This window comes from Mytilus trossulus, chromosome 3 (assembly GCF_036588685.1).
Source record: "Mytilus trossulus isolate FHL-02 chromosome 3, PNRI_Mtr1.1.1.hap1, whole genome shotgun sequence".
Taxonomy (NCBI): Eukaryota; Metazoa; Mollusca; class Bivalvia; order Mytilida; family Mytilidae; genus Mytilus; species Mytilus trossulus.
The window spans coordinates 43,440,275-43,512,363 of record NC_086375.1 but is presented as its reverse complement, the minus strand read 5'-3'; the positions used below and the strand labels follow the sequence as shown (position 1 = coordinate 43,512,363).

General features: G+C 31.4%; 5 protein-coding genes across 5 annotated transcripts in view; 2 read left to right on the top strand and 3 right to left on the bottom strand.

Moving 5' to 3' along the window:
• LOC134711543 (dual specificity protein phosphatase 10-like) overlaps positions 1-3,346 on the bottom strand; it is a 6,473-nt gene extending 3,127 nt beyond the window's left edge. The window contains exons 1-2 of the mRNA XM_063572192.1: positions 2,524-3,346; positions 244-390 (exon numbers count right to left, since the gene is read on the bottom strand). Coding sequence (XP_063428262.1) covers positions 244-390; positions 2,524-3,118 — 742 coding nt within the window. The 5' untranslated portion in view covers positions 3,119-3,346. The remainder of the gene's footprint in view (positions 1-243; positions 391-2,523) is intronic.
• Positions 3,347-16,480: 13,134 nt separating this feature from the next.
• On the top strand, positions 16,481-19,137 carry LOC134709452 (uncharacterized). The gene is made up of 4 exons (XM_063569610.1): positions 16,481-16,725; positions 17,192-17,531; positions 17,944-18,175; positions 18,617-19,137. Exons 1-4 carry the CDS (start codon positions 16,588-16,590, stop codon positions 19,128-19,130), a joined length of 1,224 nt encoding a protein of 407 aa, XP_063425680.1. The 5' UTR covers positions 16,481-16,587; the 3' UTR covers positions 19,131-19,137.
• A 1,326-nt stretch (positions 19,138-20,463) lies between these two features.
• On the top strand, positions 20,464-41,428 carry LOC134709451 (kelch-like protein 13). The gene is made up of 6 exons (XM_063569609.1): positions 20,464-20,584; positions 22,360-22,742; positions 27,106-27,292; positions 40,088-40,203; positions 40,506-40,664; positions 40,987-41,428. The coding sequence occupies exons 2-6, from the start codon at positions 22,361-22,363 to the stop codon at positions 41,208-41,210; spliced, it is 1,068 nt and encodes a 355-aa protein (XP_063425679.1). The 5' UTR covers positions 20,464-20,584; position 22,360; the 3' UTR covers positions 41,211-41,428.
• A 5,657-nt stretch (positions 41,429-47,085) lies between these two features.
• LOC134711542 (uncharacterized) lies at positions 47,086-55,353 on the bottom strand. The gene is made up of 6 exons (XM_063572191.1): positions 55,021-55,353; positions 53,513-53,543; positions 52,739-52,925; positions 51,632-51,772; positions 49,048-51,171; positions 47,086-48,416 (listed from the first exon to the last, which is right to left on the bottom strand). Exons 1-6 carry the CDS (start codon positions 55,279-55,281, stop codon positions 47,564-47,566), a joined length of 3,597 nt encoding a protein of 1,198 aa, XP_063428261.1. The 5' UTR covers positions 55,282-55,353; the 3' UTR covers positions 47,086-47,563.
• Positions 55,354-57,356: 2,003 nt separating this feature from the next.
• LOC134711541 (delta(3,5)-Delta(2,4)-dienoyl-CoA isomerase, mitochondrial-like) lies at positions 57,357-71,612 on the bottom strand. The gene is made up of 8 exons (XM_063572190.1): positions 71,456-71,612; positions 69,277-69,445; positions 68,391-68,479; positions 65,869-65,987; positions 64,273-64,386; positions 62,853-62,995; positions 59,237-59,387; positions 57,357-57,579 (listed from the first exon to the last, which is right to left on the bottom strand). The coding sequence occupies exons 1-8, from the start codon at positions 71,493-71,495 to the stop codon at positions 57,484-57,486; spliced, it is 921 nt and encodes a 306-aa protein (XP_063428260.1). The 5' UTR covers positions 71,496-71,612; the 3' UTR covers positions 57,357-57,483.
• Between the last annotated feature and the right edge of the window lie 477 nt (positions 71,613-72,089).

Here is a 72,089-nt window from a genome sequence, read left to right as displayed (position 1 = left end):
TTAAAAAAATATCAGCTAATAACATGGACAAAGTGTTTAAAGATCATCTATCTATCATATTACATATTAGTATGTATACTTACTAAGTATACAGTTTGGTTTGACTTGACTCTATATATAAGAATAGGATTATTTATTGTTCGATTTAAGGGCCTTTGGTAAGGCAGCATGACATTAAAACACACAAAACTATTAATACACTTTCATTTTGTTAAAATGATGTACAAGACAAATCCAACTTACCGAGGTAGAGGAATGGTAAAATTTCAGAGGCAGTTGCGGTTTCTATTTGGGGTTCGATGATGGGCGTTGTTGGGCTGTACAGGGGACGGGATTCCTGAGTATTTATGTGGTCATCACTACATTGTGTTCGGAATTCTTCGATACCACCTGAAAATCAAAAATGTAAATTCATGAAAAGATATATCAAGAGTTAACATCAATTAAAATCTGTATCATAATTAAACATACTAGTATTTGAATGTAAATACAAAACTTGAGACGACACTCAAATTAAAGAAATAAGATTTGTACCTATAAATAAACTGTATACTATCATTCTGTATATTTTGTCTGGATCTTGAAAAAACAACGTCTTTTTTAAACTTCTTAAAGGGAAGTATAAAGCACTACAGTTTTGGTTTAATCCGGATCAAGTTGGTGGAAATTCACTAAAACACAACCATAACGTATAAATCGAATTTTAAATAAGAATTAATTTATTAAAACTATATCACACCAGTTTTGACGGTTCAGAACACGTATAGGTATGAGTAAATATGTATTTGTAATAACAATGATTAATCATAATAGTAATGTGTATTCTATTTACACGATTAAATAAAGAGTTATTTAGGAAATTGACATCGTTGGTCACAACCATATAAGTCATACATGTGTTTGATGTGTGTTTATCATTCAGGATGAGTCATGCCTCAGCGAGACACCTTGAACTACCTTCGCTTATAATCAACATATCTGCCAGATGGTAGCTTAAAAAAACCTTTCTACCATATCTATTTATACTTATCTTTGAAGTCTATAGTTAGACCTCCTATCTTAATGTCTGATTTCGGAGATAGATAGAAACTTAAGCAACAAGTGTGTGTACATACGTACTGGTATATTTTCCTTTAAGTTTGAATTTTATAAAAGTTGATTACTAACATGATAATAAAACAGACAAGGAAAATGACTAATTGGTAAACATAAGAACATTAGTATTTTAGGAAAAGATTTAAGTTTCTTAGTTATAGTATCGTCCTCTTCCGCCTTTGAAGTATTATGATTCATTTTCATCTATTTTGAAAACGGATGAATTAGTGAACTGTGGGAAAATATCAATCACATTTCCTTGTAGGGTAAAATGAAACATTTCGAAGGAAATACAATTTAAAACCTCCTAATAAAACTCATTATATAATATCTTATGTTTGATAATTTGTATATATTAAAGCTGCTGTGTCCTCGAGGAGAAACTCGATAATTAACCAGCAGCGTATTATGACAACGAAATCGATTGAAATATGAATCATAACTGAAAACGACATCTGCAGCATCGTTAAATGATCAATGTTTAATATATATATGATATATATACATGGGATCTACTTTAGACTATAAACTACACACTTGTCATGTCAAATAAAATATAAAAAATAAATTAACTTTTTTAAAACTTGGTTAAATTACAAAAAAAGATTATTTGAATCAGATTAGTTTGTAACTTTTCAAACTTTATAACAATTTGTGCAAAGTCAAAAAGTAAATAAAAGTAAAATATATAAATTCAAAATACATATATATATCATTGTATATTTGAAAAATAATCACAAAAATCATGTTTTGCAGTGGTGGTCTTAACAGTTCATTTAAACCAAATAGTTCTATCGGGGACAAGATCGAATGAGTAACATAAATGGCTTGAACAAAAACCACATTCCTTCCTTTGTGAGTCTTTCATTTATTTGTTCACCTTTGACCCCTTTGTATACACAAATTACTCTAACTATGAGTGACTCATGACTAAAACTTGCATCGCTTTGGTTGACCTATACATGGTTCGATTTTGATCCCATTATTTTCTCAGGGGTTATTATATCATGTTAAGATCAACAGATTAACAATACAAGATAAAATCTTATGAATCATGATTTGGTGTGTGAAATTCACCTGTAATACGTAAAAAATGTACATCGGTTTGTAAACATCATGTTCATGATATCTTTATTTATAGTAACTGTATTACAAGGCAGGTGCTTCTCCTTCGTAATATAAGCATCTGGATGATAAATTTTACCAAAAATTAAGAGTGAATTGCAAAGTTTCAAACCCAAAAGATACATTGCTAAGCTCCAATGCATCAGTTCACAAAGACTGGTATACATGTTTACTAAAAGCATCTTTATTTTTTTTAAGACAACATATATTTTTAATAATAATAATAATAATATACATACATACATATACTAGTATACTACTGTTAATTTCATGCATATAAATAATTGAACTAGAAAATAATACCTTTGAGAATATAAGCTTCTCTTCCTTCTCTCAGCAAAGACGCTAGCACTATATGCATTGAGGTTTCTGGAGAAAGTTGGTGAATGTCTTTGGTGTGGTCATCATAAAGAATTATGTCTTTTGACCCTCGTCGTTTAAACATGTCCTTTCCATCTCTGGAAGTCACTAAATCAACAATAGTTGCCTTTCCTTGTTGAAGTCTTTTTCTATTAAATCTGTCCGAGCAGTTCACATTGAGAGCACCATTAATATGGGCTATATTATACGACACAAACGGTCTACAGTCCACTAATAACATTGATTTTGATTTCCTCAGTTTGGTGTCCAGTTCTTGAGGTTGAATAGTCCTTGCTTTTAATGACTCTGTGTTTGTATTTTGCTGTTTCAAGGCACTGCCACTAATAGAATAATTCATTGAGTCCAATCTACACCTTTTCGGTAAGTGATGAAAATCGTCCGTCTTACCACAAGTAAAATCAAAATCTAACTGTAATGCTACTCTTCTTCTGCCCGAAACTATTTCAGAAGTCACGGACGGTGGGGGTAAGACTTCCAGCTCTCCGGATTCGGGCATCGGAATTGATGGAATATACATGAATCTTTAAAAACACACTGTATACAAAAACTTGTATAATTTACAATCTGTATTTGACTATCCACATATTATTTAATTAATTAAGAGTAAATCCCTCTTTGAATATTTATAATTATTAAACTACGTTACACAAGTTATTTCACAATCAGCTGTTTCTTAATTCAAATTTTGTTTAGATAGACGATCCGATATCCTAACGCTGTAATGTTTGTATGAAAATTTCAGCCATAAGATTATCGGTTTTTATACTACTGCCTACGTCACAGCCGATGAGATCACCTTTCTGTTTACAATCTATAAATAAGTCTGTGTTTATCAAAATAATTGGGGCATCCACTTATAAGAATAGGTAGGGGAAATTTTTATCATGTGAGGAAAAATACTTATCTTGTTAAATATGCCGAGTTCAAATTTTACTAAGACAGAATCATATTTTCATTCGAAATTTGAAAAAATAATTTGAAAATTAAAAAGTGCATAATTTATTGCGTCAATTATCTTCATTTAAAAACGACATGCATTCACAGATGTTCATTTGGAGTATCCTACATTAATGACTGAATGATTTTCGATTCGTAATTTTGCATATTGCATGTTTGAAATAATTCAAAATAGAATACAATGGCAGAAAGGGTCATTGTTGGAGCTACATCGTTTGCGATTGTTTCGAGACACTAAAATATAATAACTTATCAGTTCCTGCATTGAAAATTCAATTTTGATCTAGCATTGAAGGGATTCGTAATTTAAATTTTATGACCAGAAACAAAGTTTTATTTACAACATAAATTTAAGATATAATATATATACATATTTCAATTTTCCGTTTTCTTTTTCTTCTTATATTAGTAATGTATTCAAATTGCCTCAAGTATTCGGTGCGTATGCATCCTTTTGGGGTTTGAGTACTCCTATAAATGAAAGTTAAACCGAAGTGCTTCGGACACGCCAAATTGGTAAAGTGCTATTTTTTCTAATAACAAAATCTTGTCCCCGGGTCCTCTCTTTCTTTGTGTCAGTGTGCCAACTTCGCTTTATTTATAGCACATTACACAACCCCCTGTCAGTTGTCAGTAATTATTGTTCTGATGTAAAATTGCCTAATGGGTGTTCTTGAGCATTAATACCCAAATGCATTGTGGTCAAAGAAGCAATATTTCCGTGTATTATTTTAATGAACATGCATTTATATTTTATTTTCAACCGCTTTTAAAGTCTTGTTCTTGTTGCAAATTGAGATTTTGACTATTGGTCCCTATATACAATTTCACGTTTTAAACAGATGAATTAAAACTCGTTATAGGGTTTACAACAACTTCTGATTATAACACTTTGGTCTGGCTTCCTCAACTGACCAATTGTAATGTATGGGCTTTTCAATAGCATTTTGTTTCATCAGAACAAATTTAAACAGTTGAATGTTTAATGAAATTTCTTGTAACAAAATATTAAAGATATTTTTTTTTAATTTTATACTATGTAATTAGTACTAAAAATATTTTTATATTTTGACCATTTTTAGACAGAATATTTTGTGTCCTGCTTATATACATATAAGGACACCGTCAGTTATCAGACTTTACTGCATTATGTGTTTATTGTTGAAAAATGTATAAAAGAGTTTTAAGTGTATTTATCTTTGAATTTTAATTAATGTATTTATTGGGTGGAAATATAACTGAAGGTTGACAACAGATTTGTTTAAAACAATGTATCATACAGATTTTTCTTTGTCATTGAAATGAAATTTTCTTGTTATTTCTTTTTATACATTTTTACTGATTTCTAAGTTATTAATCATTTTCACAACAAGACATCGGTAAAATTTTACTTCATCAACCGTGACAAACAGTTAGTCCTGAAATATGTTAATTTCCCTTCGCTTAGCTGATTCACCATACAAGCCTGCATTTGAATCAGCCCGCATTAGTATGAATAATTTGCTAATTTTGATTTTTTAAAGATTAGTAATAAATTATATAAATTTGATGAAGTGTACAATGTACTCTGGACAGTGTCCAGATTATTTTAAAAATGACCATCATCTCGCTAATATGTAATCATTGTATGAATATATATAATTATGAATCATTTTTTATTTTAATCTGTGTTGATCATGCATTGGGATTAATTAGAACGTATATACAATCATTGAAATATGATTAGTATAAAGAAACATTGTCTACTGGTATGATATGATACCACTATAGGTTACTTGAGTTCATTGGCTATATATAGTAGATGATGATGGATGTCTTTTTAACGTCCAGTGGAAAGTAAAATGCATACTAAGGACCAGCACATGGAAATGCAAGCAAATTATATGACTATGAACCCTGATTTTAGCAATACAAATTAACACGCTGAACTTGATTTTAAACTAGATGATTCATAATGTACCAGCCTCCAAGAAGACACATCAACACATTATTCTCACAACTCCAGGCCGACCAGTATTTCCTCTTACCCTTAAATGCCTCGTTCTTAATAGAGAAGCAAAAATTACCAATAGTTCAATCTTTGATTCGATTTGTCCGAGGATCAAACCTACCCCCCCCCCCCCCCCAGCATACAAGGTGAAAACCACAGAAAAAACAGGCTCCTGACATGGGAAAAGTACATAGTTAAAGGATTTTGCGGGTTCATAGATATAGAAAGATGTGGTGTGAGTGCCGATGAGACAACTCTCCATCCAAATAACAATTTATAAAAGTAAACCATTATGCCATTAGGTCAATGTACAGTCTTCAACACGGAGCCTTGGCTCACACCGAACAAAAAGCTTTAAAGGGCCCCAAAGTTTCTAGTGTAAAACTATTCAAACAGGAACACCAAAGGTCTAGTCTATATAAAAAACGAGAAACGAGAAACACGTATAAATTACATAATCTAAACAAACGACAACTACTGTACATCACATTCAACACTTTTCTGAGCTCTCAACACTTCAACTCAATGTCCGAACACCGCAAGAACTAACTGTTAAAACTGTTGGAAATTGCTTAACTATAGAGTTGAGTTTAAGTATTCATGTATTATCATTGAACTGTATGTTGGAAATGGCTTCCGAATTCAACAAATAAAGTATATATGTACGTATTGAATGTACATTCTTTATTAAGCATTGTCTTTAATATGTTTGTTTGTCTATTTACTTTTATTTAATGGATGGATATAGATGACATGAAGCGCTTTTGTCTTTTGTTCAAAATATGACGTGTCATTGTACATTATACACATATAACATTATCTACAACCAACAAGCACTTAACCTGGTCATATGCACAATGATTGTAAACCATGAATATTGTTATCTTTATTACCTTGAGATAAATATTAGTTATTTAGAACAATCTCGAATATTGTCACATGTAAACATTGAAAATAAAACTACTGTGTTTATACTATATAAAACCACTTCCTTCTGGAATATTGTGCGCACATATCTAAAGATTTTCAGTCAAGGTTATATAAAGTAGAAGTGACGAAAGGATATTCAAGACTACAAGTCGAACACAAACTGCGAAAGCAAAAAACGAAAAACAACCAAATGACAAACAAAAGTCTACAAAACACAACATAGAAAACTAAAGGGTTGAGACAGAGCAACATGAACCCAACCATAAAAACCGGAGTTATCTGAAGTTTTTTGGAAGGGTAAACAAAGTCTGTTCCACATGTGGTACCCCTCTTGTTGCTGAACTTATCACAAATAAAAATCAGCAATAAGTTCACATTCAAGGAAAAGAGGACTGACTTGTGGCAACGACAATTGGAACGTACCCATCATCATTTGCGATGCAGATATTCCATAATGGTCAACCAACTGGTAATGACTACCGTCAAATTTTCGAAAAGGGAAGACTTCTAATTCACCACTTGGAATAATCTTGGAACAGTTTGTTCAGCCAGATTTCTAACTTGCAGAGAAGCCGTCTGCAGTGAACCAAGTGACCATGGTCGTTTTTCTAGTTTGTTTCAGATTGCCCGGTATCTTTATGTCAGAAGCATTTTTTGGAGTCGAGTCCAGTTGATATGATAAAATTGAGAATGGAAATGAGGAATGTGTTAAAGGGACAACAACTTGACCTGACCAAAGAGAAGAGCACCCATTGCTGAAAAAAATGTTATGATAGCTAACAAAATATTTTATGTCTTAACAATGAATAAGGAAGCCTTTTACAGCGTACTATACTGGTTAAGATAAATAGAAAAATGTCAAAATGTTTTAGGAGAAATAGACTGATTACGATTAAATTTCATTTGTTCTATATAGATACATATTTTTGCTTTTTTATTCTCTTAAAAATCTTCATCCAGACTGGAATACGTCAATAGTCGTACATATCTACGTGCAAAATATTTCCTTGCTGTAAACGTTTGACCATTCTGACTCAAAAGGAAAGGCTTCTCTTTGAAGAAACCACATCGATCTAGCTTAATCATCGAGTTTCCTATATATGATACAGGCTCATGCCGTATCTTAAATGACGCCATGTACCTCTTGCGTTCAAAAGTATGGACACGGTTTGTGGTTTTGTTCCCAAAACAACATACCCAGTTGTAGTTAATGATTTGCAAATCATCGTGTGAAAATATATGTTGAATGGTTATAGAAACTTTCATTCATAACCACATGGGAAACTCAATAGAGCGTCAAAAGCCCTAAAGACAGTAGTGCAAAGTCTACCACAAAATTACAAATTTCCTCTCTTGAATTGGAAATTAAGGAAATATATACGTATAAATATGTACGAACGGAAATGCAATTGGATGAATCAGCATCATGAGTGATATTTTCCTGTTCAATATTTATTTTTATATAATTGACACAAATATATAATACATAATGAGATTGAGATTAAAATCAAATTGAGTATTCCAATTCATTTTATTCATAATGTTTTCTTTATGCTATCTGCTTCCATGTTAATATTCTACCTGAATCCAAACAATACAAAACAAACACAACCATTCCTCTATAAACGTACTCTACATTTGTTTGTTGCTGTAAACAAATGATAAGACAAATGATTTTTTTCTTTAACCTGTGCTGTTTTCTTTGTCGCATTGTATAGTCCGTGCTTTAGTCCATATGCGTATGACCGCTCTTTAAGAGGTTGTAATTAAGAGTTTGCCATGGTTCCTTTGCGTGTTAAGTTTGAGAGTTTTGAATATATTTTGGCCTCGATGATCACTAAAGTGACATTGTCGAAATGCGCATCATCTGCACAGTGCAGTAATTCCTTGTTATTGTATAATATATGTAAATTACACACATTTGTCAGACTCTTTGTTCCTCTCTCAAGAGGAATTGTTTTGAAATGAGTGAATATGCTCAAACGTCAAGTGGGAAAGTTAACGTTATCATTGGCTTATGTTTCATTTGACATATTACCACGGACAATACACCAAATGTCACGTATCTTAATTTTGTGTTGTGTTGTCCTTTTGCTTATGTGCATGTTCGGTGATTGTGTCGATTTTTTTTTTGACAAACTGTCTCAAATCATGTCAAAAAGCATGTCAATGGTCTGCTATAGGGAGTATATAATAGAAGGATGTTTATTATGTATTAAGCTATAGCCAGCAATACGGGATAAACAGGAAAATATCACTCATGATGTTGAATCATTTATTGCATTTCCCGCTTATAAGTATATATATACTATAATAACTTCCACTATACTTTCTCTTTCTGCGCTCTAACTTGAGGCGAGGATTGTCACATTTCTATTATGTAAACAAGGTCGTATTCTGACCTTCAGATGTCTTTCGATTTTTTAGTCGTTCAATTGCTGTCTCGTTTCATTCATGGATGTGACTTATGATATTACTGGAATCAACGCAAAATGACAAAATATATACTGAGTTCAGTGACAACCTTTAAGTGGCTGTCCGATGTCTTTTCAAATTAAAATACAAAACTCTTTTTTCTGACAAAGACGATTATTAGCAATCGTATTGGGACGTTGTAACCTTAAAGAACACAAATCACAAAATATACACTGAGTTTAGTGACAACAACTTTCAAGGTGCTCTTATTTTTTTTCAAATTAAAAAAACACTACTAGAATATATTTTTTTATCTGACAAAGACGCTCATTAGCAATCGAATTGGGACGTTGTGACCTTAAAGAAGGATTGTTCTTACATATTTCTGCACTGAACCTATTATGATGATTGAATTCGGACACAGTCCCTAAATACTATTACCTTGGATGTGTTAAAGTAATCACCATCTTGTGGTTTTTAGATACCGCAGACTGTTAAGAGATTCTTTGAACTGTGACTCAGGGAGTTCGGGCCAGTCTGACACATATCTGATTTATCATTCAACTCTGGGTATGAAATTATATAAAAGAAAGATTATTTCATATCCATTGATCTACAACTATGACACACATAAAAAAGAAACCGCATGTTTCCGCATCGATGATGTGTAAAGCAGGAAGAAAATATGTATTTGTTTGTTTACAAACACTGCTATGGTATACATTAACAAATGAACCGTGAATTTGAAACCACAGAATGATTTCATAAAAATGGATTATAATTCATTATATCTTTAGATAATATTGATTTATACAATAAGAAATACTTGATTTAATACATATTTTCCCATTATTCAGTGCTCAATTATTTCTACCTTAAAAGGTAAATGTTTTAAATAAATATACTGCAATCAGCTTATTTAAATCACTTATTCCTTCATATAAACAAATAAATCAGCCAAGATATCTTTTTCTGATATATGAATCAAGAGATAGTGACTATTGTCCCTGATTTAGAATAACAGAAAGACAATCTAAAAAAAAAGGTTTTTAATCCGGCATTGCTATAAAATTCACAGTATTAGTTTTATGTGTATTTAATCATCTCTCAAAATTATGTTATTTTCAACATGTAACCAGATCAGAAATGCAGAACTGTTGTTAGAAACCGCAATTTTGATAAATAAAAGCAAATTTAAATACGTAAACCCTCATTTTTTTTATCGGGGAAAAAGGGGGGGATTCCAAACAATAACCAAAATATTGTTCGGCGACATAAAATATATGAATTTTTTTTTTTTTATAAAATATAATCCATTATCATAATGGTTCTTCTTTTCCTTCTCAGCAAAAACAGTAGCTGATTCAAGTGGGGCTTACATCCTATTACTTTCAGGAGAGAATATCCATTTCTCAAAATATCGGGTGTTAACGTGCGCCGGGTTATAATTACGCCCCCTTTTTCCCTCGACCTCTGTCTCTGTCCATGAAAAATTGCATGTATACATAGAAAATGCCGATTGAACCTTATGGAATGTTAACAGTCATTAGGTTTCATTAGCGATCCGATTTTGAACATCTGAAACAGCAAAGCAATTATTTCATATATATGTGTCCCTATAGACATGAGCTGTTGCTGTATAGAAGTGAGATCATCTGGTTTGCAATGAGTTTCAGACAACACACTTACCAATATCGTCCGTCTAAATTAGATACATACACAGGGAAGTTATAAGGGTATATATTAACTACAAAATATACCAAATGTTCAAATTTCTAGATCAACTTCCTTAACATTTCTTTAAATAACTTAAGAACTAGAAAAATGCAGAAATCTGTCTAAAACTAATCTGATATTCTGTTGTCACTATTTGCATAACCAGCTACTCTAAAATCTAACGAAAATTTTCCGGTTTTCGACAGAAATCGAAAAATGCACGTGTGCGAGGGCATAGTTACTGGTATGCATGGGTAGGGTATGGGGAAGACAAAAAAACAGGCTTTTGGTACATTTCAATTTCCTTATCTACTATAGAAGCTCGTGGTGACTTGGTTTATTTGTGACTCCAATGATTCGTCCTGAAAACGTCCAAGCAACTACCATTCTGAACTATCGGCTTATCTGGGTGTTGCAGTTGTGAAATGCATCTTTTATATGTAGTTGATTAACATCGATACGGTTATTAACCTATATATATTTCAGAAAACTAAAATTATTTACTAGTATTACATTTTTCTGTATTCAAATTTGCAATATGCCTGGTTTTCTTCTACTATATGTTTTCCTTATGTTATGTGCTTTTTCTGGATTCGTTTTTATTGTGTATTATTCTTTCCATCCTTTGCTATTACAATGACAAAGACGAAAGGGAAGAGTTGCGGACCCAAAATTATCTGTAACAAATAACAAACTATGGTGCTGATGTGTATCTAGTAGATCATTGGAAGTCTTTGTTAAATTAATGTCCAATTTGAGTTCAGTTTAGATTAATAAGTGCTTGACATCACCGACACTGGACTATTGTCAAAAAGACAATTGTTTTAACCTCTTGGAGTCTTTTATTTGATATTGTTTCTGTTTTATTGGCGTCAAACCAACATCTTTTTTTAAGCATTGCATTTAAACGTCACTTTCTAAAAATATCGTATTTAGGATCCACCTCAATGTGTAAGACTCCTGTACACACAACTTATCTTGGTTAAAATTTTGATTCATTAAATTTTCTGAATGAAATTTGCATGAAACTGACATTTCTTTAACGTTTTTCATATCACCTCCCGCTGGGTTGATTGCATTTTGTGGCAACTTGCACAACTTACGCCAAGACGGGTGCACCTACTTCTGAGGTTAGAAAACAGCTGGATTCTGTAAAAGCTCTAAAGATATTTTTAGGAATTAATGATAACAGAAGATTTGAAAGCAGTTTATATTTTATTTTGACGTCATCATTTTATAACATTATAATATCAGAATTAGATTTATCACTGATTAAAGGTTGATAATTCATATCACTTTGAATCTATCATTTTTTATGAATATCATCATATAGATATATATATAGTAATTAAGCTTAACACTTTCCGAACGTGATGCAGTTATAAAGGTACGACCTTCGTGTATCTTTCTGTTAGATTTAAAAAAAAAAAAAAAAAAAAAAAAAAAAGAAGGAAAAACTTTCTTTGCCAGCAAATGTAATCGCTCGCTTGATCAGTGCCTACTAAGAGAAGCGCACAGATTTTATGCGATAAAATTGGCTTCGTATGTCTCTTTTGGATAAAATCAAAAGAATTTTCATATAAGTTTTGCTTTAATTTTGATTTCAATTTTTGTTACGAATCGACAGAACATCAAAATATTTTAAACAGATTTGTATAACAATATAAAAGGGTATATATGTGTAAATATTGTTTGAAATTTTTAATTGGAAACAAAAATATTTAAATACGGTAATACTATACACTTGATTAATGAACAAAAAATGTCATATTTATAAAATTTATTGGCTTATTCAGTGAAATAAAGTTAAAGATGTTTCCCAAGGCAGTTAAGCTATGACTCAGTAACAACAAAACACCAAACATTGTATAGTCCTTGGCTATAGGGCATTGTCCGTTTTAACTGTAGCCTTTGTGGTCAATATTTTATTGTAATGGGAACAAGGATCAAATGACCCATCAATTTGTCGAAATATTAATTGAGATATGATTGAAATATTTCAATGATGAATAAAAAATGTGTGAATTATTCACCTGTTAAAAAAGGTATGAAAAAGAATTCGGTTGACCTTGCAGAATACCTTAACTACTTAACAATACGAAAATGACTCATTTCTTTTTCTTTCAAGTTCAAATATTTTTTTAATACGAAAAACAACTTTAATCAGATTTTAAAGATATCATTAGCATGTTAAGTAAAGTAACATGAAATGTAATTAATATTAAAATACAATTTTAAGTCTACCTGTAGTCAACATGTAAAGGCGTGTCAAGAAATTCTTCACAATACATTACTACAGATACTTGTGGTTAAGTTGATTCACGTAACATTAAAATCTAAATTTATGAATAAAACAAATATGTATATATATGTGTGAGATATATGTTCCAAAATGTCTACACAGAACACAACGTTTTAAATTTATCTTAATTATATATATAGTGCAATTGTGCAGATGTGCAGCAATTAACCGATTTCTCCAGATTTGATTAAGAATATCAGAATCCTTTTTAAAACATCATGTGGTTAAACTTTTCAAGACTTGCATATTTATTGTATATCAATTGTGTATATAGGCTTCTTAAACCAATATAAATAAAAACAAGCAATAAAACCAACGAGACAGACAGACACCCAACAATTAAGAGCAATCAGAAATGAACAAGAGTATAAGAAGTATATGACCAACGAAATATTTGAGTTTTGGTTTTTGAACACTCAACAGGAAATAATTTATATACATTCCAGATAATTATAAACTGGTTTTGTGCATCTTATCTTTATTTTATTTCCTTATAACAAGGTTTTTGCATATTTGAAATGTTAGATTTAAATTGTAGAAACGCCCCATTTCTAATTAATCTTTGTTAAAATAGTCTTTTAGTTCAAAATTAAAGTTTGAAAAGCGATAGGTTCTAAGGTTTTTATTTCGGTTTTTTTATGTTGTCTTTTATCACAGTCAGTTTGTTCGTCAACAAAAAATATTTTGAACATGATTTATTTGTCCACTGTATTTTTAATGCTCGTTAAAAGAAAGCGCATGTTGTTCTTGCAAAAACAGTGATTTCGGGATGTAATGAATACATCTAGTTAGTAAAGTTCGCAAAAATTTGTAGGAACCGCAGTTGTTCACTTGCAACTGCGAGTGCTTGAATTATAAATGTTATGCAGGTTTTCGATTTTTTCTTTCTGAAGTGACCATGGCAAAATATTCTTTTAATTTCAAGCCGTCAAATAATCGAAATTTTAAGTCTATTGTCATTAATTTAAATTAACCTATATGCGTTTTGACAAAATACAAAAACAATATAACTAAAACATATAAATGACAAAAAGAAAGCATGTATGCATATAAACAAACTAATGAAAGGTTATATTTCAATCACAAATCGCCTATATATCAATAAAAAACGACTGGTTTTTTTTATAAGAATCCACGGTTTCAATCATATATATAGGGACTATATACTTTGTGTTGTTGAACAGAGAATATACATTTCGTTGTTTCATTGTCCTTGAATTCAATTAACTTCTAAAAGCCGAAATTGGTCATTTTGCATAATTTGTTTGATTCAATTGTTAGTTTTAAATGTCCACTATATGACAATGACCGGAATCAATTTGACTACTCCAATTCATAGTCACACTATGGTTAGTCCCATGTGACCACGAAGGATAATAACTGGGACTATATGTGTAAGGAAGTCGGTAGTATATGGTATAGTATAGTCATAAGGACTAATGTAATTGGTCAAATGGACATTGCCCATTATGTTTCTTCCATTGTTTCAGTTTGTGTTTTTTCTTCTTCATTTTTATCTAATTCACAAATAAATCTGGACTTTATGTCACAACAGGTATAACATAATTAATATTAATGAAAACAATTGGCTCGAAAACATGTGCAAGACATTATAAGTCTTTCACAAACTTCAGGAATAAGAACCTTTTAATTTCTTGATATAGGATTGCTCCTTGGTTTTGACTGACGATTAAATAATTGCTTTCAGTACGTTTTTCGTGATGCCACACACACATAATTTTATCTTTCTTAAGATTTTTTATAAGACAAAACATGGTTTTAAGTTGGCGTGTGTTATCAATATGGAGTGACAAATATACTGTGGACTCAGAAAAGGAAATAAAGAAAATAGATATATGTGGCACTTATCAAAGATATCAAAAAAAATAATGTATAAGCCCACTAAAACATGCGAGTTCAATCGGTACTCAAAACCGAGCAGTTGTTTTGTTTGTATTTTTAGAATCCAGTTAACATGAGCTTCCGTTGCGATGTTTTTTAACATATGTAAACCATGTATAACATCCTGACACGTCAAGATTTTGTACATTAAAGACTTGTCAAAATGTTTGTTATAACTTTTTAACTTCATTGACCTGTATTTTCATTCTAAAGGATAACGACACTATTCTGTTCTCGTTGCTAAATCTAACACATTTTTTTTGCTAGTTTTCTAGAATGAATTTACAAAAAGATATCAAAGTATAAATTTTCAACGGTTTCGGTATTTATACATCCTCGGATTTCAAATGTTTGGCTTTGAGCGTTCCTGATGGGCCAATGGCGGTAAATCTAGAAAAGCGCTTCGGACGGATGATATAATGAATCGAGTTGTTTTCAAATTATTATTTTTTTATATGTAAGCACTTATATTGCCTTAAAGTATGACTATAAAAGGGAGCATCTTCTGATTAAGTATTATATTTAGTTTTGTTTAACTTACATCTGAGACGGGATCGTCTGTGAGAGCGAAAGCAGTGTAGTCTTAACTGCTTGTATACCTTGTTTTAATATTTCCATTTCACTGATGAATATAAAGAATATGGATCGATCGATTGATTGATTGATGTGTTTATCGCCACTTTTAGCACTAGGATGAAAATATAAAAATAACGAAACCCGGAACAAGTTAATGTGCTCGACTCGTTTACGGTTGGTTTTATAGCAATGAACATCGTTATTTGGCATTTTTATTTATAGTTTTGTCTGTTTTTCTTCTAGTTATGCCCATTGAGTAATTGTCTCCGTTTTATTTGATGGTAACTGGACTGAATTCGTTAAAATGTAGACATTGGCATACTGTTAAGACCCTTTGGTAGTCAGTGTTTGGGTTTTTTAAGCTTTTGAGTTGTTGTTTTGTTGGCGTGACTCACCGAACCCATTCCTTCTTTCACACATATATGAATATCTCTGTGTAGTGTATTTACAACATTGACCAATACTCGAATTTTGAACGTATTTCATGAGCCTTAATGCATGAAACGCCCACAAAAAGACCCATTTATCGGATTGCGATACCAAACAGCAACTTTGCCAGTTTTTAAGTCTGAAGTTTGAACCAACAATGATCAAAGATACTATACCCGCATCGCTGCAACAAGACAACGGATGGGGGTGTCTCCTTTGTTGGTTTTTTTGGACGATTGGCAAAGCTCCTTTTCTTTATACAATCATCAAAATATGTATTCCACTTAATTCGTTCCACGAAAAAAAATCTCTGTTTATTGAAGGAAAATCCATATCAACAAAGAAAATTGTTATTGTATGTTTAACACAGAGCGATATTCTACTCTGTGTAAGAAAGAGTCTTATGAATCTTGCAAAGTCGATGGTTTTCTAATCCGATTGTGTTTGTTAATCCTTAACTTATTCGGAAATGATGGTTGTGAATCATTTAATATATTTAGCTTGACGTTGATGCTATATTTGTATTTTTTTTAATACCACAGATTATACAGCCTGCAATGATTATTTTATGACTGAAACAATTCATTAAAAGATTGCATGAAACTACCCTGTACAGTTACGCCTCCTATTCCGAACGTCACTATGTCCTGTGACGCCACTAACGTTGCGCTTGGAAATTTAATCACGTGACGATCTCATATTTGCATAGCGCTGTATGACTACGCTCTGCAAACATCCACGCTTTCGTTAATCTCAGAAGACAAACAACATGCCGACATCTAGTCAAGCCTTGATAGTTATCACAGATGAAGGGGATGATCCTAGGGTACCAAGAAGACATTATCCAGCAACAGCCTCCAGTTATCCTGTGTTGAATATTGGAAATTCCGATAGAACTTCTAGCAGGGTAAGACATTTTTACATGCATGTTAAGTAAAAGATATATAAGAAGATTGTTTTCCCTAAATTATATCAGACTCCAAATATATTTATATAAATTAAAGATGTATCTATAAGACATTCTGTCTATTAAAACAGTATACCACCTAAACATATTTATAGTATTTATTTGAGTAAAAAATAGCCTGATAAAACACTTGGTACCATATTCATAGGCTAGCAGTTTGAAGAATACAATAAATCAATTTCCAGATATTTTCAGTCGATTACGAAAATCATATTACTCGTCTATATTGATATCTCATTATAATAATAATGATATAACGAAACACTTCATACGATTTGTATCTCATATATATATATATGACATTCCTCTCATGTACATATAAGTGTCATCCGATTTTACTTAGTCAGTTACTCTCTAAGGTTCTTTTTGGCAATTTCGACCTAAATTTATAATTATTTTTTTACAGAGCAAGCTACCAGGATTAAAAAATACAGCCAAAAAATCAGGATTTCAGAATCTAGTCGATGTAAAAGGTTATCGCGGAACCATATCATATGATGCAACAACAAAAGCTCTACGATGGTTGGTTGCTGCACAACAGACTCGCGGCAATGTTCCACTGTCTCCTAATGGCAATGTTCTACTGGCTCCTAATAGTAATGTTCCACTGGTCCCTAATGGCAATGTTCCACTTGTTGCTAATGCCCAGACTATAACTGGTACCGACAAAGCAGCACCACCTTGCTATATAGACCACACCGATCAATGGACGACTTCTAGGAGCAACAATACTTTAGAATATCAAGGTAAACAGCAAAGACAATTTTGAACTTTACATTAATTATTTTCTTAACCGAAATTTCCAAGATCTTAGTAAAAAGGAATCGGATTTGAAAAGCTGCATACACACTATTTATGAATGATGCATTCCTGTACGGCAATGTTATCTTAAAAAAATATATATATATATTTTTTACCCAAATGATGCATAACAACCAAATATATATTTTACCCAAATGATGCATAACAACCAAATCTATATTTCTTATACAAATCATTAAAGGTAAATAACATTCATAGAAACTTTACCCAAAAAAAATTAACAGGTCAAATGATTTGTATACTCAACTGAGTTATGTTGGTTAACTTAATACCTTCATGGACTCAGTTTTTGTTTTCTTAGACGATTTGTATAAAAAAAAAACTGTACTTTATTAGCTTCAGATAAACGACGAGCACAGTTGGAAACCCTTGGTGTAAGAAAGAGAACTTCAGGACTTGTTGCAGGACAGAGTTCAAGAGATATAATCTCATGCTCTTCAACTGTACTTCCGAAAGGTGCAAAGTTTATGCCATCCCCTCCTGGTCAAAAGGCACGCCCGATACCAGTGAGAAACTATAGTCGAGACAACGTTGGGGATATGTGTGTTCAAACTGCTGTAAATGATAGGTATGGTTACTGTGAAATACTTTATATACCGTAACCGCTAATGACATTCAAAATCAATTTATATATGCTCCAAAAAGACAACAATAATCACCAAAAACGTAATGAACAGCACAACAAACCACAAAAACCAACCGAATAAACACAACACAAACAGTTACGAATAAGCACATGGCCAATCTATCAGGACTTTGAACAAGCCCAAAAATGGGGTTGTGTTCGATCAGTTTTCTGTGCACACAGACACACACACACACACACATTTGTCTATCTCAAAAGTAAAACATACAATTGTAAATCCTCGAATCATGTAGCTGTAGGTTCTTGCATTAATTGAGTTTTATCTTTAACACAAAGAAAAAAATCAAAATTTACTTTTCAATCTTATTTGTATACAATAACAGACACAATTAAACCATTAATACTTTGAATTACTTTTTTTAGACTGTTTCCAAAAGAAAAAAAGAAGTCTCTACTTGACGAATTAAAAGAAGCAGTTTCATACGACAAAAGATTGTTTCCTTCTATGCACATGAGAAATTCACTTCCTGCTCCAAGTCCCAACAGCGTTTGTTTCAGTCTCAGGAGCAATGAGGAATACACACACAAAGAAATAATTGACTTGGTTAAGAATAAAACTGGTTTCAAACCACGCACTATCCAGTATGACCCAGTCGATGTTCGCGCAGGAAACTCAGAGGTTCCAAGTAGATGGGTTGTTGAATTTGAATCTGCCGCAGAAACAAAAAGCTTTCTTCAAAATGGACTTGAAATCTGCGGAGAGAAAGTGATTGTAAAGTTACTAGATGACGTACATAAAATGGAATTCACAGCTTACAAACTGAAGCAGGAAGAATTGAGAAAACTTGCTGAAAGACAAGCAATGGCTTATGTCCCTCGCAAATCTCGCCGAAGCCGCACTAACACAACACAGAAAAGTGAACGATGCAAGATTTGAACCATGAACAAGGGTGATTGTTTTGTTTTGTTTTGTTTTTATTTTATTTTTTCATTGTTATTATCAATAAATTTATTTTTTGTTCAATTGTGTGCATTTATTTTTTATGTGTTTTTTGCTTTTTGGGGTTTTTGTAGTTGTTGGAATGGTAAAATAAATTATTCAGTTGTTTATAACTCTGTTTATGGTTTTTTATGCTTAATTTGTAGATTGACAACTTGAACTGTTTGTCATACTGTGATCAGCTATATATGCTAGACTTTACAGGACTTGACTGATATTTTTTTAATTAACATCTGTCACTTACCTATGGGAACAGAAATAATCAAAGATCTGTCATTATCGCCCATTTTTTCAAATAACGAACAACATTTAAAAAAAAAATTACATAGGACATTCACATGCCATTGTGTTTAGGGTTTTAGTAGTATTTAGGTCTCAACCATCAGTCAGTGCTTGTTATGATCTATTGAAGACACTGAATGTATGATTGTCTGGATATTTCAAATTTGTATAGAAGACTTAAGTCAACTGGCTATGTATAGGGGGAGGGTTGGGATCTCATAAACATGTTTAACCCCGCCGCATTTTTGCGCCTGTCCCAAGTCAGGAGCATTTGGCCTTTGTCAGTCTTGTATAATTTTAATTTTAGTTTGTGTACAATTTGGAAATTAGTATGGCATTCATTTTCACTGAGCTAGTATATATTTGTTTAGGGGCCAGCTGAAGGACGCCTCCGGGTGCGGGAATTTCTCGCTACATTGAAGACCTGATGGTGACCTTCTGATGTTGTTTTTTCTATGGTCGGGTTGTTGTCTCTTTGACACAGTCCCCATTTCCATTCTCAATTTTATTCATATGTGTTAGCCAGTCATGGTTAAGCAAAGATAAAGAATGGGAACGAGACTTATATATGAAAAAAGGAAGCAACAAAGTCCATGGAAATAAGCGTCAACCATGACACAGCATTCGTTTTAAACATATATTTACAATTAATTGTTTTTAAATTCTTTTTAGCCTACAACTTAAGTTGAAGTTGAAAAAGGTATATATAACAGGGTCACAAGCTACATTTTTGGCGCTTATGCGGATTGCATATCCTTAGTTAATTCAAGAGTTCATTGAAATAGAATCTCGTTGTCTCAAAATAGATCCAGATTTTCATAAAAAAATCAGTTTGCACAGTTTTAAATTTAATACACAAATTCGTTCACTGTTTATACAGATTTTCAATGAAGGTGTGACAAATTCTATTGGTAGATTAAATATTTTGTCTAAGAGTCGTTATACGAAATCATACACACATAGAATACATTCCCTAGCTTTTAATACGGATAATAATTAAATCATTAAAAATTAAATACATGTGAACTAAGCTGGTTGATAGGTATACATTAATGAAAAACATGGTTTGAATCGTGATTTTTACCTATATTTTCAAAAACAAAAATAAGGTAGGACACTAATTGACCTTTTGAAGTGTTTTCCACGTTCATACTATTTTTTTATTTATTCGAATTGTTTGTTGAATCAGAATATGAGTCTTTATCTTCGGGTTTTTAACCGTTCATATTCGACCTTACGGGGAAATGTTTCCGGTAAAGCATGCTCTCTATATATGTAAGGCATGGGCAATTCATAAATACAAGCAATAATTATGTTCTAAATGCACACAGCCACAAAATATTCCAGTATGGTGTTGTTCAGTTTTATCAAGGCACTGATGGCTAGAATTTCAAAATTGCCTTTCAGTAATCGACTATTACATTTAAAGGATATATAGTCAAAATCAATACAAAGATTTGAAAATATTTCATCTAATATATTTTTTAGCATTAATGGAGAATCAAATCGACATGCAAGCATGCAACATTATGTATATAGCTGCCCCTATAGTCAGGAGTTTTAATTCAGTGCTTGTTGTTTGTTGTTGTATATCATATACGGTTTTGTACAAAAATCAGGCCTTTACTTCTCTTGTTTGAGAGTTTTTATTTTGTTTTTCTGGGACCTTTTATAGCTGTATTAGTTGTATTGGTTTTGTTCATTGTTGAAAGCCGTATGATGAACAGTGTGTCTGCTTTCGGCTTCTACGTCAATTGGGCTTCGGTAGAGAGTTGTCTCCTTGTCAATCATACCATATTATTAAATGTAAAGTTTTTTAAACAAGTCTGAATGTACTTGTCAATAATCTTAATACCATTGTTTCAATTGTATATCAATGTTTAAACGTATTATGTATATATATTGTACTAGTAATATAAATCGACTTATTATTTTTATCGTTCATATAAAATAAAAACTCATATCCGCCTTGATCTATATACTCGAGACAAAAATAAAAACATCATCATCTTAACCTTATATAAGATAAAACTTTTCCAAAAAGTGTCGCCGCTACAAAAAAAACGATATGTTCCTTCTATCATAGATATTCCTTTACACCAAATGGTTTATCATGTCTTTCTTTTAGAAAAAAAACATGAGTTCTACTTCAGTTCAAGAATGCATTCACCGATGTTAAATAGATAATTATCTAAATTGTTGTCTTGAAACATAGTCAAATTTCTTACAAAACAAGCACAGAGCAATGACCTGTGTGGACACTCGAGGCTTTTGCAGCGCAAAACTCTGATCTCATTAACAGTTGCCTCAAGAGGATCCAATAAGCCAAACTTGTAAAGCAAAGCACATGATTCAATGCATGACATCTTCAACCTCCATGCGATTGTGTTTTAACATTATATTTGTCAACAATGACTTTGAACTATATGCATTTTGCTTTCACCAATATTTCGGTTTAACACCATTCGAAGTCAAGAAAATTTACCAAACAAAAAAGAAAATTCGCTATCATGTTAATCGTTGAGTTTGTCATAATGATTTCAAGGCTGTAGTATAAAATTTTTGTAGACGTGTTTATCGTGATTTCTTAATTTATAAATGCGGGGTGTAGGATGCAGGAGAGACGAGACGTATTGCTGATTTGCTAAAAAAAAATGAGCTCAACTGTTAACAGAATGTGAATTGGGGCTTACTATGAATAAAAGAAGTGAAATTTATTTCATATACATTACTTGCAGGCTATACTTACTTTTATCTGACGTGTCTGAAGAGGTCACTCAAACCATTGACATTGCTGTCATCACAGAAGTACAATTTGATTTTGTATCAATCTTTATAGTATTTAGACCATTTCCTATATTCAATTGAACTTTGTTTATTTTAGAATGTCATCTATTAAAGCACGCAGCAGCATTGATGATTCCAATTTTGGTATCAAATCATTCGAGTTTGTGTTCATGTTTAACAAGAGTACCGGAAGCCCGAAAGTTTTTTATTTAATGGTGGACCCTATCGGAAAATGTCGACTTTTCCCAAAAACGAACACAGTTCTTTTCCCCAAGTTGAAAAATCTTGTGAACTTTCGCGCAGTTGTCTTAGATGATTGTTTATATATTATTGGTGGTAAAGATTGGGAAACAGGAGAACATATAGATAAAACATGGAGGTACGATCCCGCAAACAGTCGTTGGATTCAAAGAGCTAATTTGATCAATGCAAGATGTCGTCATACAGCAACAGTACTAAACGGATGTATTTACATTACAGGTTTGTTTGTTAACCTCTATACGTGTGTTTTGTTCAGTTTTTGTTTCGTTTGGCAGCTCTCTCATTGAAATGTATTAAACATTTCTTGTTCACTTCAACTCTGAGAAGACGATGTGTATGATTTTCAATAATGCAACTCTCCACAAGAAACCAAATGACACAAAAATTAATAGATATGAATCATCGTACGGCCATCAACAATGAGCAAAGGCCATACACTTTGTCAGCTTAAAACGCCCCAAGAATGTCCATCTCATTTTTAAAATGGTTGAATATGCCTAATTTTAGTGAACAACTGAAGGATAGGCGAGAAACCGAAGATTTGTCCATATGTAATTTTGTACTCCCTTGTTACATATTTATTTTTGGTTTTTTTTATGGATTAAGATTATAACACAATGTTGACTTCTGTAAAAAAAAAATTATTGTTAACCGATTATGTCTGTTTGTTTTGTTTACGAAGCTCGGTCAATTGCGACTGCCATACAAGTGAGAGGTTTAGCTAGCTATAAAACCAGGTTAAAACCACCATATTTTCTTAAACAACCCTGAACCAAGTCAGGAAAATAGCAGTTGTTAGTTTATAGCTCGTTTCGGTGTTAGTTGCCTTGTCGTTTGTTCAAGTTTTGTTCACTTCAGGGTTTCTGTTGTTTCGTTGTTTTCTTCTTATTATATAGTTGATTTATTTCCCTCAGTTTATTTTGTAACCCGGATTTGACATGTAATGGTGTCATTTAAGAGTTATATTTAACTTTGCAATAAAAGTCATAGGTTTGGCTAGCCACAAATATATATTCCGATGGCTTTTGGTACATATAAATAATAGTTTTTTCATATAAAAATTAAAACTGGTACGAGAATATGATATAAGTCTTATGTCTGATTAACGACAAGACCCTATAGAAATATAAAAAAAATAAGATAGATGAATAGATAATGTTGATAATGTTGAATCAATTTAAACAAAAATTGAAGAAATACATGGAAATGAATATAGTTCTATTTGAAGTAAACTACAATAAAGTATGAGCATACACAATTTTATTTAGGGGCCGTGTTTGGGATTTTCTCGCTGTGTTGAAGACCGATCGGTGGCCTTCGGTTGTTGTCTGCTCTGGTCTGGTTGCTGTCTCTTTGACATAATCCCCATTTCCATTCTCAATTTAAGATGTAGTTGAATATATAGTCTATTTATAACAGACAAACTGCATGGGGATGAAACAATATAAATGTTACCTTTAATATTAGCAAGATGAATTATATTGTTCCTTTAAAATTTAAATAATTCCTAGAAAAAATGTATTTCACTACCGGTTTTAAAATGCAAGTTTATAAGAAATGGTATTGGACAAATCCTCCTGGTAAATATGTCCCTCATATGTTAATTCCTATAGGATAATGTGAGGTTAAGATTGAAAAAATATATAAAAACAGACAAATTACAAGTAACTATGACAAATATCTTAAACGTTTTTTAAATAAAAAAAAATTCACAAGAGTTTGCCGCGAATTTCGCTATAAACTGCAACTTAAAGCCATATTGCAAAATCTTTAAAAATAATTTATAGTTTTAATTTTAATTTTACAAAAAAGTGATTTTTTTTTTACATACAGTCAATATAATTAAATTATTTGAAATCTCTATAATAATTTTGTGCGTTATGATTTATAGTATATATAATCCCAATGAAAGCTTCTGCTAAATTAATTACTAAAACATCTTTTTCCATCAAAGAAAATGTTTAAAAATGTGAGTCATGCCACTTTTCAAATAATTAATTTCCAGAATGAATCATGCCCAGATTAATAACCAAATACAGCAAACGACCAATTATTTTCGCTGTTTCTAATACATATTAATTAATTAATATGATACTGCACAGGAATCCGCCAATAAACAACCTGACGCGCTGTATCAGCTGCAAGATTGAGCCAATCAAACACGTGCTTTACTGATGTGTAAGTTTCATTTGAAATCAACACGATCCAAGTCTGTCAATTCCATGCTGAATTAAGCAGCATCGTGTTTCTTTCTTTCAACGATATTAAATGTAACGGAATTTTTCCAAAGAAAACGTTGTTAGCGCGACTCATCTTAATTTAATAATCTGAGCACACTGAAAAGACCGACTGGATTGTTTTCCAATGATCAAATTACAAGTTTATTCTTCAATCTTCATTAGCAGGCGTAAATTATTTATGAACATTTATCTTTTTTTCCTATTGTCGCCTTAACCAAATAATTGATACGTGATCGGCCTCTAATGAGAATGGGATAGTGAAATATACGCCTTGATTTGACAGTTATGACAAATTAGAAACGACCTTTTAACGAAGAATCGCCATCTATAATTATTTAGTCCTTATGTATTGTGGAACTTTTTTATTATTTCATCTTTTTAGTGAAAACAAAAAGAGCATAAGAAAAAGTTTTTCTCTGTTTTAAAGTCATAACCATGAATATAATAATTCTTCTTCGCCGCTTTGAATCTTATTTTTACTGGACATATGTAAATTGAGTATTTTCGAGGAGGTTTGTTGTGTCTTTTAGACGACATTTTAATGTAAAATAATTCGATTTTTAAGTCGATCTTTTATTTGCGGCCTGGAACACTAAGCGTTTGGTTGCGTGTGTTTTTGATCTCCAAATATCATGTTTACATATCCATCCTCTCAAAACTAAGAAAAGTTCCAAGATTGTTCTGCACCTGCTAATAACACATGTCTTTCATTTTATTTTTTCACAATGTTCCAGCAATACGGGAGAGAAACGTCGGCTGTTCCTCTAATACTAGTAATGAGTCAGACTTAGTAGAAAAACTGTTCATATTAAAAGAAGAGACTGTTCTGTTTTATGACTTTGTTCTAATAGACTAATTATCTATAATTTTCAAAATTTCGTTAATTTGTTAGATGTATCTATTCTACTGAACTTTTAAAACAAGGGTTCCACAGATACAACTATATCTTGGAATTTTTAAGAGCGATTTCCACTACCGATTGGCTGTTTTCATGATAGATTTTAATTTGCCTTATTCACATATTCTGTTAAAGTTTTGTGCTTTTTCCAAGGGTTAGCCACGTGGTAGGTGGCAGACTTTTTAACTAGAAAATTTAAGAAGATTGAATTTCTATGACTATTTTTTTATAATTTTAATTGAAAGAAAATCATAATTTATTGTAGTATTTCACCCCAAGCAATGCGGCAAACAAAATCATGTTGTCGCGTTATCTTCGATAATTGGTGGTTTTGGGAATTATCAGCCATTCAAAATGAAACGAGGATTATTTGAAGCAATCACCGTGTCGCAGTCTTAGTCGGAAAACATTAGAAGTTATACTGGATAACCGGGTCACCTCAGTACAGTATCTATATATTGCTTAATCTGCAGAACTCTTTCGTCTTACCCTATTGCGCATTCCTTTGGATGTTTATTTGTTATTATGTCTACAATTGTTCGTTATTTTAGTTCATTATACTAATATACTTTATTATTAGTTATGTGTAGAAATGATTAAAATGTCATGCGAAGTCATTTTGTCAACCGCTGAAAACGCATAATGAACAAGCAACCAACAACTACAGAGGCTATCGCCGAGCGCCATGCAAAAATAAAATTATGTGTCCGCCCGAGTAACTAACTACTGTACAAAGTACGCCGAACACATTCATTCTTGTCTAATGTAATTTACCCATGGTCTTTTGAAAAAACTATGATAAGTGTCCAGATACCAGCTTTATTCAGATATAAAAAGGTAATTTTTTCTGAGTTTCTCCCATTTTACGACGTCTAGGATAATACAACACCGAAACCAGAGTGTGATAATTTCCGAAACTAACTGAGATATTTAGAGAATAGCAGTTGGAAATTCAAATCTGTCAAATAACTGCTAATAAATCAATTCTTATAAGGTTTTTTTTCACAATTATTGAAAATAATAGAACATGCAATTTCTTAAACCTTTTTACTTAGAAATTCTCAATTATTTAAGCAACATATTTCGGATATGTGCAACTCAACATAAACTTGTAAATGGATTTACATACTGTCGAAGTACCTATCAGTTTTCAAGGTTTAACTCAATTTTATTTTAACTCTATAGTTGGAGCTAACTACTAAGAATTTTCTTAGAATCATTTTCATAACAGCGTGGACAGCCGCGATACTTAATATTATGTTGGTAAAACTGTATCTGAATAATTTACCGGTCAATTAATAAACCGAACGCGCCAAGAAATGGCCTTGTCCTCGCAGTTATGAAAATGATTAAGGTTGTGTTAACTAACAGATATAGGTAAATTATGTTTTATTGCCTATTTCTATTATTTTCATATCTGAATTTTTGATTAAATATATTACAGGGGGAGAGGTAATTGGAGGAAGAGTTACAGAAAGTTGTGAATGTTATGACCCAGTAAAAGACAAATGGACAGAAATTCTAGATTTACCCAGACCGAGGGCTGATCATGCAGCATGTGCGAATGGGCTGAACTTGTATGCTTCCGGTGGCATCAGTAATTTGAAGCATCAATGTTCTAACGTATTTTGGTAGGTATAAGTCAGATATTGTTTAACCTGAACAATCTATAATGTTTGATTTGTATTTTATATTGCAAGCATTTGAAAAATTATGAAATTTCAGACAAATCATATTTATGCAGAAACATGAAGTTCCCTCTTAATGTATTAACCGATTTTTTTTTCAAAATATTAGGCTTTGAAAATTCCTCATGGATGTTAATCCAGAGAGGTGATTCGGACGCAGCAAATTTAAAAGCGTTTTTTTAGTTTTTTAGTAGAACATTATCATTACAGTGATTTAAAAATTGACATTTTTTTAAAATTATTTTTACTAATTTTCAAGTGAGTTGCAAATTGCACACATTTTTTTTCAAAATGGATGACGCATAATCAGACTTGCTTTTTGCTTACTTAAATTCAAACTTTTTAAACTTCTTTCCTATATCATGAAAACAGAGATGTTTCAGATGTTAACACGTTAACCATGCAAACATGAAAACATTCAAAATGATCTATACAAATACTTGATCCGCCATTTTCCCCATTTGCGAGACCTATGATCTTTGATTTGGTTTTATGCACAAACGTACTATTTGTACCAATTATATTTATGCAGAAACATCAAACAATCATCTATTTGTCAAGAGACTTTCGTTAACTTTTTCCTCTCTCTATAAATGGTCGGCTACAATGTGACTCACACTATAGGAAGACATCAAGTCGGCATCTCTTAAAGAAATGGTCAGGATGCGTCGATTTTTTACAGATGTGGAAAAAAAGCTTTCGTCATTAGTTTTAATCGTTACATCATGGTAGTGATTCATAAAGTCAGTAGAATAATTAGAGTGAAATAAAGCCAAGCAGTATTTGTTTCGAACATGAATAGTTAATTATACTATCTAATAACAATTTTACCAATTTGTAAATAAAACATTTTTACGAAAACATCTGTTCCTGTATATATTGGAAAACTTCATTATCCTATTTATAGGTAGTAACATGGAGCTTAATTTCTATTCTTTGGTTTACATTTTTGATATATTGAAAAATAGCAATATGTGCATTATCAAAAATAATTTCCCAGCTGTGCTCGATAGAGTGCATTAGACATGTATATAAAAAATGTCTAAATTATTGAAATATGCATCTTAATCTAAATATCAATTAGAACAATATGGTTAACAACATTTAATTTGTTCAGCTGAGAGAAGATATTCAGTAGATATTTCTAGGAAAATTATTTTTCAAATAATGGTCCAATAAAGGAGTCGGTGCGCTTGGAACTGTTTGGTTTTTGACTGTGTCTCAATAGACTGATAAATTTTACGTTTTTTTTCGATTTATTTTCCAACAAAATAGAAAATAAAATTTTCTGCATTTTCAACAGAAATATCTCTAGGCGTTTACTTATCTCACTAATGAAAGGATAATATATACTTTTCTAATTTCAAAGAAATATGAGAATAATTTCCAATTATATAATAGTTAACTCCTGTATTAATATTTAATATGCATCAAGTTGTTCTATACAATAATGATTACTGCGCATAGAGGCTGCATGTTAGTAATAGCTATTGGCCAAGTTTCCAATACAACTAAATAATTACTAAGTGAGTTTTGCAAAAAACATTCGTTGTCTTGATTCGTAGTGTTCACATATGTTTGAAGTTCATCAGGTCACATGATATGAGTCAGGTATGCGTCGTGATGGTAAGAATCATGCCGTAAAATTTTGTAAAGATGACATCATGTTTTTAATAAGCTTGCATTAATTTACTTATATTAAAAATTTAATTATTAAACATATGCGTTTTTCAAAATGACAATGTTATATCCGTGTTAATTTTGCATTAAAGTTTAACAGGTTATGAATGGTTTTATACTATTCAATTTTGGGTGCCCTTTGTATCTTGTTCGGTGTGAGCCAAGGCTTCGTTTTGAAGGCCGTATATTGACCTATAATGGTTTTCTTTTTTAAATTGTTATTTGGATGTAGATTTGTCTCATTGGCACTCACACAACATCTTCCTATATCTATTGTAGTTTATCAGATTGCAACACGGTTATTTGGATACTGTTTTCAGGATTAGAATTATCAGGAACATATATATTGTTAGGTATACTGTTCCCAGGAATTATATTCAATTAAATCATTGCATTTTATGTGAAAAAATATAAGCTGTTAGAGGAGTTTTGCAGACAACTTTTGTCCATACATAGGACATTTTACAAAAATTAAGTAATCATTTGAATATGCCAAATTATGTTTTCTGCAATAAACATCTTTATCGTCTGGAATTGCAAGAAAATACCAACTAGTTTGTGTGTGTTTTTGTTAAACTTATGATTCACATTTTATTCAGATATTTTTTTGTTGGGATTTTTTTTTTATAGATTTGTTTAAACTAATTCGATAAAACGGTTACGGTGTAATGGTTGCTTAAGGTATATTTTAGAGAATTTACAGTACGAATTTGCACTGTTCTAATTTGATCACAAATACTAATACATGTTTATGTCTAATCTATATTTTAGAATGTAATTTTGGTGTCATCAAACACGCGGGAAACTTTATCAATAAGTATGATTTATAAACATGGAATTAGCCTGAGTTTCGGAGATTTTTTTAAATATTACTTATTACTTGTCCAATTTCTATTTGCACGCATCTATCCCATTAAACTAGAAATGAAGGATACAAAAGGTACAGTTTAAGTCTGCTTCGTATCTTGACTTTCATTTATGATTAAAGAGGCGATTTCAGCTTCACAATTGTGAACTTTCCATTCCTATGTAGCATTATAGCGATATTCCAGAGCTTTCATTTCAATCTTGATAGAGGGTTGCTCGAGTATGACCTAAGTAGTTAGAATAATCGCCAGGTTTGTACTACGAACAATAGCAACACGACGGGTGCTAAATGTAGAACAGGATCTGCTTATCCTTACAGAGCACCTGAAATCAATCCCAGTTGTTGATGCGGTTCGTGTTGTTCAGTCTTTATTTTCTATGTTGTGTTTTGTGTTCTATTGTGTGTCTGTTGATCTTTTTCAGCTATGGCGTTGTCAGTTTATTTTCAACTGATGTGTTCGAAAGTACTTTGATATCTTTCGCCTTCCTTCTGTCACTGTTTGAAAATCGAGATGATATTAATGTCTTCAAAAACCCTACCAAAATTAATCTTTTATTTTGAAATTGAATGTTCCAAAACCACTCAGTGAACTATACATGTTCATGTATACGTGCATTTGCATAATGTCAATTTTTATCTGACGCAACTGAATTCTCTATGCAAAAAGATCAAACATTAAACATAACAATCAATCTAGAATCAAATGTAAATGTTGTTGACTAGCGATTATTGCAATTATTGCTGTTAACGGTAAGCAAATGAAAATTGAAATTTACCAGTACTGTAAATTATAAAATAATGCATTCTCACGATCTTTCAGAAAAGATCAGAATATATGCATATAAATGAATTTGGAAATTATCACATCGTTGAAGTTATATCACATTTTTTTTCAATAACAAAATTAAACTACAATGCAGCTTCTTTTTGTATCAACAGTTCATTATTATGTTTTAATTAAATTCAAACAACATTTAATGATAGGAAATTGTTTGTTTAACTGCACCACACAAACCCCTTTTACAAGTCGAAACCACAAATTAATTACTTGTTATAGTAAAACGTGTGTTTCTTGACGGTCAATTTACCCCTGCACAATACGCTAACAAGTCAATCAGGGTTTATTTGACGCACTTCATTACAGAATGGTAATATACTGATCGGCAGTGGATGCTGGCAGATTATTGGTAAACTATGAGAAAAGATATCTGAAAATACAAATTTATAAAATATGGCGTATATCACTTTTTCGTAAACAATTTTAATTGCTAGTAAGTTGAAAGCGCATTTATCCTTGATAAAAAATAAACTAATCGGCTGAAGCATGATTAGTAAAAACGAAAAATGCATAGCTTCGAGGTTTTGCTCTCTCATTCTGGTACGGAAATACAATGTTTTGGCATAATTCACTAAGAAAATGGTTTTATAATGTGTCATTTGTGAAGAAAAATTTGATATTATACGGAAAACTATATGATTACTGTTGGACAATTATAAGCGTTATTCATCCAAGTTTTAACTGTTTGCTTTTGATATAATTACTAAGCATTAATGTGCTTTATCATATGATTTTGAGAGCTGATAAGTTTGCCAAATACTTGTTTTATTGTAAAATTAGATAATTGTTTCTCGTCCATAAAACAGTAAATGTTTCTGAAGGATGTTGATAGCAGTTAAGTATTGACCTTAGCCACAGTTAACGGTTTCCAGTACACAAAATTATGGTCCATTAAATTTATCCTCATCGCCAAGACAGTAAATTGGTCTTATCGTCGATAAATGCAGATGAATTATTTATCCTGCTATCAAATTTAAGCAACCGCCAATGCGTCATCTTACGTACATTTACCTCTTGGGGAACGCTTTTTTTTTGTTTGTTACAAATTGCAAACAAATTCATATCACGTGATCAATGTGGAATTTTATATGTTATACCTATTATATCTGATTGTAAATTACTTTTGATACATTAAAAAGTTATTTTTTTCATTTTAAACCATCATTTTGGTTTTTCCAACGTTAGTTGTAGGATACCGTTGCATTGCCGCTTACGTACTTAAACCGTGTCATGCGGTTATATATAATAATACATCAAACAAACAAAATCACAGAAAATTATCAATCTATGACATGATATGTGAATTTTAGAATTATTCATCACTGGATTAAAGCAAATTATTATGAGTCAATCAGAGAGGGAAAAAAGAAGTTTTTAATAATTTGATATTGAGCATCCATCGAGGATTATTTATCGAAGTTTGCATCAAAATAAATATCATTCAAGTTTATAAAATAAGAAGATGTGGTATGATTGCCACAGACACTACAATCAACCAGAGACCAGTTGGTGTAAATTTAATCAAGTACAGTGTATAGGTCACCGTTGTGGTCTAGCAGCAAAACAAAAGAATCAACTATAAGAATCAGTTGAAAAGGGCTCAATTCATCAGATCGACACAAAGCAAAAACTACAACTTATAATACATACCGGCAGTTATCACACGAACACAAGTCTTGCTTTTTGTGTTTTTGTTTGGTGTTTTTATTATATTTTTAATTTTTGCCTTTGGTTGAATTATTTTTGGATTTCAGTTTTCAACGAAAGCGAACGAATAAGACTCAATGTCGCATATGAATCAATGCAAACAAAAATGACAAGAATATGATATTTTCAAAGAAATACGTTATTATAATCTTAAGATGATCTCCGTGTCATCTTAAGGGATTGACACCTTACAGGTTCGTTGGACTTCCTACTGCCAGGGAAATGGACAGTAATGCTGTCCAACCAATGTCCAACAATCGACCTAATGAGCATTTATTGAACTGACCATGTCCAGTTGTCATATTTCATTAAAATATGATTGATTTTGAAAAAGACAATAGCGTGAGTCATGGTTGAGATTGACTCGTAATCTCCGATTTAATCACCGGTCAGTCTCAGTAATTATGACCATTTTACCACATGATAATAGCTAGTTTTATAATAGATGGTTCTTATGTGCTTCTAGCTTAATTAAATGTTGAAGTCATTGTCTTCTTAGTTAATTTTATAGTTATATAGTTCCTTCATGGTGAGATTAGTGGTGGCTATATAATGTTAATTCTCATGCATGCTTGTACCATGATTCAGACATTAACGGCAATTAACACATGCCATTGCAAAAGACATGCCTATATATTTGTATCCATTTTATTTGTTATTCGTTGCAGATTTTAACCAGACATATCAAATGCACTGCTGCTGTCAATGTGTTCCCCAACTCGAGGGCTACACAGTGATCTGAATATGATTTTTTTTCAATTTATACTTCATCTTCAATAGTTGTCTGTTATTTTTAAAAAAAGCATGATTTTTTTTTTTGGTTCGTTCAATCAAATTGAAAATATATAGTGGAGTAATAATTTGCTTTTAGTAGCCAGTATGCTCTAAGCCAGTATGGTTTAATTTTGTCAAATTAAGCTAAGAAACATTAATATTCACTTTAAAGTGAATAATTCGACCTCATTGATTCGTATTCATGTGAACTACAATTTAACCCCTTAGCTTAAAATGGATAGCGCGTGCATTGTGCGTATTTAGTTTTTTTTAAGGAAAAGAATGTCAAAATTGACAGTGAAACTAAGGTAAATCATTTGGTTGACTGATTCGATCCACACAAGGAATTTTAATACAGGAAAAATCGATGTTTTACATATATTTTTGATCTATAATATGAAATTAAACAGACCAACTTATAGCACGAGTTCGCTTTCTTTTTATATCTATATTTATGTCTATAACGCCTAAATGACCATCGGAGGTCTTCGGACGTCAACTCGATAGTGATGACATGATAAACTCTTTTGTGGATGAGATCGGATTAATCCTAATAGAATCCGCAAGGGAAACTTTAGGAACAAGATCAGACAAGCCGAAAAAACGAGCATACAAAATCAAGGGAGATAAACCTTGGTTTAACCTTGAGTGTAAATTTGAGAGACAGAATTATAGGAAATTTAAGCGCAAGCTTAAGGCGAGGCCTTCGCCTTTATTATCTAATAAAGTCAAAGAATCTGAGAAAAGATATAAAAAGGTCATGGACAAGGCTATTAAAAAACATAAAAAAGATATGGCTCGAAAATTAAAAAATCTTAGATCTCAAAACACCAAAGAGTATTGGAAAATTTTGAACCAACGCGAACATTCAAAACAACCGAATATTGATTTTGAGGATTTACTCAACTTTTTCAAAGAGCTAAACTCAGGTAACTCAGATCCAATTGACTTGCCAACAAATGATACAAATTTGATGAATGAACTGAATGATAATTTGAATAGTCCAATTACGAAAGAAGAAATATTAAAATGTATTAAGAATTTAAAAAATAACAAAGCTTGTGGTGATGATATGATCATTAACGAATATATTAAGACTTCTGGTGATTTTTTTATTGATGTTTATGCTGCATTGTTTAACCTGATTTTTAGAACTGGAATAGTACCAGTATCTTGGGTGATTGGAACGATCAAGCCATTTTATAAAAACAAAGGCAATAAGTTTGATCCTAAAAACTATAGACCCATTACTATTGTAAGTTGTATGGGTAAATTATTTACAGCTATTTTAAGTAATAGACTTGCAAAATTCTCTGATGAAGTTTTACTACTCAATGAAAATCAGTGTGGATTTCGAAATGGTTACTCAACTTGTGATTGTATCTTTACATTACACTCTTTTTTTGAAATTTTGAAATTAAAAAAGTAAAAAATGTTCTGTGCTTTTGTCGATTTTGAGAAAGCATTTGACACAGTGACTAGAGATGCTTTATGGTATAAGATGTTAGTAAATAATATTAATGGTTATATGTATAAGATTATTCATAACATGTATGCTGATATAAAATCATGCCTGTCATACAATGGTGAAAAATCTGATTATTTTCCAAGTAACATTGGTCTACGCCAAGGGGAGAATTTATCCCCTTTTCTTTTTTCGCTTTTTTTGAACGATTTGGAAGATTTCTTTTGTAAAGGGAATTTGATAGGCTTAAAAACTATATCAGATGCCCTAGAAGACGAACTAGATATATATGTTAAACTGTTTGCAATTCTTTACGCAGACGATACTGTATTAATGGCTGAATCAGCCACAGAACTTAATTTGTTATTAGAAAAATTCGAATCGTATTGTGATGTTTGGAAAATGAAAGTCAATGTAGATAAGACTAAAATCATGATTTTTTGCAATGGTAGACAACCTGCTGATCTTAAATTTAATTATGGTAATACTGATTTAGAAATTGTAAATGAGTTTAATTATCTTGGGATTTATTTTTCAAAAAATGGCTCATTTAAAGCAAACAAGAAGCATCTCGCAGAAAAGGCGACGAGAGCCATGTATGAAGTTATCAAAAAGGGGAGAAAGCATGGCTTATCCATAAGCTGTCAATTAGATTTATTTGATAAATTGGTTAAACCTGTTTTACTTTATGGCTGTGAAATTTGGGGATTTGGAAATAATGATATATTAGAAAGGGTTCATTTGAAATTTTGTAAACTTCTACTACATCTTAAATCTTCTACCCCGAATTGTGTTATATATGGAGAATTAGGACGTTATCCTATTAGTTTAGATATCAAGGTTCGCATGATTTCATACTGGGCGAAACTGATTTTTAGCAAACCCAGTAAATTATCAGCAATTGCATACAAATTAATGTTTAGTTTATATCATGGAAATAATGTTAAACTTTATTGGATGAAATGTATAGAATTTATCCTTAATGAAACTGGTTTATCTTATGTATGGTTATCTCAAACTTGTGTAAATGAAATTTGGTTAAAGACTGTTGTAAGAACATCTCTCCAAGATCAATTTAAACAAACATGGTACTCAGATATTCAAACGAGCTCAAAAACATTAAATTATCGCCTTTTTAAGGAACTTTTCGGATTCGAAAAGTATTTAGACATTTTGGAACCCCGTGATATTTATACTTTGTGTCAATTTAGACTCATTAACCACAGATTACCTATAGAAAGTGGAAGATGGAAAAAAAATCAGAGAGATAAAAGAATATGCGAACTATGTGACTTAAAAGATCTTGGAGATGAATTCCACTATGTAATGAAGTGTAAATTTATGGCTATAGAAAGACAAAAGTATATCGCTAAAAAGTATATTGATTATCCAAATATAATTAAATTTAAGGAAATAATGAATATGAAAAAACAATCATATTTAAAAAGCTATGTACATTTATAAGGCATATTAATTCATGTGTGTGTTCTCCTGGCTAAACTAAACTTATACATGTATTTGTAAATAGTGTACATATTATGTTTTCTCTAATTTATAACTGTGTTATTTATTACATGTAACTTCTGTATACCATTGTATTTACGAAGGTTTGTCAGAATAAAGATATATATATATAGTTAATTAGATGGTGTCAACACTTAAATACACACGAATCGAAGCTTCATATTATCGAGCCCATATCCTGTAAATTGTTCATTTTGTACTTTGTATGATTTGGTTAAATGTTTTACAGTTAAGAGAAATTTTTGAGATAAATATAAATTTCTTTTACCAGTGATACGTATCCATCTTCCTAATACTTTAACAGAAGTATGTGTATCCTTTACAAAGTATTTTATTGTAAGTTGTCTAAAGGATGACCTTGGTAAGGTATGTATGACCTAGTAAGCTAGTATGTATAGTCGCTCTGCTGAAAACTACAATGCAGCTCAAAACTATTTAGTATACTTATTATCTCTATTGTTAGAAATTTGATAAATCTTATTAGAAATTAGGGGGAGGGGCAGGCATCCCGTCCCCTTTTAGAGCCATATTTGTTGTTTATCCAAATGGTTTACATATTCCACTCCAAACTGAGTCTAGTATGAGGGCCCTTTTTCAAAATCCTGTTTCCGCATCTGACATATCTGTATCTTACGATGATGAATGAACTGACATAGATGTTAATTAATTTATATATATATATATATATGTTGTGTACAAGTTATCATTTTGTACAAATTATAATTTGTACAAAAATATTGTACAAATTATAATTTGTATTTTGACTTTGTACAAATTATAATTTGTACAAAACGTGCTTGTTCAAATTGTAATTTGTACAACATTTGACCAAAATTCACTTATAACTTGTACAACAGTTTCAAATATGAATTTTGGTGAAAAAATGCACTGATTCACACAATATAATTGTAGTTAACTGACTACACACCAAACCTTATTAACAAAATACACCGTTTTTACACAAATATAAAAGGCAGTTAGATCTTCGAAATTTTTGAGAGAAAAAAAAGTAAACAAAAAGGATTTTTTTCAAATTGTTAAAACCTACTACTTTATCCTTAAAAAAATATCATTTGAAAGTAGTGCTTGACTTATCGTTATTTTTGAGTTTTTTTTTTTTATTCAAAACTACATATATAATAATAATAGTAAGAAAGTTCATAGTACATCAGCAAAATCGAGACAAGCACATAAAGTTGATATTTTAAATCCTTCATAAACGTATAATATAAAAAATAACAATTTTAAGAAAGAGCAGAAAATCTCAATCTGAGGTGCATGGATTGGGTAGTTATTTTAAAACATTACGTGAAAGTTAACTTATAAAATCAGTCTATTATTTGGAGCCAGGGGTTCCAGCAGGTGTACGCTCTTTGCAATGGTTTATTTTCATAAAATATTATTTTTTCAATAAACAAATACACATGTTCATTCACAGCAACGGTTCCTGAGCTTCAACGTTTGCTCTATATATGTGAAGCAGCTAAAGGGAAAACAGGTCGTCATCGAATTGAGAGTGAAATGATGGTTTGCAAAATAAGATTCCATAAATCACTAGATCACCTGCTCAAACAAATGATAAAATACTGACTTTTGAATTTTTAAACCTAGGTGTAATGTGTTGTCATTTGATAGCAATTCAATAATGTGTATCAATGCTGTTTCTCCAAAATCCATATGATAAATTATTGTACAAGTTATAAGTGATTTTTTGTCCAATTGTAATTTGTACAAGCACTTTTTGTACAAATTACAATTTGTACAAAGTCAAAATACAAATTATAATTTGTACAATATTTGTGTACAAATTATAATTTGTACAAAATGATAACTTGTACACAACATATATAAATTAATAGTTGAAAAATACAATTTCATTAGGAAACTATCGTTAGCTTAAATATCTTTCTTGTTGCTAGTAATCCTCGTTAAATAAAGGGGCGTTATTTGGTTTGTTATATTTCAAAATAAACAAACTATTAACTGCATCGATTCACCAAAGAAGATACCTTACTGAAAACTGAAAGTTAACACTACAAATTTTCTGCTTGAATTTCTTTTCAATATTTAACAGATATTTTTTCATAAACGGTCTTTAAAAAAATGATAAAATCTAAATCATTGACATCTGTCATAATATTTTTTCATTATTTGGGTCATTATCCTAGGAAATTGGACATTAGATATTTTTTTATAAACGTGCCAGTATTAAAAAAAAATCATTCATTAACTCAAAATGAGTCACAAGTCAATGCGAGCGAGGTCGTTTTCCTTCGGCTTTTTAATTAGCCGCTTGTGTATTTGCCAAGAGCAACGTCCGAGAAATTTATTTGTGTCAGACGAATTAGAATGAAAAGTCAAACGTTTTCCTTCATTCTACAAATAAAATAAAAAATTATTAACACTAAGCTTTATTTCTTAACACGTTTATTTTTGATAAATCATAATTATATTAACACAAATCATCCAATTTATTATTTAATAAATAGTTCTTTATATTTACTGAACTCTCTTCTCTTCTTTTTTATTTACAGAATAGAATTAGAAATTATTTTAAACTGATAAAAATCATATTTTGTAGAGTCTTGACTTTTAATTACTATTGGTGATTAATAAAGAATGTAAACGTTGACAAATATATGTTATAATGGAATAGCTAACAAAAATATATAGAGCATTGCAATCATTTCAATTGATCAATAGATACTATAGAATTAAACCTTTTTGGAAAAACATGGACAAACATTATTTTATTTTGAAACTATTTATTCTTTACATTTTATGCATTTACTTGAAATCGTTTATATTCAATAGAAAACTAGCAACATCTTGTATAATGTCGAGAGGTAAAACCATAATGTGACTCACACTTTTTTATAAAAGAAAAACAATGAATTATTATGATGCTTTGTCTTTTCCCCTGTTCTATCAATAAAATATGAAAAAAGTACAATTAACATAAAAAATCGAACAAATTGCATTGTCTATAAGCAAGAATCAACTGTTTCCAAAAACCGTTAAAACACCTGAAAAATTGAAAAATTATAATGAGTGATTCATACCATTCTATGAGTCAGGTGAAATAATGAAAGAATTAAAACAGAGAGTGAAACGCTTTGAAATTTTATACGTTAAAATTATTCTTGTTGACAGTGTGTTCGTTTGTACCCATTTTGTCGTGTTTAAACAAATTTATTAATAATTAAATGTTTTTGTTCCGTGGGATGGACAATTACTTTACTAGCTTTGTTTATTTTAATTTCTTTTTAATAAGTAATTACCGCAAAAACAAAGGAGGTTCTATTAAAAAAAAACTCTTCAATATTACATTAAACTACTTATGTATTGTATACCCTGAACTATGGTAAAGAGTGAGCAACCTATTTTATTTAAATAAGCGTTTATTGTTTATATATTTTTTAATAACTATTTAACATAAAATATTAGGGAAATCGGTACAGTTCTAGACAAAATTACAAATCTCCGTAAATTTTAATATTTTAGTGATATACATGTATTATAATTTTATACGTGTGTATATATTTTGGCAACTATAATGAAGAAAATATGAAAAGATTCTAGTCATTAATTTGGGTTGCAGCATTTGTTTTTGTTTCCCAACAAATACCGAAATACTAGTGATATATATAACAAAAAGCACACACAGAAAAAGGCATACAAAAAGTACCCCTATGCAGAGTTTCATACGGGCGGTATCAAATTTGATTGAAAAGAAAACGAAAACGTAGGAATCTTGTTAAATTCTAATGATACAACGCAGACCAGACCCTCTCTGGATACCACCATACCATACAAAGTAGAATAAAGCTACCAAAAAGATAAAACTCGATTGTTGTCAATATTTCTTCTTTTTACTCTTAGGACATACGACCCCATCACTAATGAGTGGACAGAGCCTCTTCCTGGAGTAATTCTCCCACATGAAAGAGAAAAGCATAATATGATCTCAGTTGGAAAAAGAGTGGTAGTTATAGGAGGTTTGTATCTGTCACCAAATAGATTTTGAATTAAAAGATTTTCAAAGCTGAAAAATACTGGTATTATGAACAAAGATCATCAAACATACAATGAAATATGACTATTATATTCTCTTATGATCATTTCTAAAAAACATCCATGAAATTAAACATCACACGAAGTAGCTTACTTGAACACTTAGATAACATCAGTTTCACCGCCGAAAATGGGTCAGAGAAATGTACAACTGCACTGAACCAATCGTTGTTATAATATTTGATGATATTGTCATGTATATCTTATTAAAAGTTTTTATCTTTAGGACGTGGATTTGACCAAGAGACTTTCTCAGAAAAAGACGAGGGAGCCGTTTGCAGTTATAACACACATACGAAAGGCAATGCGAGAAAAGACGGGATTTGGGACATATTCCATCCTAATGTTTTCAATCCAAGAGGAAATGCTGGTGTTGTACTGTTGGGTGAGTTTTCCCGACAAACACTTTAAAGAGAGGATTACCTAAGATTTTACGCTTGGCGATACCACTTATTGGGCCCTACATCGTTTGAAACCTTTATCAAAAGAACTTTTTTTCACCCTAATAACACGTCAATAAACAACCTTTAAGTTATTATTTCGAATTCGAGACAAAATAGATTCGTGTATCAAACATGTTCCACACAAATCATAAAAAGACAGACAACAAATGATTACTTTGCATAAATTTGATAGAAATACTAGTCAGAAATACACATATAGGTAATGGTCATGCCATTCAAAGCGGAATAACTCTTTATTTTTAGGAAGAAATTTGTATCTGATGGGTGGTAAAAGTTATCAAAAGGACTGTGATGTCAGAATGGTTGAATGCTATAACACAAAGAGACGGAAGATTAGAGAATCGTTTCAGCTACCAGACAGTTTTAGCTATGTCAACGTTGATTGCGTTGTTCTTAAAGTGCCTATCACAAATACAGATATTAATTTTGATGATATATTGTTGTATGACAAATATATAATGTGGTAGAATTTTTCACTAGTCAATTATGTCACTATCTTGCCTGAAATTATACTTTTTAGTCAGTTTAAAACTGTACCTCGGAAACATGAAAAGCTTTACAAAGAGATAAAAGTATATGTTTTGGTCTAAGAAAAGTCGTCACAACAAAATACGACCACTTGTAGATGCAACTTATTTTTTTATGCAAGTGCTATAAACGATGCCAATAAATATTAGTTATTTTGTGTAAGCTTTCACTTCTTTCATTCATTTTGGAACTGAAATGCAAATAAGCAACCACAATAGCATTTCACGTATCATTGGTCTAATATAAATCCCACTAGGAAACTTAAAAACATAAATTTTAACAAAAGAAAAAATCAAATCAGTTGAAATACATCAATACAATTTAAAAATCGTAACACATACCAATGGTGTAATGTGTTTATATTTTTCACAAATGCACCAGATAAGAATTCCACCTATGCCTTGTGGCAATATTGCATGCATATTCAAGACGAAAACAAATTTACCAACACAATAGAATGATAGTTTTCTTTAAGCGAGGAGAGCATGGCATTCTCCTCTCAGATGGCATCGGATTAAATGACCTCATTTCGACTGTACGTGGCCAAATATTTTTAAATCAATATACCACCAAACGGGAGAGAGAACAAGAAGACAGTGATGTTAATACAATATCATACTATAAATCAATGACATATCATGAAAAATTCCGTAAGTTCTGATATACAAGTCCCTGATAAACGACGAAATCTGTGCAATAGTTAAAATCTAGCAGAAATTGAAGATAAAAAACTATATCCGATCTCAGCTCTAACCTCATACAATTTGACATATGTGTTTTTACTTAGATATTTTGTTTTACCATAACCCCGATGAATCATGTTTAATATGAGTTCAAGAGAGTCGTGTTAATATAATCAAACTGTGGTCAAGAGAACATGTGCTCGAAAACATCCTGGTGTTATCCGAAGATCCAGACAGACAGTGCCAACATCACACACCAAACTCAAACAGCTGCAAAGAGCATAGTCTAGATAAATTGTGGACGGTCAGTTAAATATCAACTATAAGCACTAAATATTCAAAGGAAAAAAAACAAGATGCTATATACTACGGTCAATAGATATAATAAGATGTGGTATGCGTGACAATGAGACAACTCTCTATCTAAGTCACAATGTGTAAAAGTAAACAATCATATAGAGAAAAGTATGGTCTTTAACACGGAGCCTTGGTTCACACCGAACAGCAAGCTTTGACGTGTCCCAACAAGTGTAAAACAATAACAACACTTGAAGAAAACTAACGATTTTACGTATAAACAAATGAGAAACGAGAAACATATATATGAACCACATCAACAAATGACAACCACGGAACAACCGTTTCCTGATTTAGAACAGGTTTAGTTTAAACATATTTATTTTAATGTTGATTGAGAAACAAGATATTACAACTTATATTAACCCCTTTGCACTTAGCTGGTGCGAGCGCTGCCTTGTAATGACAGGGGCACATTTACCCTTTTACATTTATTTTCGGGATCAAATAAATCTCACTCTTTTAATTTCAATCACTGGAACTTTAAAACTTACATAGAAAAACGTAAAAGATATTTTAAACAATAAGTTCAGAAAAAAACTTGGCGGTCACCATGTGTGCAAAATTATATAGTTTAGATGCATTAACTATACAGAAACGCGCAAGAATATAGGCCAGACGATGTCTCAAAATTGAACTTAATGGAAGTCTGTGAATTTTCAAATTTCATGAGTCTTGAAATACAAGCAAGCTTTACGGTGCAAATGATAACATGCTATGAAAGTGACTAACTCGGCAGGTGATGATCACGTATGCTTCATTTTTGCATCAAATCTGGGAATATAGTATTATATATTAATAGTATCATATGTGCAAGATTAAAACATAGAGGCTGTCATATTACATAGCAATTCATTTGACTACTAATTTGTTGTAATTGTCAAATGTAAAAAAAAAAAAAGAGAGGGAGGAACAGAGCTGAGAGCTCCTCATATTTCATCACCAAATCAGATGCTCCACAGGGCGCAGCTTTATACGAACGCAGAGGTTGAACCCTGAATGGTTGGGGCAAGTATGGACACAACTTTCAAGCTGGATTCAGTTCTAAATTTGGATTGTGATTAAATAGTTGACACAGCATAGGTTTCTAACACAGAATGAATGTGGTCTAATGAACTTTAAAAAAAGTTTTGTCCTTTGAGCAATTCACTGTGCTGTTGAATATTAATCCTCTTAAAAAATGTTTGAAGAAATTTTCTTTTTATTTATGAAATTTCAATTGAGAAAAATTGACCCACCCCCCTCAATTGTTTTTCCAATCCCCCTTTCCTTTATTCCAAAACCGATCTCAATTCAAATTTCCAATGGAGTTTTCAACAACAATTACTCATTTAAATACATCATAAAATATTAAATTGTAAAAAAAGTGCTTGCTATCACTGAATGGTAAAGATTGTATTAATTTATCAGTTCGTAGTAAAAGTGAATATACATTGTATATTGTATAAAACAATGATTTAAGTTGATTCAACTACTATTCTGGACAAAGAAAGGTAACTCCAATTGAAATTTCTTGCTATTGCACAATATTGTGCAATTAGATATTTCTTGCTATTGCGCAATACTGTGCAATGGAAAATAATTGCTATTGCACAATACTGTGCAATTGAAGATTTCTTGCTATTGCACAATACTGTGCAATTGAAAATTTATTGCTATTGCACAATACTGTGCAATTGAAGATTTCTTGTTATTGCTGAGTACTGTGCAATTGAAAATTTCTTGCTATTGCACAATACTTAATATAATAATTTTGGATCCTGATTTGGACCAACTTGAAAACTGGGCCCATAATCAAAAATCTAAGTACATGTTTGGATTCAGCATATCAAAGAACCCCAAGAATTCATTTTTTGTTAAAATCAGACTAAGTATAATTTTTGACCCTTTTTGAATTTAATGTAGACCAATTTGACAAACAGGACCAAAAATTAGGAATCTACATACACAGTTAGATTTGGCATGTCAAAGAATCCCATTTTCCCAATTTTTGATGAAATCAAACAAGTTTAATTTTGGACCCCGATTTGGACCAACTTGAAAACTGGGCCAATAATAAAAAATCTAAGTACATTTTTAGATTCAGCATATCAAAAAACCCCAAGGATTCTTTATTTGTCAAAATCAAACTAAGTTTAATTTTGGACCCTTTGGACCTTAATGTTGACCAATTTGAAAACCGGACCAAAAATTAAGAATCTACATACACAGTTAGATTCAGCATATCAAAGAACCCCAATTATTCAATTTTTGATGAAATCAAACAAAGTTAAATTTTTACCAACCTTCCTTTTATGGTCATAAACCTTGTGTTTAAATTTCAAAGATTTCTATTTACTAATACTATAAAAGTTATGGTGCGAAAACCAAGAAAATTGCTTATTTGGGTCCCTTTTGGCCCCTAATTCCTAAACTGTTGGGACCTCAACTCCCAAAATCAATACCAGCCTTCCTTTTGTGGTCATAAACCTTGTGTTTAAATTTCATTGATTTCTATTTACTTAAACTAAAGTTATTGTGCAAAAACCAATAATAATGCCTATTTGTGCCCTTTTTTGGCCCCGAATTCCTAAACTGTTGGAACCAAAACTCCCAAAATCAATCCCAACCTTCCTTTTGTGGTCATAAACCTTGTGTCAAAATTTTATAGATTTCTATCTACTTTAAACTAAAGTTATTGTGTGAAAACCAAGAAAATGCTTATTTGGGCCCTTTTTGGCCCCTAATTCCTAAAATATTGGGAACAAAACTCCTAAAATCAATCCCAACCTTCCTTTTGTGGTCATAAACCTTGTGCTAAAATTTCATAGATTTCTATTCACTTTTACTAAAGTTAGAGTGCGAAAACTAAAAGTATTCAGAAGACAACGACGCAGACGACGACGCCAACGCGATAGCAATATAGGACGAAAAAAATTTCAATTTTTGCGGTCGTATAAAAAGATATAGGTAATGATGATTAGTTTTGGAAATATAGGTTACTTTCATACTTGAAATAATGAAGCAGCTTTGCACTTTATTGTTCATTTATTTAACAATAGTGCTTACTATATTTTCGTTGTTTCTTTTTGATTTAGTACCGTTTGCCCATGTCACTACGTGTTCACCTTGCCTTATTTAAGATACATGTAAGTAGTTGGTTCAATGACATTACTATTTATTTTGTCAGCTTGACTTTTCAGTATCGTTTGTAAAAGCTTCAGTTTTATGATCTACAAGAAGAACATCAAGAAACTCAGTTCCTTTGCTTTTTGTCTCTTTAGCTGTTCATTTACTACTTTTGTGCATGAATGGACACCCCATATCCTTTCTTTTCTATTAAGACATTTTCTACTTGCCAAAAACTGCAGTTGTATGTTTTTTTAGAAAGCAAACTTTCACAAATCAGAGGCCAAAGACTAGAATAAAGAGTTTGAAAACATGCATGCCATCTTTCATTGTGTAGCTGAACATTAATAGTAGCAGGTAGCTTCCATTTTTACAATAGATGGAGACACAATTTGTAAACTAAAGACAATGTGGGTGCTCCAGCAAACACACATACACAAAAGTTACACAAATCCCTGCTGTGAATCAAATTTGGTATCTAAATGGACAGTGATTTGGAAAATAAGTGGAATAGGCAAATATATTTCAAACTTGTGCCATCATTTACTAGAAGTAAGTTGTGAACTTTTGCCAAGTGTTGAAGGATATATCATGAAGTTAAGATGAGGAACAGCAGTAAAAGTACTTTTTCTTTAGTTTTTTTTTGTCTGTTAAGGATTTTTGTCATGATTCATACAACAATTATAACCTCTGCCATTATGATAATACTTATTGCAAGCATCATGTATAAACGTACTATTTTAATGTTTTTTCTATAAAAGTGTTCTGTACAAAAGTTACTGTAAGCAACCACCACGTGTGTGAGAGCTCCACAACAATCTACTTTGCTAAATGTAATGTCCAGATCATCAGCATGTCAGTAGTCAAAAGAAGAAGGCAAATCATATTTGTGACCAGATTTCATTTTTTTAATAAACAGTGTAATTAGTATGTAACAATAAAATAAAATATCACAATTGTTTTAAAGCATAAACATGATTCATATAACAATAACAAAGTTAAGCTAGGACATATAAAATTATGTCTTTAAACATTTCAATCCCCCACATTCATTTTTTTTTTATATTTCATAGGATCTAATATCTTTCATATCCACATTTATGATCATAATGATCATTGATATACTGTATTAAAATTCAGAAATTATTGAAATGTTTTAAAATTGAATTAAATGTGACAGGGTTATAATCTTATTATTTCAAGCTCACATTTTAAAATTTGTATATGAATTAAACATGATTTTTCTTAATATCACAAAAAATAAAATTGCGTTTAAGTCTATAAAGACAAAATCACATTAATAAATGCACACAATAATTTCTGAATTTACAGCATACTATTCCAAAGTACAGTGTTTCAAAAACTAGTTTAAAATATCCAAGTTTGTATAAAAAGTAATACTTCAATGGTCCCAAATTGCATGATTTATAACCTCAATGTTGCATACAATTTTTGTTGATACATTGTAGTTTTAAAATGAGAAGCCATAAGATTTAAGACTTTGTATACATGTATATATATATATATATGTATTCTTTTTAGCATAACAAATCAAAATACATTTATCAAATTAGTAAACATTTCATTCATTTGAATTAAGTACTCTAATTCTTTTATATGGAAGTAACCACTTTATATCCTAAGATGCTACAAAAAATACCATTGATAATCTATTGGTCCCTTAAAATCACTATTATGGAATTTCTGGCCATTCAAAAATATATGAGTGCAAACATAACAATAAGACCTAGAAAATCAATAACCAAACTTAACTTTATATCAAGAAATTACAGTTTATTTCAATGAGACATCAGTAAAATCACAATAATTAAAACTTGTATTTTAATTTTAATTCAAAATATGGATTTTCTTTCTTAACTCCAACATTGATTGTTTTAAGTACATGTAATCAAAAGCATAATTTATTCTGTGTTAATATCAGTGGTTGGAGAAACTCAATAGCAAAGATACATATTAAATTCCTTTTTAATACTGTAGTTTAGAAATAACCTTTAAATACATGTACCTCATTAATGTTTTCTCATACTAATATTGTTAACAAAATAATTTTTCCTCAAACCACAAAAATTGTACCCACAAAAATAAATGAATTCATAGTACAAATACATAAATGCAGAAAACTCTTAGAGAGAAGTTGTAAATAAATCTTTAAGAGTCACCAGAAAAGCTTCTTTATTTTGTCCATATATGAACTTATAAAGTCCTTTCATTCTTTCCAGATTACTTCCCCTTTTTGTCACACAAATAACACTGTCGTCTGCTAAATCAGAAAAATCATGCAAAAGTGCAAAGTCAAAGACATGACAACAGGATTCAGCTGTCATCAAATGCTTGGATATAACTTGTAGAAGGAATGTTTGTAGTCTATAAACCAGGTATTTAATAGCCAATGAAAATACTTCTAAACAATGATAGACATTTTCTATAGATTTATCACAGACTAAAAAGTGACCTGTTACATGACATTTGTCAGTACATTTATACAAGTAATGTATCAAATAACGGAAGGCGTAAAATGTCGTATCTTCTATCACAATTTCGTTTTTATTGGCCTCTGAAAATTTCCCATGAAGCATAGCAGTAAACAATGGTGATGATTCTGACAGTAAGTTTCTACAGCATATCAGTTTCTGGTTTTCAACTAAAAATACAACTTCGTGTGACACCTCAGCGCCATCAAATTTACATGCCTCAAATTCCTTGCTAATATCCATGTCAAACCCATTTAGACAATCTTCTGATTCAGGTACAATATCAACTATATCTAGACAATCTTCCGATTCATGCACAACATACTCCATTCTAAAACTTTTATCTTCACATTTCATTTGGAAATTGATCATCTTCCCCAGAAAAACCAAACCCTGAAGTGCTGCTTGGCATTTAGGAGTATTAACTGTTTTATTCTGTAGAATATCAAAAATTTTCGTCAAAAAATGCATTCGTCGGAAGTAGTGTCCATGCATGCCTCTCAACCTGTAAAGTATGAAATTTTCTTAACCAAAATACACAATTTTTGTAAAATATTTATGACATACAAATATTGAATATCAGATTTTTCAATAAAACTCAAATTGATGAAAACTAGAAAGATCATGCTTGATACATTGATGATATGTACCAAATATTGCAGAATTTTTTTCACGCACTCCAAGCTGTGTCATCAAAATTGATTCAATATATGCAAGGGCGTATATGTCCTTGATATATGGAAATGAATTAAAATTAAATTATGCTTATTGAAGTAGCCCTTTGTGCAGTACATTTTTATTGCATTTACATGTCAAATTTTCCCCATTTTTTTTTTGATAATTATCATGATTATATATAGATATAAGGAACATAAGGAACATATATTCATGTCTCATGGTTATTTTAAAATTTTGGTTCATTTATGTTTTTCAGAGTTGAGTGTAACATCCATTTATTCTGATCTAGTGAACATTTTTGTTTTACGGCCAACTGAAGCCCGCTTCTGGCTGTGTGATTTTTTGATGTGTTGTAGGGACTCATTATAAACCTTTCACCTTTTTTCGCAATACTTAAAACATTGCAATAATTTCTGAATTTTCAGTAATTGAAATTAGCAGTACCCTAAAAATCTTACCATAAAATATACAGCACATCTACAGCTAACCATTCTCTAATTATGTCTGGATGTCTGTACACCAAACTTTCAACTTCACCTCTACCAAAATGACTGTCTGCCTGGATACACAGATCTTGTAATAAAGTCAATCCAACTTGTGCATTAAAATAGGACTTTTCCTCAGTTGATGTCATGGTATTTTTTTCTCTGTCAGCAACAGAACTTTTCCTTTCATTTTTATTACTTGAAATGTTTTCAGAGGTGGAAAGTTTAGTTAGTGTATCAAGAAAAGAATACTGTGAATTATTTCTGTAGCCATGGTGATCAGATCCTGACGATTTTCTTCTGTCAGTACATCTCTTTATGTTTGATGTTTGAAGAATGCAGTTTTCAGTTTTAGAGAGCTTATTTATTTCATCTTCATATTTGTACAGGCATAACTTGTAATAAATCAACATAATAAATTTCATTTTCAGTAATTTCTCAAAGCACAAAGGGTTTTTGGCAAGTCTGGAGAGAATTCTGGCTACTCTTGGTTGTGAATCATCAACCTTGTGTAAATAATCTAATAAGCAGCAGACAGTTTCTATGGTAACCATGTGTTGACTAGGATCATTCATTTGTGATACACGTGACAACAATATCAATATTTGATTTTCAGTTTCTTTAACATGTCTGGACGATCTCTGATCAGCCTCAAACGTTACAAGTTTCCTTCTTTTTGAAGGGTTTTCTATATCAATGTCACTTTCATCATCTGCCATCTTAGTCCTTTTTGTCCCTGTTTCAGAATCCTTTGTATTTGTATGGCTTATACTACCTCCATCTGTCATTTGTTTCATAGTTGTCTCCCTTTTTAGCTTCTCTAATTTTTGATCAATTTTATCAACAGTGTGTTTGATTTCATTCATATCTAAAGTCTCTTCCATCTTTTTTTGTGTGATATTGTCTGATAACAGAACATTGCATTGTCTGTCCTCTGATTTGTCATTTCTATCTTTAGAATCCTCATCTTCTATTTCATCATCCTCAGATTCACAACTTGAAAATTCTGCCTCATCTTGGTGAAATGGTATAGGTGATGACTCCATAGGACTTTCACATTTTTCTGGACTTCCACAGGAGTATGGAATACTACAAACCATGCCATAGTTTGGATCTTTATTAACAGTTGAAACAGAAAACCAATTTTCTGGAGTACTTTCACCAACACTCCATGATGAACAACCAGGACTATTGAACAAGGATTTGGATGGACTTAAAGAATACTGACTAGAATTTGTGGGACTTTCTCCGGTACTTTCAGAGTAACTTTTTGGTGAATAATATGAAACAGTACTAATGGGACTATATTCTGAAGATTCTGTATCATTCTTCACAAAAACCTGTTTACATTTTTCACCTTTGGTATATTTGTCAATATCCCATGAGGAATGTGGAATGTAGGATGGACTGTCAATGCTGTAAACAACAGATTTACGTTTTTCTTTTTTTTCCTCCACCTTGTCTAACTGAACCATTGTTTTCTTTTCTATTTCATTTCCATTGCATCTGGAATCAACTTGATGTGGAAACTGATACAATTTCTTAAACATTTCTTGCTCTTTTAAAATTTCGTCATTCATTTTGTCTTTAGTGATAAAAGTTGGAATCAGATCTTCTGCTTGGCAGACGACACTTTCAAACTTGGCAATTCTTTGCAAATGACTGACCAGAACTTTAATCAAACCATGTTCCAGTAAAACTGTAATACTTGGATCGTCATATAGAAAGCATTGTAAAGCACTGATGACTTTATCATATAGCACATGGTATTCATCCTTTTGAAGACATTCCAAAAATAATTGCAAAATTTCATTGTCACGAATTTTAATTCTGTTGACACCATCTTTGCAACAAATGCAAAGAATATTTAGCAATGTGGTTTTGTCAATACAATTTTCTTTATCATGAAAAATATCAAGAATTATTTTTATTCCTCCAGCTGATCCCAAACCGGCTCTAAAATTAGGCTGGTTTGATAGTCTATTTATCACTGTAATGGACTGGTTAACTACATTACTATCACTGTGAAGCATTAGGGACAGTATTTCTGACAGGGCACCAGAACTAACAATCTGACTGGCAAAACCTACAGAACAGCTGAAAAAGAAAACAAGTTAAATACAAACTGTAAAAGTATTGAAATTTTTTCGTTATTTTCATAGAATAAAAAGTAGTTTTCAAATATATATAAAAATAATTAATACTCACTGTCATTTGAGTTAATTGGTGTGTTGATGCAACATGGAGACAGTCCCCCTAAAACTGCTGTGCTGATTATAAATTAGAATCATGTTGAGCGAGAGGTGAAAAAATATGTCGTGATATTGCACAAATTATTTGATAAACATGATAAATCAAATTCTTCTAATTAATAATCAGCACAGCAAACATTAAGGAATTAAGTACCTAAGGAGCAAACACAGTTGCTAGTTTATCCAGAATAATGACACTTACAAAGACCTGATGAACTTTAATATGATACTGTTAGTTCTATATCAGTCTATTGGAATCTTGTCAATGATACTGTTAGTTCTATATCAGTCTATTGGAATCTTACCTTACAGCAGAAATCTCATGAATAGTTCTTAATATAGAAAGCTTAACTTCTTCCTCTGATTCACTGAGGTGTTTTGCTAGATATCGGACAACATCTTCTAATAGAAGTTTTTCCATCTGTCTGTTGTGACTAACAAGCAACCTAAAATTCAGTTGAAAGCATGTGTATTAATCTTTTTAGCAGTTTAATTAAATGGAACACACCAAAAATTATATGTGAATGTAGTTTTACTTTTGCATATTTAACATCTTTAATTCATTCATATTTTCACACATCATATAGACATAGGACTTGTAAAGTGTTTCACTAAACAAATCCTTGTATAGACATAAAAAAAACACTAAAAAAGAAAATTTGTTGATATGACACTAAGCCCCACTAGCACAATCACACAAATTTCCATGTAAAGTATCTGCCTTTATAATGGCCAAACTGGATCAAAATGGAATTTGGCATACCACTTTTAGCACTGTTCTCTATAATGTGTTGGTCAATTATATAGTGTCTGACAGACATCATTTTAGGCTTCTGTTGCATTTCAGGAGCCTCTGGCTTTGTATGTCTTGTATGTTTTTGATTTTGGTTCATTTATATGCTTCAAAATTTAGTGTGACATCCATTTCCATTGAGCTAGTGCACATTTTTGTTTGGGGGTGGGCTTAAGCCCGCCTCTGGATGCAGGACTTTCTTGATATGTTGAAACCCCATTGGTGATTGTGGCTAAGTTCAGTTAATTTTGGTTTAATTTGGCCCAGTAGTTTCAGTGGAGAAGATTTTTGTCAAAGTTAATGACGTATGACAGATGACAGACACCAGACGCCAAGTGATGAGAAAATCACTTAACAAAATACTTAAGAATATTTCTTTTTAATTCTATCCTTTAACATGTTAAACTGTTTTCAGAATAAAATACTACTTTCAAACTGAATAAGAGCAAAAATGATTTTTTTTTTCAAAATTTGTAATATTTGCAAAATAAATAGGGAATTAAAGAGTTTGAAAGTGCCAAACAGACAGACAGACTAATAGACACAGTGATAACTAGGGCCCTAATCTGTGGTGCCCTATGAAATAAAATGTTAATATTTATTTTATCCATTATTGTACCTTACTGTTCTGCTATATGTCAGAATATTTTCTTTGTTTTTTGTAGATTCCAGTAGTTTTCCCAGGGTTTCTGCAACATCTGCTTTGAGAATGATACCAATATTTTCCTTTGTTAAAGCTAAATTTGCCAGGGTCCTAGAACATCTGTTTTGTATACTTTCTGTCTTTGATTCACTGAAAGCATGTGCTATAACAGAGAAGTAAAAGGGCTTTCATTGAATATTCATTGTAAATAGTTATTTTGAGAAAAATCAATAGTTGTATGCACATGATAAAAATGCAATAGTCAAAGAAAAACAGTAGTGTTATCACTCTATAGCATACATGTCAACTTGTTTTTAAAGACTCAAACTGGGACAATCCTTTTACTTACAGATTAGGAATGAAATGTTTTCAATGTTCATCATAGACAGACATAGAGAAAAGAAAATGTTAGAGTTAAAGGAAAATTTAAGATATTCAGTAGGGGTTGGCATGTATGCTTTATATTTTCATTTGCAAATGATAGATAGGAGGAAATTTTGTGTGTGTACATCATTACCAAGACTTGATTAAGAAATCTTTGAGCATTGAGTCAAAAGATTGCCATACCTTGATTTCATCTCTAAAATTCAAGATTAAACCTTTTATTCAATTAAAACTAGTGCTTACTCTATACAGTCTATACCTATATACAAGTTTTTCAATACATCACTGAATTTACTTGTTTTAGGTTACTTACAGCAGATGCCATAAGTATTAATATAAGGCCATATAAATATTTCAAATCCTTACCTATTATTTCTATGCCATTTGATCTTCTTACCTGAATAAGAAATAAAAAATAAATAATATATGTTTTTACCTTTACAAGAAAAATAGAAAGTCAACATTAAAGTATCACTACAAAGACCTTTGCTTCTTATCCTTATATAAAAAGATCATATCAGATGTACTGCAACTCCCATATTTAAATTTGAAAAAAGTGGTTACCGGGAAAATGTTTTCTTTCAGTAACAGCTACTGAAGATTACTTATTGTTGTGCATGGGTGGTACAAAATGTATTTACCTGGTATCAAATTATCTTCTGAAAGCCAAAAATTCTAATATAGTATGAATATTACAATAAGGTGTTTAAGCTAACAATATTTACATTTGGTATTTAGTTTACAATTCGTTGAAAGAGAACACCTTGTGTAATGTTAGTCCTAATGATTATGAAATTTTGTAATGCTATTCTAATCTTTTGCCGACTACTTCCTGCAACAAGGTGAGCTCTGGAGATGTCATCTGTGGTAACTGTATTGTGGCTATTTGTAGCATGTTCCAATGCATAATGGTACATGTATGAGGAATATTTAACATTAATATGTTTTGTTTTTAGTTCATACATGTGTAATGCGTGTCTGTAAGTATTGGGTGGCTTGTTCTTGTTCTTCGGTTGATTGGTTATATTATTTCTAATGATATGGTAATAATTATTAGCTTCAGGCTGTGAATAACTTCATAAAATACTAATAATTGTGTTTTAACATGTTTGATGGAGCATTTAGCTGATGTACAATGTAGGTAGGTATTATGAGTTGTCCATCATATTTGTTACACAATTGGTGTTTTGGTAGTAATTGCAAATGTATGTAGGTGCTTGTCACGTCTGTGATATCTAGTAGCTATTTCTCATTATTTAGTACCGACATAGATATATTCAGGTGGAAATATATGCTAGTTGACTGGTATGCGTTATACATTAATAGCAGACACAGGGGCAGGTACATGTATCATCATGATCAGATGTTTTCGAGTAAAAATGTATGCCAGTCGACTCTGATCGTGGAAGGGTCAATCCCAAATCCCGAGCTTAAAAACACCTGATCTCGGAGTCCCGATAAAGGTCCTATCCCCCTCATTAGTCATAGATGTTTTGGGGTAGAAATATATGCAAGTCAACTAGGGAGGGGGGAAAAGACCCTTTCAGGACATCGGGATCAAGTATTTTTAAGCTCGGGATTTGGGGATTGACACTTTTGGGATAGGGGATCTCAGGATTGATTTATGTTTTAATTCGGGACCTTGGAATATCATGTTTTTAAGCCCCAGTACCCCCCCCCCCCCCCCCCCCCCCAATAATATGTGTTATACATTGTGATAATTGACAGAAGTATCATAGATGTTTTAGGGTGGAAAAATATGCCATAACCGTTGACTGGCATGTGATTTGGCCCCAAAACATCTATGATACACGCCCCTGTGCTTAAATTATACTTTCATAGGAAATAACCACACTGCACAGAGGGTATTTTACCATATTTCTGGCATCATTGTCCATACATAAATTTCCCAGTGTACTTAAAATGACATCTACACTCTTGCTATCGGTATCACTTTTCTGTAATATTTGTAAAATCTTCGGGATACCTCCGTTTTTCAACAGATAGCTTATCCCTTCTTTGGTTTTCAGCACATTTTTACGGATTTCTACTAGACAGTTGAATGTATCTTTCTCTGAAGAATTGTCTAGTTTCAATATGAGTTTCTGGATTGTTTTTCTTGCTTTTTGGTCCATGACTAGTGTAAATTAGCAAATGGGGAGGATATTTCATGAGGCAGCAGTTTTTGTGTTGATTTTCGGTTTTCCGTGGATTATCTCCCTTACCAAGATCTGACAGAAGCCCCCAAAATTATCTATATTAAACCAACGAGAGAACGGACTGGTTAAAAACATTTTTTCAAAGCAAAGTTCATAGTGATTATATATTGAAATCTGTAGGCTTTTTTTAATGTTAGTTTAATGCTTGCAGAAGACATCAAAATTTGCCTGTACACAGTTTGAGGTGCGGCAGTGGCAGATCCAGGGGAGGGTTCTGGCGGTTGGAACCCCCCTTTTTTGGACGATCAATGCATTTAAATGGGGACATATAGTTGGACCCCCCTTTTTAAATGGCTGGATCTGCAAGTGTGGTGATGCTTATTGTAATAATTTCATGGGTTTGTCCTGTAACATCAAGACTATTTCCAACCTTATGGTGACTGATTCGAAAATGTGTTTTGTAACAGCAGAGATTGGGAATATCATTTATATATTGTTGATGTACATCTCTTTTGCTAAAATATATTATAGCTGATGCACACTTGCCTGCTTTATCTCATCTACAAAAAATGTTCTTCAGACCAGAGTGATTTCAAAAAATATTTCAGACATACAGCTGCTCAAAGTGAGCTTTCTATCAGTTTAGCAGAATGTGGATAGCAGTGTATTAAATTTGCCAAAACTAATATGTAAACCTCCCTTATCATCTTCAATCTACAAAAGTTGTGAATATATTCAACAGAGACAAATAATATATATCTGACAAAAAAACACTTTCTAGCAAGCATAAATGATAATTAATGACAAGATTCAAGATCTAAGACAAAAAAAAATGGTAAAAAAAGTACTCATTTTACATTTTTCTTTTAGGATCAAGTGTAAAATTATGTTGATGTTGTCCAGATTATTTGCATTGAAATTAAAGTATCTAATAATTACAAGACCACTAATAAATTTTTATATTTTGAAGGCTGTTATTTGACCAGTAAACATACAGAAAGTCATAATTTTGATAAGACAAAAAGTTAGTAATATAGGCAAAAGCTGAAAAATTATTAAAAAAATTGTCATGTAAGGGCACTTTTTAGGAGCCAAAATAAATCTTGACATTGCGATTTGACAGGGTAAGATTTTTTCTTACTTTTCTAGTTTTCAAGATATTAAACAACTCCCACATGACCTTGATGTTTTATTTTTAGGCATGGTAGCCATCTTGGTTGATTGACAGGAACAATGAACTCAAACTTCCGACAGCGAGATACCATAAGAAGCATTCAATTGAAATATGGTTGAAATTATTCAAGTTGTTTTAGGGAAGAAGTTAACAACCATGACATATCATAACGGACAAGGACAATAAACAGCAATAGCTCACATGTTGACCAATTGGACCAGGAAAGCTAAAAATCTATTAACTTTTAATAAGTTTTTGCATAAATACAAATATTTTTAAATGCCTCAGATATCAGAAATATAATAAAAAGCACACCTTTGTTTTTGGACAAAACCCTTTGATATAATTTTCCAAGAATTGGTATACAAGACTAAAGATATCTAATGGAAACCACAAAGCACAGGATGAAGATAAAACCATATCATTTAACAACAACTATATTCAAGGCATAAAAACTCTAGTACGGTTCTTTGAAAAGACTAAATTTCCATAGACTGTAAAATTGCCATTAGAAAAACTAAGATTCATTTACAAAAAACTTCAACTAGCTAATTACTAGAATTTTTCTACAAAACATGTACTTGCAAAAATTTACAAATACATGACTTTAAATTGCTTTCATGAAAATACTGATGTTCACCTTATTCTTATCAACAACATGATACTTGCCAACTAGTAGACCCATTAAAAGAGTTTTTCATTTTATTTTCTCTCTGTTGGAAGTGAAACCTGGTCAGTTTGTGCAGCTACAGTATGTCTTACATCTTAAACTTATGTCATAAAAAAGTATGAAGTCAATGTACAAATAACTTTTTTCTTGATAATATTATATTAATATAATGTTAAATAAATCATCATGGAATTTACAAGTACATAGTAATTTAATAATTATCACAGTCATTTATGTTTATCTCATTATATCCACAATTTAGTCTGATCCTCTATTTGTTCTGAATACAGTCCACTTTTGCGCACATTCAAAACTCAATTGTCTATAAATTAACTTATAGTTTCGAAAATTTTGGTTCTTTCTTTTGCATCATTGCTTCTGCAGATTTCATTACATCTTCACTCTGTAGCATTGCCTGGTTCCATAAAGCCTAAAATAGAATAGTGTCATTATTGTAACATAAGTTTATAAAATATAAAATATAAAATAAGAATATATTTTCAAGAACGTCTCCAAAGTTCACAGATGCCCCACTCATACTATCATTTTCTATATTCAGTGGACCTTAAAACTGGGGGTCAATACTGTAATTTGGCATTAAACCTGGAAAGATTATATCATAGGGAACATGTGTACTAAGTTTCAAGATGATTGGACATCAACTTCATCAAAAACTACTTTGACCTAAAACTTTAAGGGCATACGATACAGTTTTGATCCTGTATTTACAAGTTCATGAAAATTTGCATATGGGCAATTTTTTACCTGATTAAATGAAATATGTAATAAAAAAATATACCTTCATGTGCTACTTTTTGAGTAAATGAGGTCGAAATTTTGTATAATTGCTCAAAATTCAGATTTGATGCCGTAATTTCTTTTTCGAAAGAAAGATGAAACTTTTTTGTTATAAAAGATAAACACAAATTGTTTTTTGTTAAATAATCGGTAATTTCTGTATTTTATAAGTATCCTAAAAATTATGTATTTTTTATTCAGAAATAACTCATGTTTATCAAATGTTCATGAAATAAGGAAAAAACATAATTTTTTGCAGCATGTTTATCAAAATTTAAAAAAATCCTCTATTTACAGTTTTATAAAATTTGGGTCACATCATCTTCCTGCAAAATGAAACAAATTGCAGTATTGAAAAATAGGGGTCCATGAACTCCTTTTCAATTCAAATCAGTTTCAATGAAATTTCAGATGAATAAGGAATCTTTTCCCGATATGTCACAGTTTGACATTGCGAAAATAACATTTTACGTTAGCAACGTCATTACCTCCCCTGTAACTGTATCATATGTCCTTAACCTAAAGCGGGACAAATGGAAGTACAGACAGACGGTATAGGTGAATGAAAGCACACACCGAAAAACATAATGCCCCTAGGTTGGGCATCAAAAGTCACCTATGAATTAGAAAACTAGGACTGTTCATCCAAAGTGATTCTTTTTTTAAATTTTCTGAATCACAATTTTACCATTCATGTATCATTCATCAGTACAAACAAAAAGTTATATCGCCAGCTGATGGATACATTCAAGGTATATAACTGATCAGAACAGTTTAAATAAAGAATTATTTCAAAATATGATACCTGTTTTTTTTTTTAAATACCGGTTGCAGTTATTAAACATCGTGAATCTGGTCATCTACTCTTTAATTAACTACATGTATTAATTTAATTAGTACTAGTGCTTTATATTTATGGTGTCCAGAAGAAGAAAATTTTCAAATTGAGTGGACACAATTATGTAAACACACATAGTTTTTATTTTGTTTATATAGAGTACTGGTGAGAACCAACTAACAAATTTCTATTAGCATTTGTCTTGTTGAAAACAATTCCTTCTAAAAATATTTTATTGCTTCTTTTCCTACTCATTAATTCAATCAAAATTATGTAATTTTTGGAAACAAATAAAGAATGCCTTCTTTTGACCTAAAATCTACTTAAATATTCTTAATGTTTGAAAAGTTGTGTAACACCTAAAAATTTAAGCCCATTTTTAGCACAATTTCAGCATGTTCACAAGTCAAGCAGGTTTAATTAACCTGAGGCCATTTTAGAAATAACTTACTATATGAGCGAGTCCTTCAGGAACAGAATGGTCTCTGGAATAGACCATACTAACTTTGGTCCCTTGTACTGCCACTGGACTTTTACTAGCAATCAATGATGCTAGTTCTATTGCAGCATTAATCATAGCAGCTTTGTCAGGGAAGATACGACTGCAAAGGAAAACAAAATGTTTTCAATAGTTATTAGCTGATATTTACATGTTTTATAATTCAGTTTTTCCAATTTGTGTTACGTAAATCAAACTTTACAGATATTTTAGATAAACAAACAAGAAATGACATTGCTTTTCTTGTGTGTAATAGAAACCCATGAAAGTAATGTGAATATTTTTAACACATTACAATTATCTATCATAAATACTTGTAATTATAATTCTGAAATGCACCTAAACAGAAAAGTTAACATTTGGCATTGATGGAACTGTGAATAGTACAATCCATATATCACTCTGGTAACATTTTTTTGGAATGAGACAAATACAAATTTATTTCACTTGCTATTGATATAAGATAATAAAAGATTGTTCTTTTCACGTCAGAAAACTATGGATTTATTATCATACGTTGGATAAATTTTTTCATGTGGATTACATAGGTTCAGGTGAACCACTAAATTAAATGTTCAACGAATAATAAATTTTCTATAGACTTCTATGTAGACTTTGGCAAAACCAAACCAGATGCTCCGCAAGGCGTAGCTTTATACGACCGCAGAGGTTGAACCCTGAACGGTTGGGGCAAGTATGGACACAACATTCAAGCTGGATTCAGCTCTAAATTTGGATTGTGATTAAATAGTTGACACAGCATAGGTTTCTGACACAGAATGAATGTGTTCTAATGAACTTAAAATTTTTGTTTTCTCTTAGAACAATTCACTATGCTGTGAATATTAATCCTCTCAAAAAAATGTTTGAAGAAATTTTCTTTTTATTTATGAAATTTCAAATGAGAAAAATTGAACCCAATTTTTTTAATCACATCCCCCTTTCCCTTATTCCAAAACTAATCTCAATTAAAATTTCTAATGGAGTTTGCAACAATAACTACTCATTTAAATACATCATAAAATATTAAGATGTAAAAAAAACTGCTTGTTACCACTGAATGGTAAAGATTATTTTAATTTAACAGTTGGTAGTAAAAAGTGAATATACATTGTATATTGTATATAACAAAGATTTAAGTTGATTCTGGACAAAGAAAGATAACTGCAATTAAAAAAAAATCTAGCTATTGCACAATATTGTGCGATTAGATATTTCTTGCTTACTATTCTGGACAAAGAAAGATAACTCTAATAAAAAAAAATTGCTATTTCACAATATTGTGCAATTAGATATTTCTTGCCATTGCGCAATACTGTGCAATTGAAAAGACTTGCTATTGCACAATACTTAATATAATAATATTAGATCCTGATTTGGACCAACTTGAAAACTGGGCCCAAAAACAAAAATCTAAGTACATGTTTGGATTCAGCATATCAAAGAACCCTAACATTTCAATTTTTGTTAAAATCAAACTAAGTTTAATTTTGGACCCTTTGGACTTTAATGTAGACCAATTTGAAAACAGGACCAAAAATGAAAAATCTACATACACAGTTAGATTTGGCATATCAAAGAACCCCATTTATTCAATATTTGATGAAATCAAACAAAGTTTAATTTTGGACCCCAATTTGGACCAACTTGAAAACTGGGCCAATAATCAAGAATTTAAGTACATTTTTAGATTCAGCATATCAAAGAACCCAACCGATTCATTTTTTGTCAAAATCAAACTAAGTTTAATTTTGGACCCTTTGGACCTTAATGTAGACCAATTTGAAAACGGGACCAAAAGTTAAGAATCTACATACACAGTTAGATTCGGCATTTCAAAGAACCCCAATTATTTAATTTTGATGAAATCAAACAAAGTTTAATTTTGGACCCTGTGGGCCCCTTATTCTGTTGGGACAAAACTCCCAAAATCAATACCAACCTTCCTTTTATGGTCATAAACCTTGTGTTTAAATTTCATAGATTTCTATTTACTTATACTAACGTTATGGTGCTAAAACCAAGAAAAATGCTTATTTGGGTCCCTTTTTGGCCCCTAATTCCTGAACTGTTGGGTCCTAAACTCCCAAAATCATTACAAACCTTCCTTTTGTGGTCATAAACATTGTGTTTAAAAGAGGGACGAAAGATACCAAAGGGACAGTCAAACTCATAAATCTAAAACAAACTGACAACGCCATGGCTAAAATGAAAAAGACAAACAGAAAAACAATAGTACACATGACACAACATAGAAAACTAAAGAATAAACAACACGAACCCCACCAAAAACTAGGGGTGATCTCAGGTGCTCCAGAAGGGTAAACAGATCCTGCTCCACATGCTGCACCCGTCGTGTTGCTTATGTGATTACAAATCCGGTAAATAGTCTAATTCGGTAGGTCAAATTCATGAAAGGGAAGGGGATTGTAGTAACGACGTAAGGAACATATTCGATATCATTTGTGAAACGGTTATTCCATAACGGTCAACCAACTCATGATGGCGTCCGTAAAATTTGCGAAGGGATGATTTCAACTTCACCATTTGGAACTCTTGATTTAATAGCTTCCTTGTGAGCAGTAACCCTCTATCAAGAAAATCATGATAGGAAATGCAAGCACGGGAATATCATATCAACTGAGAGATATATACCCTGTATGCAGGTGCTGCTGGAATGTTGCTACTTAGAAATGGAAAGTTCACAATTGGAAAGCTGAAATCATCTCTTTTGTCGTAAAGTTTTGTCTTCAACCGACCCTCATTGTTAATTTCTAGATGTAAATCAAGATATGAAGCTGACTTAACTGTATCTGTAGTATCCTTTATCTCCAATTCGATGGGATAGATGCGTTCCACATAGTCACCAAATTTTGAATTGTTTAGTGAAAGAACGTCATCTACATAGTGGAAAGTAGAGTTAAAGGATATTGCTAACTTTTTATCTTTCTTCCTAAGAAGTTCCTGCATGAAGTCAGCCTCATAATAATAAAGAAACAAGTCAGCAAGTAGAGGGTTTAAATTTCATTGATTTCTATTTACTTGAACTAAAGGTATTGTGCGAAAACCAAGAATAATGCTTATTTGGGCCCTTTTTTGGCCCCTTATTCCTAAACTGTTGAAACCAAAACTCCCAAAATCAATCCCAACCTTTCTTTTGTGGTCATAAACCTTGTGACAAAATTTCATTGATTTCTATTAACTTAAACTAAAGTTATAGTGCGAATACCAAGAAAATGCTTATTTGGGCCCTTTTTGGCCCCTAATTCCTAAAATTTTAGGACCAAAACTCCCAAAATCAATACCAACCTTCCTTTTGTGGTCCTAAACCTTGTGTTAAAATTTCATAGATTTCTATTCACTTTTACTAAAGTTAGAGTGCGAAAACTAAAAGTATTCGGACGACGACGCCAAAGTGATAGCAATATACAACGAAATTTTTTTCAAATTTTGCAGTCGTATAAAAATGAAATATCCATGAACATGTAAGTTTTGCTAATATCACACAAAATGTTTACCCACAAAAAAAACAACTTAATCCACAATGGATAATAGAAGACAGTTTTACCTGACAAAACCTATTTCTTTTGCCTCATCACTATGGAATTTTCTAGCAGTATAACATAATTCTCTTGCCAAGCTATCATTTCCAATTATCTTAGGTAACCTCTGTAATGTGCCAACATCTGCTGTCAATCCTACATCTATCTCCTGAATTTAAAAAAAAATAACATACAAAATAAATAGATGGTCAGTTTCTGTCAATTTAAACATGGGGAATCTCTTATAGAGTACAGGTATACCAATTTATAAATTTCTTTATATAAGAGATTTCCTTCTATTAAATATGAAACTATCTTTATAACAGCAAAATTTGAAATCAATTGATGTAAACATTTTGGAAACTGTAACAAAAATTTAATATAATCATAGCGCTGGACTGTTTACTTTTACAAAATTTCTAATGCATACATAGCATATATTTTCTAGTCATAAGTCACCACACTACCAAGTTTAAGAATTCTAGGTATAAAGTAATATACCAATTAAAATTCTGGGACAGAAAACATGTACTGTGGATTCATTTATTTTCGTGGGTATCAATTTTCGTGGATAGAGAAAATAAGACGTTTCGTGGTATACGTAAATTCGTGGATCGCTGATTACAAAAAAAAAATTCAGATACGTAATTCGTGGATTTCTTTTTGATTAAGGAGATCATATAACCTCCTTGGTTTGATCAATAATAATAAAAAAACTAAAAAGGAGGAATTCATTGAAAAAGTTTTGAATTGTCAAAATCCTCGCTTGGTCATTTTAGGTTAAAGTGTTCATTAAAAACTTCTATCACAATAATGGAAAAAGACAACTAAGTATTTGTTTGTTTTACAATTTATAAATGCTTGTCGGAATTCTATAATGCAATCAAAACTTTATGATTGAAAGCTCATTTCCCTAATCACGATATAATAAACAGTCATATAAGTACAAGGTGTGAAAATAAATGTTCCTGTCATAAACAATATCCCCGTACTTAATCCCATTGATTTTCAATCACTATTAAACCACGGTAATTATCAACTTGCAGTTATTTTCTATGAAGTTTTAATCAATTTAAAAAAGTAAATTATCACTGATATTCGATATATTTATTATTGATTTAATTAAGATACTTGTATCTTCTTTCAATAAAAAACACGTGTTTTGTTACAATGTTTAACGCTAGTCAACACTTTACTAGAACTGCATAACATAACCGGAAATAAACATCCAACTCCATACAAATTTATCAGGACTATTCTTCGTTGAATTCTTAAATTCGTGGATCGCTGTGACCCACGAAACCCACGAAAATTGGTATACCACAAATAAAAAAGAATCCACAGTATACAGCCAATCAACAAGTTTTCATATATATGTCTTTTTTCAACAACCATATGAACATAACCATGATGAATAAATGTGTTAAGCATATTGGATTTACTCACCTTAATTTGAAACCATGCATCCTGTGTACAGTATCTGATGTCACAAGCAGATGTTAGGTCAACACCTCCACCAATACAACCACCATGTACTGCAGCAATGACAGGTTTTGGACACTAAAATACATACTGATATTCATCTTAACTACTTAAGTGCCAGTCTGCCTAGGAATCAGGCAGTGGTGAAAACATGACCCAAAAAAAACCATCCAATTTGATATTAATTTCAGTTCATAATATGTAGTTATGCACAACAATAACATTCATTTGCATTTTATGTTCTGGTAATAAAAGTTACAATTTGGATGAATTGCATTAGAAATTAACGAATAAGGGGAGATAACTCTGTAATTTGCTATCATTTTAACCAAGTTATTTGATATTTACCAGACACACACAAACAAAAGACTAATACTTTATAACTCAGGATGATGGTTAATATTTAATAGCATGATTAGCTCGGTGGTTTTTTTCTAATCATGTTTACCTTAATTCTTACAAAGACTGGCACTTAACAATCCACCTTATTTTATATCTTTAAAAAATAATGTGTCCCTAGTACACGGATGCCCCATCCGCACTTTCATTTTCTATGTTCAGTGGACCCTGAAAATGCATTAAACTCTGATTTGGCAAACAAATTACCAAGATCATATCATAGGGAACATGTGTACTAACTTTCAAGTTGATTGAACTTATAATTAAAAAAAAACCTACCTCAACCAAAAACTTTAACCTGAAGCAGGACAGACCAGAAAACATAATGCCCATAAATGGGGCATAAAAATGAAAAGTTGGAATTAAGTCAAATATAGTGGAATGTTTATCAAAAGATCAACCTTAAAAAGTCAGTTACACATGAAATGGATGATGTGACCTATGCATAATGATACTAGAGTGTGCTTACATGCATTTGCATATTAAAAAAAAGATTACTTTCTGCAGTTGGTTTGAAAAAAAAATATGACTGTATTCCAACATATCTCTTTCAACATTGTATATATTTTAAGAATAACTAATCCAAGAAACCTAAGATAGAAAAATATTCTAAACTTGACCAAACGAATCATCTATAGCTTATACCCATACAATTTACAGATTTCAGGATTAATGTTTAAGGTAATATAGGAGTTACCAATTTTAGGTGAGAGTCATGTTTACATACAAACCTTTTCTTTTTTCTCAAACACTATTAAGGATGTTCGCTTGTCATGTTTAAGGATTTTTGTCATATTTTTCAGAATCCTCTAGTTTTACCCATTTGAATTCCTTCAAAATTTTGCCCATTGACCCCCATTTTTTTTCTTTTACAAAACTGTCACATGTATAATTATAAGCCATCTGTAAAAGTCTGATAAAATCGTTGTTATTTTTAATAGTTTTTGAGAACTTAAACTTGTCAATGATGAAGCTATGAAAATCAAGAGAAAATATTTTCCTGCCAAAATTTCAATGGCTAATAACTGGTAAACAAGCACATTGACCTATATATTTGTTTTACTATTTTGGTTCCTTTAATAATCCCCTACTGGTATATACTAGTGTTAGGAAAAGCTTGTTACTTTGAAACTGAGTGAATTTAGCATGTATTTTACAGACCTTTTCTATAGATGTAAAAGATTCTTGATATTCTTCAATTTTTGGTCTCATTTGAAAGCATTTTCTTGCAACATCATTTCCTGTTGGCATGACATCACCCATATCCATCAAATCCAATCCTATACAATAAAGGAAACATGCTTTTATCTATTACATGTATATATATGTAAGGCCACTTTTTTTTTATTAGTTGGTTTACGGATCCGCCGACCCTGTTTTTCACGATATTGAAATAAAAATAAAAACGATTTTGAAGATTTTTTTTTAATTCCGCCGACCTTTTTCTGTTTGAAGAAGTACAAATAAAAATAAAAACATGATTAAAAAAGATCGGTCTTTCTTCTTCCAGTCGGAATACTCTCGAAATCCCGTGCGGTTCCCTGTTCAGTGAACGTTTCATGATGATCTAATGTGGTGAAAAGGAACCAGTTGAAAGGCGGTTCCCTGTTCAGTCAACGTTTCATCATGATTTAATGCGGTGAAAAGGAACCAGTTGAAAATGGAGGCAACTTCCAAGCAAGGACCGAAGCTCATAAACTCGGCAATCAATGTTACACGCAGGACTTCGGGAAAGTTCGGAGAGCCGACAACCTTGCTTCAGAAGTTGAAATGGAGGACCAGATACGATTTTAATATTGTTGCCTTGGAGATTTTCGGTGTAAATCTTAACGGTTGAACAAAATAAACATCGCAGTCATGAATAATAAAAATGAAAATTATTTTTGAGATGGTTTGGGAAGTTTGGTTTAAAAGGTCGAACAACCGCTAATTTGAAACCCTGTTTTAGACTGTCAGTGAGGTTGACGGCGGGTCAACTTTGGTTAAAGTGTTGATCAGAAAGTCTGAAACCCGTCGAAAGGGGTTGTTTTAGTTTCTTGAGGATTGAGCTGCATTTGTCATTACATATATGAGGTACAAATAATTATGACGTCTGGCAAGGCTTTCTGGCATCCAAGATTTGTTTTAAATAGCCTTGCCAGACGTCACTTAAGGGAAGAATCTTTTAACTTGCTGCCAGGGATGGGTGTCTGATTAATTGGCCTTATTATATAAATACCTAAATACCATCCCACCGTACCCATTAAGATTTAATGGAACAGAGATGGGAAATGGTGGACAAGATCCCAACACAAAATCAGAACATGTATTACTGTATTAGAATGCCTGACAATTAAAATCACTTCAACATTTATAAAAAGGGACAATCCCAGAACACTTCGAGATATAAGCTTATACTTTATTTATAGCAGTGTAAAATAGCATAAAAAGCCTAAGAAGGACATGTTTTCATGTACCACATGCTTATACTTTATTAATAGCAGTGTAAAATAGCATAAAAACCTAAGAAGGACATGTTTTCATGTACCACATGAAGGTATATGACATGCAGAGCGCATATGGTATTTCCTCAATAAGATTGTATTTTGTTATGAGGAATTTTGTCACTCCTTGATCTAAATTTGATAAATAAATACACAGAACAAAGAGAAATGCAATTGGTAAAGACACTTCCCTTTCATCAGGGACATGGTTTCATCAATCTACATTGACATTGGACTCCTTGTAACACATTAAATTTAAATTGAAACAGCAAGAATCAATACCAAATTATGAAACGATCTGCATTCATGTTAAGTACAAAATGCATAATACTATCATATCTATCTATCTATCTTCCCGTCAAGGAGTGGACTCATTTTTGAGTGTATATACTCCAGCGATTATATTACTATTATATAGAGTAATGTCATTGTTTGTTTCTCTCCATTTTTGGTTAAAAAAAACCAGTATTAATTCCAATTTTTATTTTTATTTATTTTTCGACCTCCTACCCTACATTTTTTCATTGTTTTTATTTTTATTTTTTTTTCGACCTCCTACCCTTCCTTTTTTAAGAAGAATCCCGTAAACCAACTAATAAAAAAAAAGTGGCCTAATATATGATTTTTTTTAATTACATTGTATAACACTGTGGAATCATCATTATTTTCGTTGGATACCTTTTTTTGGTTGATTTCATGGGTACAGGTGAAACATGAATTTAAATGTTTGATGAACAGCAAGTTTTCAATGTTGTTGTATGTAGACTTTGGCCAAGAAAATGCAAGTTTTCATCAATCCAGGAAAATTGTGCCCACAAAAATAAATGAATTGGCAGAATAAGATTAATTCACCTCATTCATGTAGTTCTATCTTCTATCAGTATCTTTATGCAGAACTTTATAATCAAATGTCTTTGAATTTTATTATTTATATAAATTGAATTCTTACTTAAATATTTTATCATATCAACTAAACCAGAGGATTGCTTAATCAACTAAAATGATAACCAAACAGTGTTTCAACATATCAGAGGTAGATTTAGGAAGAGGGCAGTGGAACCTGGCCCCCTTTTTGAAACTACATATATGGCGCAATACATAGACTGTTTACATGTCTTTCCCCAAACATTGCCTAGTTAGGGGACCTCCCCCCTTTTCAAAAATCCTGGATCTGCATCTGCCATTTTACATTTTTCTCACCTGCTGTAAACAATCTGCCTGCTCCAGACACTATTATCACTCTGTAGTTCTTATCTATTGCTAATTTTTGGAAGCATTCTCTGCATTCTCTACAAAGATCAAGAAGATTTATCTTCAGCAAGTGTATTTCAGGAATTAAGGTTTGAATTTCAACATTGTTATCTGTTACAAGGGGTAATAACTCTTGACTTGTAAAACAGAACATAATGACTAAGTAAATATATTCTATATTTACAAACTGTTCAGCATTTCATTAACCAAAACTGAATGAAAAGTAACTGGCATAAAACTTGCTAAATATGACTTATCATGATAGCCAGATATAATCTTAGGATTTAAATAAAATTAAACCAAAGAACACCATTTCTTTCATATGTTAAAAATGATGACTAGATTTGATTTTGATTTTATGGTGTTTTAACGCTTCTTTTAAGCACCACTCTTGGGCCCAATAATACCTGTAAAAACTCATAAAAAAATAGTTTATATTGCAGGTATTCTAATTCATATTTTTTTTAAATATGACTACATGAATTAAACAAAGTGTTATATTGTTCACTCATGATTCTGCTTAAAGAAATTTGGTGTAAAAATGTATCAAACAGTATAGCAGGCTAACATGCAGCTTGATATCAAATTTCAAAGAACCTTGATTATGATGTATAGATTTGGTAAAAATTCAGACACAAATTCCATACTCGGCCTTTATGTTTACAAATAAAAATATTTGGTTTACAATAAGTTAATAAGCAATGAATCTGAAAAACTAAATGCTTCCCATATAAGGTATTTTCAGGTTAAGCATGTTAACCTGGGGTTTTTTGGTTTCATCACAAAAAAGTATAATGAATTATTTGCATGCATAAAGACTTATTTATATAATAACCTCCAAAATGCAATGTTCATAGCATTTAGTCTGTCTGGTCTGTTAAGTTCAACATGAGCAACATCCTCTCTTGGAGAAGAAACCTTTAATGTTTCAAAATCATAACAAGTTTCACCGGACATCTTTCTAACAACAAAACAGGTCAGTGATGCATTTCTATCAAGAGAATCTGTCAATAACAAAAAAATCATGTTGATATATGTTAGATCCCTGTACACATATTAAATGTAATGCCAAACTTAAAATTCAAGCAATTAAATATTCCAAATATCAATTTATCATGTATTCAGGATTCTAGCTCTGACACTTTTGTGCAAGTTCTGGAAATTACAACTTTGAAGTGGCTAGTGCCATTTACTTCTAGTCTATATGCAATTTACATGAAGTACAAATTTATATTTTTATAGTATACATTTTGTCTTTAAAATTGTATCACTTAACATTTGTAACTGTGTTCAGGGTAAACTTAATTTAGATATTGTCATTTTCTGGTATGATGATAGAGTTATAAACACTAGTAAAAGTAGAGCTTTCTCTGATCTGGAATTCAAAACTTACATATACTTACAATAACATGTAAGTTTATTAATGTCAACTCTAAACAAACCAGTTTGATACATGAACCTTCCATTTTTTAGAAATCTCTCTAATGATCGATTGTTTGGAGATCAATGAATTTCTGTTCCTTGAAGAAGAAAAAAATGTTTAGAAAGACACTGATTGTTCTCTGTGTAATTTTGATTAATGGGATACTTGGTACTACACATGTAACATTATAAGATGAAATATTAATACTGTGAAAGTAGTCAAAAAATAACATAAGGACCTAAGAGCTACGATTCTGCAGCTAGGCCATAAAAAAGAATACATGTACCGGTATATGTTTGTTTGCACTAACACCCTGAAAATAGCTGCCTACTCACATGACTCAAAATCTTTTATTGTCCTGATGTGGATTAATTTTTTTTTAATCAGATAGGCAGGACAACTTACAAAACATCTGACACTTCAATTCTCTTTGCCGAAAAAAAAGAAGAAGAAGTAAATGCCTACCTACACACTGTCTCTACCTTTGGCCATGTTTGGGTAGGGTTTGGGAAACCAAAATAGTTTAAGTGTTGCCCTACCTGGGAGGGAGCATCTCAAAGAGTTAGGCTTAAGGTTCATGTGGACCCTATGGCTAAAATGGCTGTATTTTCACCTCAAAATTTACTCTGAGTACAGACAAACCTGCGCATCTGTACAAAATTTCAGACATAGCATGCCCTAGATAAATGAATTTTGAATATGTTTTATGTTTTAGAAAAATAAAAACTTACAAGGATTTTGAAGTGCACTTTTTTTCATTCCTCCAGAAGGTGCCAAAATAAACTAAGTTGGGAAACAGGTTTGAGAACTTCCCCACAGGTAAAAATTGAAGTGAGCATTTTTAATAGACATGGACATTAGATGGACAATAGATACCTGACAATAATTGGTTATTTTAACTGTATACCTGAGTGGACCATATCAAGGTAAACTCAACTGTTTGTTAATTTTATCATCTTCTGCAGAGACGAAAAAAGTGTACGGCAAAATCCAGTTAAGTTATGAATTTTCTTAATCATACAATGCATTTGAATTCTATTTATCTAGGGCATGCTATGCCTTAAAAATTTTCCAGATGCACAGGTTTGCCTGTACTCAGAGAAAATTTTGAGGAGAAAATATGGCCATTTTAGCCATAGGGTCCACACTGAGACTACTATAACATGTGTGTTATAGTAGTCTCAGGTCCACATGAACCTTAACAAACTTTGTTTATTTTTACACCTTCTACAGGAACGAAAAAAAATGACAATCAAAAAAGATTTTAATTTTCTGAAAGTTGAACATTTTTGAAACACTAAAGTAAATGCATTTCATTTGTATCTAGTAGTGGACATTAAAACTTTTCAAACTAGTTACTGCACAGGTAAGTCTGTACTTAAAGTATTTATTGAGTTGTAAATATAGCCATTTTTGTCCATTATTTATGATGAAGGTTAAACAGTAAACAGTATATACTGCACTGAACTTCTGACGTCAAGATAAATTTATTTTGCAGAACCTGTAATATATCTTGTGTTTTGTCCAAGTTTTACATTGTTGAAGTTATTTCTTTTTCTCCCTACTTGGTCCGAATGTATTTTCTACGTACAATTCAGTATTTTTCTCGTTATGTGCCTTATTCCGTGCATTTAGATAAAAGTAAAGGGGTAAAGTCCAAGTTTGCTGTCAGTTTCTTTTGCAGTTGAATCTGTTCCTGTGTTAATTTCCTAAACCAAATTAGTTATTAATAAATACGGTAAACCAGTCAAAATATAAAGTTCTCTTCCTACTCGTACGTGAACCGTAAATTTTCCGGATATTTTTCTTCAACCGTTATGGACAATATCTTATGATATTTATAAATATCTGTCCATCAATGAAAATTTTCAAGATAAAAGTTTTTTTTTTTAATAAAAATGGACATTACAGGCCAAGACAGAAACTCAAACTTGGCCTGTGGGTCAAAATAGCTAAAAACTGATAAAAATCACCAATCAGGGGAAATAACTCATATAATAAATCAGTTAATAATTTCAGCAATATGAGTTTAAAATTTGTAGACCTATTTGTGCTTAACATCTTTACATTTTTTCACTATCTGTTTTTGTTTCTTGATTAAAAAATAAATAAATTATGTAGCTATTTGATTTTTATGGTGACGGGGGCTAGGATGAAAAATTTTGTCCTACCTTTTTATTTTTCACTCTTTTTGGTCCGGCCGTTTTATATATTAGTTCAAGGAC

What these genes read in the sequence shown, in the direction of transcription:
- LOC134709452 (XM_063569610.1), top strand. Translation starts at nt 16,588, where the DNA reads ATGCCGACATCTAGTCAAGCCTTGATAGTTATCACAGATGAAGGGGAT. An exon ending in CCGATAGAACTTCTAGCAGG is followed by an intron (nt 16,726 to 17,191) that starts GTAAGACATTTT and finishes ATTTTTTTACAG; the next exon opens with AGCAAGCTACCAGGATTAAA. An exon ending in CAAACTGCTGTAAATGATAG is followed by an intron (nt 18,176 to 18,616) that starts GTATGGTTACTG and finishes TACTTTTTTTAG; the next exon opens with ACTGTTTCCAAAAGAAAAAA.
- LOC134709451 (XM_063569609.1), top strand. Translation starts at nt 22,361, where the DNA reads ATGTCATCTATTAAAGCACGCAGCAGCATTGATGATTCCAATTTTGGT. An exon ending in CAATGTTCTAACGTATTTTG is followed by an intron (nt 27,293 to 40,087) that starts GTAGGTATAAGT and finishes TTTTACTCTTAG; the next exon opens with GACATACGACCCCATCACTA. An exon ending in TGCTGGTGTTGTACTGTTGG is followed by an intron (nt 40,665 to 40,986) that starts GTGAGTTTTCCC and finishes CTTTATTTTTAG; the next exon opens with GAAGAAATTTGTATCTGATG.
- LOC134711542 (XM_063572191.1), bottom strand. Translation starts at nt 55,281, where the DNA reads ATGGACCAAAAAGCAAGAAAAACAATCCAGAAACTCATATTGAAACTA. An exon ending in CATGAGATTTCTGCTGTAAG is followed by an intron (nt 51,172 to 51,631) that starts GTAAGATTCCAA and finishes TTTCTTTTTCAG; the next exon opens with CTGTTCTGTAGGTTTTGCCA. An exon ending in GATGTGCTGTATATTTTATG is followed by an intron (nt 48,417 to 49,047) that starts GTAAGATTTTTA and finishes CATACTTTACAG; the next exon opens with GTTGAGAGGCATGCATGGAC.
- LOC134711541 (XM_063572190.1), bottom strand. Translation starts at nt 71,495, where the DNA reads ATGCACGGAATAAGGCACATAACGAGAAAAATACTGAATT. An exon ending in ATGCATGGTTTCAAATTAAG is followed by an intron (nt 62,996 to 64,272) that starts GTGAGTAAATCC and finishes TTTTAAATTCAG; the next exon opens with GAGATAGATGTAGGATTGAC. An exon ending in AAAGAAATAGGTTTTGTCAG is followed by an intron (nt 59,388 to 62,852) that starts GTAAAACTGTCT and finishes TTTCCTTTGCAG; the next exon opens with TCGTATCTTCCCTGACAAAG.